At 37.3% G+C, this 72,089-nt stretch overlaps 1 pseudogene; it reads left to right on the top strand.

Moving 5' to 3' along the window:
* Nucleotides 1–54,883: 54,883 nt before the first annotated feature.
* LOC101442214 (V-type proton ATPase subunit G 1 pseudogene) lies at nt 54,884–55,261 on the top strand (annotated as a pseudogene).
* The last annotated feature ends 16,828 nt before the right edge of the window (nt 55,262–72,089 follow it).

Raw genomic sequence — 72,089 nt, 5'->3', positions numbered from 1 at the left:
CAAGCCGCCTCAGGCGTTATTCCGTGGCTGGAGTTAGAAGCTCCATTTCCCATTATAACAGAGGAGGAAGAGGCAGCTGTCCACAAACTTCACCGACTGATTGGTAGACTCGGCTGGCTAAAGTATAACCCAAAGAACAGCTAAGGTTTGAGCCTGTTCAAGTTGGAAAGAGGCCAGTACAAGCCATTTTTAATCTGCCCTGACATGAGGGGAAGCAGGGCTGACTAAGAATCACAGTGAATTTAGGGACCGGTTTCTTCCCACCAAGACTGGACTATACTCTTAGCCTAGGCTCCAGCCCCACCCCCAGCAGGGAGGAAGCTGGCAGGACCTGCACCATCAACAAAAAATTACAATCCTTACCAATAAACAGGAAGATATGGTCCAGTTGAAGGAACAATAAGCCTGCAGATGACATAAATAAGTGGAGACAACTAATCATAGGTGTCCAAACAAGTCTCCTTAATAAATTTATTGAGATGGCGAAAGAGATTAAGGGTATTAAAAAGACACTAAAGGGCACAAAGAAGAATTTGAAAGTATACATAAAAAAATAGCAAATCTCATGGGAATGAAAGGCACAATAAATGAATTTAAAAATACACTGGAGGCATGTAACAGCAGTTGAGGAGGTAGAGGAAAGGATTGGTGAGCTTGAAGACATGGCCTTGGAAAGTGAACATACAAAAGAACAGATATAGAAAAGTATGGAAAAAAAATTGAATAGGGTCTCAGGGAACTAAAGGACAGCAAAAGTCCTACAAACATATGTGTCATGGGTGTCCCAGAGGGAGAAGAGAAGGGAAAAGAGGAAAAAGGAATATCTGAAGAAAGAATGGTAGAAAATTTCACAAACCTATTGAAGGATAAAGATATCCATGTCCAATAAGCATATCATACTCCCATCAGAATAAATCTGAATACACCAACTCTGAGACACATACTAACTGGAATGACAAATGCCAGAGACAAAGAGAGAATCTGGAGAGAAACAAGGGAAAAGCAATGCACATTATATAAGGGATACCCAATAAGATAAAGTGCTGATTTCTCACCAGAAACCATGGAGAAAAGAAGGCAGTGGTATGATATATTTAAGATACAGCAAGAGAAAAACTGCCAGAGGAGATTTTTATATATGGCAATATTATCTTTCAAAAAGGAAAGTAACTTCAAAATATTCACAGATAAACAGAAACTGAAAGAGTATATAACAAAAGACTGGCTTTGAGGAAATACCAAAGGGAGTATTAGAGCCTGAAAAGAAAAGACAAGAGAGAGAGTCTTGGAAAAGAGCCTAATGATGATTATATCAGTAACAGTAACTAAAAGGGTCAAAAGAGTGGTGAAAATAAAATGACAGATAAAACCCAAAGGCAAAAAGTGATGAAATAAGAACTGCATTTACAGTAATAACATTGTATGTTAATGAATTAAACTTCCCAAACAAAAGACACAGACTGGCATAGAGGATAAGAAAAATATGTACCATCTATATGCTGTCTGCAAGAGACTCACCTTAGACCCAAGGATACCAATAGAGTGAAAAAGAACAGATGGAAAAAGATATCCATGCATGCAATAACAAAAAAACAAAACAAAAAAAGCTGGGGTAGCTATTTCTACATTTGATGAAATAGACTTTAAAAGTAAAACTGTTATTAGAGAAAAGAAGGGCATTACTTAGTAATCAATGGGATGATTCACTAGGAAGAAATAACAATCCTAAATGTATATGCACCTAACCAGGATACTCCAAGATACATGAGGTAAACACTGGCAAAACTGAATGGAGAAATAGATATCTCTAAAATAATATTGGAGACTTCACTACATCACTCTCAGCATTGCATAGAACATCTGGGCAAGGATCAATAAAGAAACAGAGAGCACTGTAAATGTACTAAACCTAATAGACATATACAGAACATTGCACCCCAAAAAGGCACGGTATACATTCTTTTCAAGTGCTCATGGATCTTTCTCCAGAATAGACCATTTGTTGGGTCACAAAGCTGATCTCATTAATTTCAACAAGATTGAAATTATACAAAGCACTTTCTCTGACCATAATGGAATAAAGTTAAAAATCAACAGAGGCAGAAAAAGGGAAAATTCACACATATATAGAGATTAAACAACACATTCTTAATTAATCAGTGGGTCAAAGTAGGAGGTTCAAGAGAAATCAGTAAATATCTCAAGACAAATGACAATGAGAACACAAAATATCAAACCTTATGGGATGCAGCAAAAACAGTGCTAGAGGGAAATTTACAGCCCACAATGCTTACAGTAAAAAAGAAGAAAGAGTTAAAAATCAATGACCTAACTACACAGCTGGAGGAACTAGAAAAAGAAAAGCAAACTAATCTCAAAGCAAGTAAAAGGAATGAATTAACAAAGATCAGAACAGAAATAAATTAAACTGAAAACAAACAAACAAAAAAGAAACAGTAGAGAGAATTAACAAACCCAAAAGTTGGTGCTTTGAGAAGATTAACAAAATCAACAAACCCTTAGCTAGACTAAGAAAAAAAGAGAGAAGATGCAAATAAATGAAACAAAAAATGAAAACAGGAATATTACTATTGACCCCACGGAAATAAGAGAGGTAATAAAAGGATGCTATGAACAACTTTATGCCAAAAAACTAGACAGCATAGATGAAATGGAAAAATTCCTAGCAATGTACAAACAACCTACATTGACTCTAGAAGAAATGGAAGCCCTCAATAAACGACTCACAAGTAAAGATACTGAAACAGATATCAGAAGCTCCCAAAATAAAAAGCCAGGACAAGATGGTTTCACAAGTGAGTTCTACCAAGCATTCAAAGAACATTTAAAACCAATCTTACTCAAGCTCTTCAAAAAAAACTGAACAAGAAGAAACACTATCCATAGCCAAAAGAAAATAAGAAGACTCCTATCTCACACCTTATAAAAAACTAACTCAAAATGGATCAAAGACCTAAATATAAAAGCAAGTACCAAAAAGCTCCTAGAAGAAAATGTAGAGAAACATCTTCAAGACCTGGTGGCAGGTGGTGGATTCTTAAACCTTACACCAAAAGCACAAGCAAAGAGAACATGGGTAAATGGGACCTCCTCAAACTTAAACACTTCTGTGATTCAAAAGACTTCATCAAGAAGGTGAAATGGCAGCCTTCTCAATAGGAGAAAATATCCAATAAGGGTCTGATTTCCATTCTATATAAAGAGATCATGCAACTAAACAATAAAAGAACAAGCAATCCAATTTAAAAATGGGCAAAAGATTTAAATAGACACCTCTCCAAAGAAGAAATACAAATGGCTAAAAAGTACATGACAAAATGTTCCATATCCCTAGCTATTAAGGAAATTCAAATCAAAACAACAATGAGATTTTATCTAACACTGCATAGAATGGTCATTATTTAAAAAAACAGATAACAATTAAGTGCTGGAGAGGACGTGAAGAAAAGGAACACTCCTACACTGTTGGTTGGAGGGTAAAATGGTGCAGTCTCTGTGGAAGACTGTTTGGTGGTTCCTCAGGAAGCTAATATAGAACTGCCATATGATCCAGCAATTCTTCTATTAGGAATATATCCAGAAGAACTAAAAACTATGATACAAACAGACATCTGCTCACCAATGTTCATAGCAGCATTATTCATAATTGCCAAAAGATGGAAACAACGCAATTGTCCATCAACCAATGCATGTATAAACAAAATGTGGTATATACATATGATGGATTACTTTGCTGCAGTAAGAAATTAAATTGGGACACATATGATAACATGGATGAACCTTGATGATATTATGCTAAGCAAAATAAGCTGACACAAAAAGTCAGATATTGCATGGTCTCATTAATATGAACTAAATATGAAGAAGAAATGCATGGAGTTAAAACCTATAGTTATTAGGATATAAGAGGAGGGTTGAGAAGAACTACTGGTGCTTAATGTATGTATAAGTTTTAATTAACTTGACTGTAAAAGCATGGAAATGGATAGAGTTGGTGGTAACACATTGTAGTGAGTAACAGCTGGTTTATAAATGGGATTGTAGCTGAAAAGTGTAGTCTGGAGAAGTAAATATCAACTGAAAGAAAACTAGAGAATAATCTAGGGACTGAATAACACAGTGAACCCAAAAGGGGGATGAGAACTGTGATTGATGGTACAGATGTAAGAGTGTCCTTCTGTGAGGTACAGCATACATACATCATTATTGCAGGGTGATGGGAATGTGGGGAAGCATGGGAAAAATACAATTGGTGTGACGTATGTGCTGTGGTTAACAGCATTACTATAATAATCTTCCATCAATGCCAAAGATGTACTATGTTGATAATAAGGGGTATGGAAAAAATGTGCCAAATGTATGCTATGGACCATAGTTGGTGGTAATAGTATGATGATATTATCTCATAATCTGTAACAAATATTCTACCACAGTATGGTGTGTTCATGAAGGGGTGTTGTATGGGAATTCTACCCATGTGCATGATTTTTTTTGTAAGTTTACAACCTCTGTAATAAAAAATATATATATATTTTAAATAGGGTAGATTGGGTGGGGAAATACACCAAATGTAAGATAAGGACTATCATTAGCAATAATATTTTGATGATGCTCTTGCATAGTTTGTAACAAATGTTTCACAACAATGCAAGGTGTTGGTGGAGGGGTGATATATGGGGCCACTGTATGATGTATGCATGTTTATTTTGTAAGTTTTGTAAGTTCACAATCTTTACTATACACTCACTGTTTATGCATGTTCATGTATGAATGATATACTTCAATGAAAAATATGTTTTAAAAAATCCAACAGAAACAACAACAAAAATAAGCTAAAGAACTTCTGATTGACCAAGATGGTGGCATAAGATGTTCCAGGGTACCACTGGTAGACATGAATACATACATCCAAGAAGCTCAACAAACTCCAAACAGGATTAGCTCAAAGAAATGCATAGTCAGACACATTATAATCAAACTGCTAAGTACCAAAGATAAAGGGAAAATCCTGAAAGCTGTAAGAGAGAGACACTGCTTCTTGTATGAAGGAGCCTCGGTAAGATTGTATATTTCTCATCTGAAATCATGAAGGCAAGAAGGCAGTGAGATGACATATTCAAAGTGCTGAAAGAAAATAATTGTCAACCAAGAATTCTATAGGTCATGAAACTATCTTTCAAAAATGATGGAGAAAAAAATTGAGGGAGAGAGTAAGATATTCCCAGAAAAAAGCTAAGGGAGTTTGTCACCACTAGACCTGCCCTACAAACAAAGCTAAAGGAAGTTCCTCATATTGAAAGGAAAGGACACCAGGAGTAGATCAAAGCTACATAAAGAAATAAAGATAGCCAGTAAAGGTAACTACATGGGTAATTATAAATGCCAGTACTATTGTATTTTGGTTTGTAATTCCACTTTTTTACTTTTTTGCAGAATCTAAAATGCAAATGTATGAATCTGTGGTTTGGGACACACAATATGTTAATATAAAGATGTAATTTATGACAAGGAAAGCATATAGGTTGGAGTATCAGGAAATAACATTTATGTATGCTATTGAAATTAAGTTAGTATCAAATCAAATGAGATTGTTGTAGATTTAGGTGGTTAAATTAAAACCATATGGTAATCACAAAGAAAATAGCTAAAAAATTTTTTTCACAGAAGGAAATAAGGGAGTCTAAGTGGTTCACTGCAAAAGATCAACAAGAGTTAATAGCAATTTAAGACTTGAGGGGCAAAAAAGGTATGATTTACAAAAGCCAAATAGCAAAATGGCAAAGGAAAGTCCTGCATTATCAACAATTATGTTAAATGTAAGTGGATTAAAACTCCAGTCAACTGGCAGAGATTGACAGAATGGAACTGTGAGGGGCCTCAAATAGGCAAATAATTTTGAAAAAGAAGAACAAAGTTGGATGACTCACAATTCCCAATTTCAAAATGTTCTACAAAGTTACAGTAATCAAAGCATGGTGCTGGCACAAATATAGAAAAATAGATCAGTGGAACAGAATTTAAAGTCCACAAATATATCCACTGTACATCTATGGCAAATTGATTTTTAAAAATTTTTTTAAATCTTTATTTCCTCCCTCATATGTTTGCTTGTTGTTGCTTTTTGTTTTTGTTTTTTTGCTCATTGTTTGCACTTGTCTGCTCATTTTTTTTGTTTTGTTTTGTTTTGGTTTGGTTTTTGGCTCATTGTCTGTTTGGTGTCTGTTTGGTTTTGTTCTTTAGTAGGCACTGAAAACTGAACCCAGGACCTCCTGTGTGGGAGGCAGGCACACCACTACTTGAGCCCCATCCCTGCTTGTTTTGTTTTTATTTATTGTCTGCTCTTGTTTTTTTCTCATTGTTTGCTCATTGTTTTGCTCAATGTATGCTCATTGTTTGTTTGTCACCTTATGAGATACCTGGAACCAAACCTGGGACCTCCCTTATGGAAGTCAGGTGTGCCACTGCTTAAGCCACATCCCTGCTTGTTTTGCTTTTGCTCATTGTCTGTCCATAGTTTTTTTTTTATCGCTGCTTGCTCATTGTTTTTGCTCTATGTCTGCTTGTTGTTTATCTTCTTTAGGGGGCACCAGGAACTGGACCCGAAACCTCCCATGTGGGAGGCAGGCACTCAACTGCTTGAGCCAATCTGCTCCCCTGGCCAATTGATTTTTTTTTTAAGCTTTATTTCTTTATTTCTTCCCCTTTCATTGTTTGCACTTGCTGTCTGCTTTCTGTGTCTGCTCATTGTGTGCTTTTTGTGCCTGTTCATCTTCTTTTAGGAGATACCAGGAACCACAGTCAGGACCTCCCATGTGGGAGAGCGGTGCCCAATGGCTTGAGCCACAACCACTCTCTGCTTGTTGTATCTCTCATTGCATCATATCATTGCGTCATCTCGTTGTGACAGCACACTGTGCCAGCCCTTCGTGTCAGCTCACTGTCTTGCTCATCTTCTTTAGGAGGCACCAGGAACTGAACCTGGAACCTCCCAAGTGGGAGGCAGGCACCCAACTTCTTGAGCCATATCCACTCCCTAGCCAATTGATTTCTGACAAGGGTGTCAGGTAACAAATAGTCTCTTTAACAAATGGTGTTGGGAAAACTGGATATTCACGTATCTAAGAATGAAGTTAGACCCCTACCTAACATCATTAAAAAAAATAAGCTAAAATATATCAAGAAGCTTAAATATAAAAGCTAAAACTATAAAATTCTCAGAAGATGACATAACAGTAACTCCTCATGACCTGGGATTTGGCAATGGATTAGACAGAAAGCAGGAGCAACAAAAGAAACAATAGATAAATTTGATTTCATCAAAATTAAAAGCTTTTGTGCGTCAAAAGAAATTATCAGGAAAGTTAAAAGGTAACCTATAAAATGGATATACATCCCTATTGCAGGGTGGTGGGAATGTGGAGAAGCATAGGAAAAATGCAATTAATGTAACCTATGGACTACAGTTAATAACAATATTATAATATTCCTGCATCAATGCCAAAGGTGTACTGTGATAATAACAGGAGGGTATTGAAAAAATATGCCAAATGTATTCTATGGACCATAGTTAGTGGTAATAGTCTGATGATATTATCTTGTAATCTGTAACAAATATTCCACAACAGTATGGTGTGTTGGTGAAGGGGTGTTGAATGGGAATTCCACACATGTGCATGATTGTTTTGTAAGTTCACAACCTCTGTAATCAAATATATATACTTTTTAATGAAATTAATTCACATAAAGTAGTTATAAATCTCACGGCTCTGCAATAAAGTATCAGTGTTTTTTTAGAAAGAGAAAAACAGAAAATTCTGGAAAAAGAGAAGAAATGAATGGAGACTAACCCTACCTGCTATTAAAATATATTTTCATGCTATAATAATTAGAAAAATATGATATTTGATGCATATTTTTCTTGCTACATACCCAGTAGGTTGTTTGTTACACCTCCAGTGATTCAACAAGGGATCATGTGGCCACTGGAGGGCTTCCTGGCATATACCCAGTAGGTTGTTTTGGTTTATAATAAAATGTTTATAACTAATTATGCATAGCAGTTGGAGCACTCCCGTTTTATTTGTATGTTGGAAAAAAACCATTTATATCCAAAAAAAAAAAAAGGTAATCTAACTGGATTGTGGGCTCAGAGGTAAACACAAATGCATACTGGATTTAGATTGTTGTACAACCATTCAAATGACAGGAGTTCAAATTATGAAGAATTTTATTGAATACCCCTACTTTGGCATATAAGGATACGCTTTTATTTAAGAAGACCAATTAGGATTCCTTCTGAGCAGCAGTGTGCTGTGAGTTTAGAGCCAGGACCCAGACCTCTCTGGAGTTGCATAGTTGCTATGTGTTCTGTTAGGTTTTCCTCTCAAATTATTCTGGTACATAGTAATGATAAACTCTTCATTTACATTTATTTCATTGAATTCTTTTGCCTTAAAATATCACTTACATTAAGAATCATATGAATGCTCTGTATTTGAGGATTATCTTAAGAGTACAATACTTAACAGCTATGAAATAGATGAATGACTATAGTAGGTAGGGAGCCATATTATGAAGAAATTAATTACTGAAACCTGCCTGTGTTACATCATGTTATAATAACTGAGTATTATTAAAATTATTGTATAAATTTCAATATGGTATGGTATTAATTATTGAAATTATTGTATAAATTTCAATATGGTATGGGGTTATTTTAGCATAGAAGACTTTTGAGACCCAGGAAATCACACAAATTTTTGCCATGTACGTAATAGTAAGTATAATTTCAACTCAGGAAAAAAATGACCCTTATAATACTAGGAAAGAAATCCAGTATTATGAAGGGAGCACAGCATATGGGAGAGGGGAAAGATGCTTATTCAAGAAAAAGACAAGTGGGTCACCATCCAGAAAATAATAAAAATTGGATTCCTATTTTATCCCTCATACTAAAATAAATTCCAAATGAATCAAACATTTAAATGTAAAGTTAAAATCTCTAAAATTCCAAAAGAAAACATGAGAGAAAATTTCACTACAATCTCAGAGAACTATGCAATGTCTCTCTTGTTCTCAGCTGCAATCCCAGCACCCCAGCACCCCAGCCTCTTAACCAATATTTGTTGAATTAAAATGAATTTAACTGAATAATAGATCTTAAAGTATTAAGCACCACCTTCTATAAAGTGTTCATGAAAGGTACACATAAGAACCTTCTGCCAAGAAGTCTTTGGGAAAACATGACATTTCATCTAGGAGCAACTGCATAAAAACTTCAAGAATAGACACAATCGAATCTCCATGGGAGAGAAGTCAAGGGTTCCCTGACATTGGAATGACCCCTCAGTCAAAATTCACAGAGTAGTGTCTGCCCTCTCCTCCAACAGAAAGGTCCTCAATTCAGCACATCTATCATTCTCAGCACCTGCCCAATTGAGCTGTAACCAATGTATTTTCCAATAAATCCCTGGCAAGCCTCTAGAAGGGTTGCTTCTGGGAGTCTCATCTGCCATTTGATGCAGAGTATGACATGCAGGCAAACTTGCCAATGAATCTGCAAGAGAGACGAGGAAAATGCATTAAAGATGGCCTAGTGTGAAACTTCAAGTGGGGTGACAAAGCTATGGGCCACTGAGAAACAGCTGTACCAGTCAGAACGGCTCAGCAGGAAGTTGTTATAGGATTGGGGCAGCTCGCTGTTTTAGCAAAGAATCTGTCCTTAGAGGCTGAGGCAGCTTTATGGACAGAGGAAGGCTGTGTTAAAGAAACACCATATCCAATAATAAAAGATCAGTCCTTGTGTGGTTTCAAGAGGGGAGAAAGAATCACAGATCTTTTTTTTTTTTTTTTGAATCACAGATCTTAAACTGATATTTGCTATCATCCCTCTCACACAAATAATCATCCATCAGTACTAACAACCTGAAAATAAAAATTATACCAAGAACTTCTGTGGCAGGTTTTAGATTAGCAGCATAAGCCTATATTGCCTGAAACTTACAGTTTCTACAAGAGAAAACTCTACTGGAAATTTCCACACAACACCAACAGTCCCAGCTCAATGTTCCCTTTTCTAACACTGGTGCTATAAATCAATCAGCCAGCAAAGTGTTGAACAAGGACTCACTATGAGTCTAACACAGTGCTAGTCCCTGATGAGAATTTGAAGATTTAAAGGTACACGCCTCAGCCCTTTGCGAGTTTAAAAAACCTCCATCATGAAGGTAAATGTAAGCCATATTAAATACTTAAGGAACAATTAAACACTGCAACATGGTACTGATAATAATTCCATTGAATAAAAGTACAGGGAAAGTAGGACAGGGAAATAGGATGTGATCCGAGCCTTGGAGGGAGGGAGGGTAGGAAGAGTAGGCAGAGGGGAGAGGAAGAACACTGTAGGTGGGAGGAACAGAACGAGTGGGGGCATAAAAGTGGAGGAGAGCTGGCATGAAACTAAGGTCACAGCATCTGGTGAGAATTCATGAAGCTGTGTCAACAGGGAAGATTTTTGATGCTAACGATTTTGTTTTCATTTTTCTTTAAGCTGTCAGACCACTGTACCAGGGTAACTCCAAACCATCTGATATTATTTGAAATAGCTTCTTAACAATAACAAACTGAATTATTACTTAGAATAATAGCAAAGTTATGAAGGATTATAACACTTACCTAGACCATCACCTCATTTTATAGATTTAAGAAGGTTACCATACAAGGTCAGAATTAGTTAGCAAGAGCTATCAGGTCTCCAGGAAACTTCATTCATGGACATTTTCTCTAAGCTACATTACTTCACATTTTATGCCTGGTATATTTTCCCTCTGCTATGGCTATTTAACTGAACACTGTACTTCTTGAGAACACAGACAACCAACAAACAAAGTGATATAAAAATAGGGAAAAATTGCAGCAATCGAGTTCTTGCTTGCACCCATAAGTGCTAAAACCCAAATGGGTGGTTTATTCAATAATATACATATATATTAAGCTACTTCTAGGTGTTATATATTATTTTAGAATCTGAGAATCCAAAGGAAGATTTCAGGGCAAGAGGCAAAAATATATAGAGTCTATTGAAATATGGTATGTTAAATGAAATTACTTCAGTGAGCCATATGCACTGTGTGACGGTAACTAATCCAGCTAAAATTTGGGGATGGCAAGACGCCAGGGGAGTCTGCATTCAGTATTGGTGAAAAATGGCACTACAGTTTAGCAATAGTAAAGAAGAAACTGCTGAAATAGCCACAGATCAGACCAGCAGGAGCTTGTACATTAGGTCACAGAACTCAGTTTTTATCCTGAATACTATGGGGACACATAGAAGAGTTCAAAATAGGGCAGTGACATGTACAGATAGATCATTCTAGTAACTGAGGGAAACAAGATTGGAATCAAGACCAGTTGGTACCACACCAGGCTAGAGGTGGCAAAGGAAATGATAGGATAGAGGGGCCAATTCAAGGAGTACATTGTAGGCAAACTTGGCAGGATTTGGTGTAGGGAAGGAGGTGAATGACTGAAAGAGAAGAATAATCAAAGAAGATTCCTGCGTTTCTAACATGCATGACTGCCTCCACTGAAATAAAGGATCCTAGCGATGAAGGATGAGTTCATTTGGGGTACACTGAGCTTGAAATGCCTTTGAAACACTTATGTGGGGATGACCAGGCCACACAGAGATAAACAAATTTGAAGCTCAGGAGAGAGGTCTGGGCAGGAGATAAAGACATAGAAGTTACCGGCCTCTGAGTAGTAGTCAAAATCATGACAGTAGATCAGACCACTAAGAAGATGTAGAATGACCAAACAAGTGTGCTAGGAAAGTAACCCTAAGAAGCATGAATATTAAGAGATGAGCAGGGAAAAAATGGAGTGGTAGCAGAGAGAATTTACAAGGAGAAACAGGGGAGTACAGGATGTTTCACTATAACAGCAAGGTCAAATACAATAAATCTAGAAATGTCCGTGGCATTTGCAATTTGTAACTTATTGGTTACTGTAGGGGGAACTATTTCCAAAAAGTGATAAGGGAAAGCAGTTTGCAATGAATTACAGCAACCTGGAATTTAGAAAATGAAGACTATAAATCATCAGTGTTTAGGTGAGAAAAGAAGTTGAGATTAGATTGTTTGTTGATGGGGATACAATGTCAAAGGAGGATTTTTTTTGTAAATGATATTTATGGGCTAAGGGGAAGGAGTCAGGAGAGAGAGAGAATATAAAGAATATAAAGGAGAAAATATTGATAACTGATAGAATAAGTTCCCAGAAGTTACAAGAGGAAAGAGAAAGCTACACATAAAGTTGCCAAACTGGCCCGTGGGTTATATTCTAACCATACTTTTGAATCTGAAGGAAAGAAGGTAAAGATAAGTCTAGATATAAATACATTTGTACGTGGGACAAGTAGGCAGGCAGTTTAAGAGAGAACACTTGATGACTTTAACTTTCTTGTTGAAAAGGGGGGCAAATTCTTTTAATAAGGGGCAGGACAGATAATATGATTATGGTGATAGTGCAGTTTTTATTCTCCAGATAACACCTGCTACAAACCAAAAAGATCAACCATGAAAGCAAAACAATAAAGTTCACAGATGGCATCATAAGCAAAAGTTGGTGGCAGAGAATCCCCGCAAATCCAGAATACGGGTGAACGCAACCTCTCCCAGGCTTTGAACTGCCTAGATTCGCATCTGTGTGGCCTCACAGGCAGAAAGTGAAAGGGGGCTACCAACCTATCTTCCAAGTTGTCAAAACTAAAAATTTGCCCAAACATGTTTACCTCCAAAGAAGAGATCTCTATTCTGAACAGATAAATGTAAGAATGACATGTAAAACTGAAAAATTCCTTACACCATCTGTGCTGTGAATGACATAAAAATCTGCAAGAAAAGGTCAAAGAGTGTTGTGACTTTCTTATCTCAGAATATGTTGAGCAAAATCTTCCAGAAGAATTGATTCTCACCCTGAAGGAAAGCCACTAGAAACAGGAATCAAACTGAGGAGAGCAGAAATACTGGGAGTAAGAGAGATAAAAGGAAGATTCTGGGATCCTGATCCCGGAAAGCATTGTATCAGCAAAGTATAGCTTCTAAAGGTGAATGCACAACCACAGAAAGCAAAATCTACAGAGCATGAAGTCTTGAGACGGAGAAACCTTCCTGAACAAACTTCTGCTCTTAGAAAGGCCTTATTTTTTAGTTCACAGCAACTACCTAGGAGGGAGGATAAAACCAGAAAAAAAAATTACCATAGCTCATTTGTCCCACAAAGATTTTCTCTGAATAGCTCAAGAACACCAGAGTCACTTAAATAGAAACAACAGCAACAAAATAATCATCCTGTGCAAAATTATTACATGAAAAAATGTTGAAAAAGAATGTTATGACTTTCTGACAATGTGGTCACAAAGTAGATAAAAGCTTTATCCTAATATTTCCAAATGAAGTAAAAAAAAAGAAAGAATGATTAAAGCTTTGAAAGAAGAACACAAATCAGAAACAGGAAAGCTGAGATATGATAGACAAGATGATACAAAAAATAAAAATGAGTAAGTTTCAAAAAAGAGTTAAAAAAATTGTTTTAGAAACTAAAAACTAAATTAAAAGGAACATATGCATCAAGACACACCAAAGAAAGTACATTAAGGGAAATAAAGGATGGAAAGGAATTAAGTAAAACAAATTAAAATTCAGTGAGAAACTTTCAAATATCTTTTCTAAAGGTTTGAGATAAAGTGATAGATCTAAAAGAAAGGCCAAAAAAAAGTCAATAAACATGCACTTGTTCTCCTCCAAATTGAAAAACAAATAAATGAAATAGAACAAATGTTTAAAGCTACACTTCAAGAAAATTTTCCTGAAGAAAAGAAAGCTTGCATTTATACATTGAAATACTGTTACCAAGGAAAATTGATCCAGAAATGTCAACACAAATATATTTCCTAGTAAAATCACTGGTATTTAAATACCAAGGAAAAAAATCCTTTGGATAGTTGGGAAAAAGTGAAAGTCACTTTTAGGGAAAGAACTTCATATCAAATCAAACAACTTGACAGCAATATTTCATGCTAGAAAGCAATGCAGTATTTTTAAGATTTTCAAAAATGAGAATGTAAACTAGCATTTAAAATCTATCCAAAATTTCCTTCAAGTATGAAAGCCACAGACATGCAAAACTTCAAGGAATATTGTTTCTAAGAGTCCACTTAAGGAATTAGCCATAGTATGGCTGCTATGACAAATGCTACATAATGGCATTAAACAAGGAGCCATTAAACAAGGAGATTTATTGAGTCATGGTTTTGAGGCCAGAAGAAAAAAACTGTGGCATCCCCAAAGCATGCTTTCTCCCCAAAATCTGTATATGCTGGTGCTGGCTGCCAGCAATCCTTGGGGTTCCTTGACTTGTATCCCTGCCTCACAACACATGGCAACATCCTATCCTTTCTCTTCAGCGTTCTGTTGACTTCTGGCTTCCAGCTCCTCCTCGTGGCTTTTTCTAACTACATTTGAATTTCTTCTGCTTATAAGGGACCTCAGTAATCCAGATTAGGGCCCACCATCATTTAGTTGAGCCACACCCTAATTAGAATAACATATTCAAGCCTATTTACAATGGGTTCACACACATAGGAATGTGGATTACCATTAATAATATGTCTAAAATGGACTAAATAATTCATCTACCACAAATTTATGAAGAATAAGCTTCAGACAGCTACAGAATAATTAGAGATGTTTTAACATAAGGTTTTAGGAGTAAGCATTGAATATATTTACCTGTGGAAATAAGACTAAAAGCTGTAGATAAGTGTAATATAATCATATGAAATTTTTTTATGCTCTAAAAATGTAGAAAAATACAAAACAAAAAGAATAGAATGGAAAAGTAAAATAAGGATTCTGATTATTACATAGGTGTTATCCTGGATGAATGTGTATATGTGTGTGGGGGTTTTTTTGTTTTTGTTTTTTCATTTCTCTCCCCTTCCCCAACCCCCCCCACCCCCCCCGATTGTCTGTTCTCTGTGTCCATTCACTGTGTGTTCCTCTGTGACCGCTTCTATCCTTATCAGTGGCACCAGGAATCTGTGTTTCTTTTTGTTGTTGTTGCATCATCTTGTTGTGTCACCTCTCCGTGTGTGCGGCGCCATTCTTGGGCAGGTTGCACTTTCTTTTGTGCTGGGCGGCTCTCCTTATAGGGCGCACTCCTTGTGCGTGGGGCTCCCCTATGCGGGGGACACCCCTGCATGGCAGGACACTCTGCGCACATCAGCACTGTGCATGGGTCAGCTCCACACAGGTGAAGGAGGCCTGGGGTTTGAACCACAGACCTCCCTTGTGGTAGGCAGACACCAAGTCTGCTTCCCCTGTGTGTTTTAAAGCTGACAAACCTAGTAGTAAAATCTTAAGTATGCTTAAGACTACAAGAACTAACACTAAGATAATAATAATGTCTAAAATTGAAAAGTAATGGAGAGTGAGCAAAGAAAAAATGGTTACTAGTTAATAATATGAAGCCAAAAAGCTATACCTGAAAAAGAGGTGACTGAGATTATTACATAAATGTATTATCTACATGTATCCATTAGAACAAACAATAAAATGTTCAAATAACAACAAAATTCTAAAAACGCAAAAAAAATTCATGAATATAAAGTAAATACAACATAAAATGATACCGAATAAATCTGTCATGTCAATAAATGTAAATAGGTTTAATTTGCCTAAGAAAAAGAAATTATTCTCATTGGCTATAAAAGCAAAATCCAACTCTAGGCTACTTTATGTATATACCTAAAACAAAGAGATTTAGAAAGAATAAAAATTTACATAAGCAAAGAAATATAAGGCAAATGCAAATAAAAAGGAATCATGGTCTTGATATAGAATTCAAGGCAAAAGCATTAAATAAGAATAAGAAGGCACTTTATAATGCTGAAGTTGAATTGTTATCAACAAAATATAACAATTATTGATATATATATATGAAATAATAAAGTGGCAATATTCACAAAGTAGAAATAGCATAAATGAAGGAAAAATAGATAGGCAGGTATTAATAATAGGAGACTTAAGCACATTTTTTTCAGACCAGGTATATCAAATGGACGAAAGCAATTAGCAAGGAAACAGAAGATCTAATTAATAAGATATAACTTATAGATATATACCAAGCCCTGTACTCCAATAACAGAGAATGAACCTGCTTTAAAAATTCACAGGAACATTTACCAAAATTAACTCCTTACTAGGCCACAAAAAATGCTACAATAAATGGATATTTCTCCAGGATAGACCAAATGTTAGGTCACAAAGTACATCTCAATAAATTCAACAAAATCAAAATAACACAAAGCACTTTGTCTGACCATAATGGAATAAAGTTGAAAATCAACAAGTGGCAGAAAAAGGGAAAATTCACATATATATGGAGATTAAACAACACATTCTTAAATAATAAGTGAGTCCATGAAGAAATTTCAAGAGAAACCAATAAATATCTCAAGACAAAAGACAATGAGAACACAACATATTAGAACCTATGGGATGCTGAGAGGGCAGTGTTCAGAGGAAAATTTATAGCCTTCAATGCTTATATTAAAAAAGAAGAAAGAGCTAAAATCAACAAACAAACTACAGAACTGGAGGAACTAGAAAGAGAACAGCAAACTAATCCCAAACAAGTAAAAAGAATGAAATAACAAAAATCAGAGCAGAAAGAAATCTAACTGAGAATAAAAAAACAGTAGAGGGAAACGGACTTTGGCCCAGTGGTTAGGGCGTCCGTCTACCATATGGGAGGTCCGCGTTTCAAGCCCCGGGCCTCCTTGACCCGTGTGGAGCTGGCCCACGCGCAGTGCTGATGCGCGCAAGGAGTGCCGTGCTGCACAGGGGTGTCCCCCACGTAGGGGAGCCCCACGCGCAAGGAGTGCACCCATAAGGAGAGCCGCCCAGCGCGAAGGAGGGAGCAGCCTGCCGAGGAATGGCGCCGCCCACACTTCCCGTGCCGCTGACCACAACAGAAGCGGACAAAGAAACAAGACGCAGCAAAAAGACACAGAAAACAGACAACCGGGGGAGGGGAGGGGGATTAAATAAATAAAAATAAATCTTAAAAAAAACAAAAAACAAAAAAAAAAAACAATAGAGAGAATTAACAAAACCAAAAGTTGGTTCTTCGAGATAACAAAATTGACAAACCATTTGCTAGACTAACTAAGGAAAAAAGAGAGATGCAAATGAATGAAAGAAAAAATGAAAATGGGAACATTGCTACTGACCCCACAGAAATAAGAGAGATCATAAGAGGATACTACAAACAACTTTATGCTGAAAAACCAGACAATGTAGACAAAACAGAAAAATTCCTACTAATGTAAAATCTACACTGACCTTGCAAGGGATACAAGACATTAACAAACCAATTACCAGTAAAGAGATTGAAATAGTCATCAAACAACTTCCCAAAATGAAAATCCCAGGAACAGACAGCTTCACAGGTGAACTCTACAAAGCATTCAAAGAAGATTTAATACCAATCTTACTCAAGTTCTTAAAAAAAAAATGGAAAAAGAAAGAATGCTACCAAACTCATTCTATGAAGCTAATATCACCCAAATACCAAAACCAGATAAAATTATTATGAAAAAAGATAATTACAGACCTATTTCTCTAAAGAATACAAATGCAAATTCCTCAATAAAATACTTGCTAATAGAATTCAATAACACATTAAAAGAATGATTCATCATGAGCAAGTGGGTTTTATAGCAGGCATGCAAGGCTAGTTCAACACAAGAAAAATCAATCAGCATAACAGAACACATTAATAAATCAAAGAAGAAAAATCACATGATCTTATCAATTGACACAGAAAAGGCATTTGACAAAATCCAGCATCCTTTCCTGATAAAAATACTACAAAAGATAGGAACTGAAGGAAATTTCTCAACATGATAAGGGTCGTATATGAAAAACCCATAGTTAACATTGTACTCAATGGTGAAAGACTGACAACACAAGGATGCCCACTGTCACCACTGCTGTTCAATGTAGTACTAGAGGTTCTACCTAGAGCAATCAGGCAAGAAAAAAGAAATAAAAGGAATCTAAATCAAAAAGGAAGAGGTGAAATTTTCACTATTCACAGATAATGTGATCCTATATCTAGAAAGTCCCAAAAAATCTACAACAAAGCTGTTAGAGCTAATAAATGATTTCAGTAGAGTGTCAGGATAAAAGATCAATAAGCAAAAATCAGTGGTGCTTCTATACAATGGTAATGTGCAATCTGAGGAGGAAATCAAGAAAAAATTCCATTTACAATAGCAACTAAAAGAATCAAACTTTTAGGAATAAACTTAACCAAAAATGTAAAGTACTTGTATTCAGAAAACGACAATGCTTTGCTAAAATAAATCAAACAGGACCTAAATAATTGGAAGAACATTCCATGCTCATGGATTGGAAGATGAAATATCATTAAGATGTCAATTCTACCCAAATTGATACACAGATTCAATGCAATCCCAATAAATATTCCACCAATATTTTTTAAACAAATGGAAAACACAATTATTAAATTTATCTGGTTGGGTAAGAGTCCCCGAATGGCTAGAAACATCTTAAAAAGGAAAAATGAAGTTGGAGGATGCTCAGTTCCATACTTTAAATCATATTACCTAGCTACAGTGGTAAAAACAGTATGACATTGGCATAAAGATAGACACATAGATCAATGGAACCAAACTGATGGCTCAGAAACTGACCCTCACATCTATGGCCAAGTGATTTTTGACAAGCCTGTCAACCCACCCAGCTTGGACAGAACAGTCTATTCAACAAATGGTGCTGGGAGAACTAGATATCCATAGCCAAAAGAAAACAAGAAGACCCCATCTCACGCCTTTTACAAAAAGTTAACTCAAAGTGGGTCAAAGAACTAAATATAAAAGAAAAAATCATAAAGGTCCTAGAAGAACATGTAGGAAAGCATCTTCAAGACCTAGTGGTAGGTGGCGGATTCTTAAACTTTACACCAAAAGCACGAGCAATGAAAGAAAACATTGATGAATGGGTCCTCCTCAAACTTAAACACTTCTGTGATTCAAAGGACTTCATACAGGGATCTCAATGAGAAAAAATATTTGGAAACCACATATCCAATAAGGATTTGATTTCCATTCTATATAAAGAGATCATATAACTCAACAATAAAAGAGCAAGCAATCCAATTTTCAAATGGACAAAAGATTTAAATAGACATTTCTCCAAAGAGGAAATAGAAATGGCTAAAAAGCACATGAAAAAATATTACATATGTCTAGCTATTAAGGAAATACAACTCAAACCACAATGAGATGTCATCTAACACTGTGTAGAATGGCCATTATTTAAAAAAAAAAAAAAAAACAGACAACAAAAAGTGCTGAGGAGGATGTGGAGAAGCAGGAACACTCCCTCACTGTTGGTGGAATTGTAAAATGGTGCAGCCTTTGTGGAAGACAATTTGATGTTTCCTCCAGAAGCTAAATATAGAACTGTCATATGATCCAGCAATTCCCCTACTAGGAATATATCCAGAAGAACTAAAAACTATGACATAAACAGACATCTGCACACCGATATTCATAGCAGTGTTATTCACAATTGCCAAAAGATTGAAAAAAAACAATTGTCCATCAACCAATGGATGTATAAACAAAATGTGGTATATACATATGATGGAATACTTTGCTGAGTAAGAAGAAATTAAATTGGGACACATATGATAACATGGATGAACCTTGATGACATTATACTATGCAAAGTAAGCTGACACAAAAGAACATATATTGCATGGTCTCATTAATACGAACTAAATATGAGAATTTAGTATAGATTTATTTAGTATAAATACTTTAAGTTAAAACCTAGAGGTATAGGTTTTTAGGAAATAAGAGGAGGGTTAAGAAGAACTACTGCGGGGGCAGTGGGGTTGAATGGGACCTCATATTTTTCATAATGTAATTTTAAAAAATAAATAAATAAATAATTAAAAAAAAAAAAAAGAAGAACTACTGGTGCTTAATGTATGTAGAAGTTTTAATTAACTTGACTACAAGTGTGGAAATGGATAGAGTTGATGGTAACACATTGTAGTGAGTAACAGCTCATTTATAAATGAGATTGTGGCTGAAAGGGGTAGTCTGGGGAAGTAAATATCAAGTGAAAGGAAGCTAAAGAATAATCTAATGACTGAATAACACAGTGAAACCAGAAGTGGTTGAGAATTGTGGTTAAGGGTACAATTTCAAGAGTGTACTTCTGTGAGCTAGAGCAAATGTACATCACTATTGCAGGGTGGTAGAAATGTGGAGAAGCATGGGAAAACTACAATTGGTGTGACCTATAGACTGTGGTTAACAGCAATACTATAATATACTTGCATCAATACCAAAGATGTACTGTGTATAATGGAACAGTATGGAAAAAGTGTGCCAAATGTATGCTATGGACCATGGTTAGTGGTAATAGTCTGATGATATTATCTCAAAATCTGTAAAAATGTTCTACCACAGTGTGGTATATTGGTGAAAGGATGTTGTATGGGAATTCTACACTTGTGCATGATTGTTTTTTAAGTTCACAACCTCTGTAATAAAAATATATTTTTAGAAAATAGGGTGGGTTGTGGGAAAAATACACCAAATGTAACATAAGGACTATAGTTGGTAGTAATATTTTGATGATGTTCTTGCATAGTTTGTAAAAAATGTTTCACAATAATACAAAGTGTTGGTGGAGGGGTAATGTATGAGACCCCTGTATGATGTCATGCATGTTTATTTTGTAAGTTCACAATCTTTACTATATACTTATTGTTTATGCATGTTCATGTATGAATGATATACTTCAATAAAAAATATGTTTAAATAGAAATCCTGGAAATAAATACATAAATGCATACACACATAAATACATAAACAAATTCACTCAAATGAATCTTGTATCAAGGAAGAAATATAAAATGTAACTGCAGAATTTCCAGAAGGATCAATAAACATAATATACCATATTAGAATCTAGGAGACACATTACTGCTGGTGGGAATGTAGAATGGGTCAGCCATTGTAGAGGACAGTTTGACAGTTCCTCAGGAAGCTAACTACAGAACTGACATATGATCCAGCAATTCCTCTTCTGGGTATATACCCAGAATTGAAACCAGGGACATGAACAGATATATGCACACCAATGCTTATAGTGGCATTATTCACAATTGCCAGAAGTTGGAAGCAACCAAAGTATCTATCAACAAATGATTGGATAAGCAAATTGTGGTATATACACACAATGAAATATTACTCAGCTGTAGGAAGGAATGAAATAGTGACATATGGGACAATATGGATAAATCTGGACCTCATGCTGAGTGAAGTAAGCCAGGAACTAAAGGACAAATATTACAAGACCTCACTGATACAACCTAAGCAAATTGAACAGACTCACAGAGCTAGAGTCTTAGAGATAGCTTATCAGGAGACAGGGAGTAGAGCGCAGTGAGCTGATGCTCAATATGGGCAAAACCTATGATAAGGTGGTAGGTGGTGGTTTGGCAGTGGATGGGGGTGATAGTGATGAAGGGATGTGAGTGGTGTCAATGGTGCTGGAATGTGAGGGTGAGTGGGATGGGGTTGGGATGGACTACCCATGACACTAGGGGGAGAGCTAGAGGAAGGAATTGTAGGTCTGTGGTTAAAACTACAATAGGGGGAATGTTATTTTAGTAAATATAGTAGGGGAGGTTATTGGTGCAGGGCATTGGGGGTGGGGGACTATGTGGGAAAGGGCACATCTGGGACATGCTTCTGTGGAATATGAAAGTGTCCACCTTGTCATAGGGTGTTGCCTCAGTGGGTGGAGACCCATACAATAAACAAGAAAATAATAAACTCCTATTCTGGGGAGTCCTGCCAGGTTATCAAATAGAAGGGCAAGAGTATCTCAAGAACATAGGCAGAGACTAATCAAAGAAGACAGACATGTAGAATGGTACAGCCACTGTGGAAGACTGTTTGGCAGTTCCTAAGGAAGTGGAATATAGACTTGCCATGGAACCCAGCAATACTATTACTAGGAATATACCCAGAAGTACTGAGGGCAGTGAAACAAATAGATATGTGCACACTGATGTTCATAGCAGTGTTATCCATGATAGCCAAAAACTGAAAACAACCCAGGTGCCCATCAACTGATGAATGGATAAACAAATTGTGATATATGCACATGATGGAATACTATGCAGCAGTAACAAGAAATGAAGTCATGAAACATGACAACATGGAATAACCTCAAGGACATTATGTTGAGTGAGGCAAGCCATACACAAAAGGAAAAATACTATATGATTGCTCTATTATGAACTAAACAAATTATGTGAAATATGAATATAGGTAAAATTGCATATAGAAGACCATTTTTCTTTGAAGCTGAACAATTATTACTGAACAAATACTACAAAATGTTATTATCAGACCAAAAAAAAGGACACTTTACTAAGTAAAGAAGACTATACACAGAGTATTACATATTGTATGATTCCATTTATATAAAATGTAAATATAAACCAATTTACAAAGATAAAATTAGATTAGTGGTTATGTAGGACTAAGGAAGGAATGCTAAGAGGTATGGAGTCTTTCTTTTTGGAGTAATGAAATTGTTGTAAAATTTTTGAGATACCGAATGTACAATATTGTGATTATAATAAAAGCCATTGATTATGCTGTTTAGATAGATCATACATTATGTGAATATATCTCAATAAAACTTAACAAACAAATGAATAATTGTGCAAGAATAGCCAGATTTAGCAGTTATATACAGGAGGGGAAACAGAAAGATTGAGAGGTGAGGAATTTTCTAGTGTCTGTTTATTTATTATTACTGAAATAATGAAAATAGTTTAATAATGTTTGACGTGATGAATGCACAACTTTATATTTATACCAAATACCATTGATTCTATGCTTTGGATAAATTGTATGTTTTTTTAATATATATCGATAAAATTGATTTGTTAAAAAAAAAGCTTCAGCAGAATGAGATGGAAGCAAAAGTTTCTACTCAAAGAGTATTCTTTCCAGTAATTAGCAAAAATCCAACAGATTTAGAGCTTTCAAGAACAGAAGTATTAAATCTTATACTACAGAAAATAATTATTTTATCATTTCTCTTAATAATTTACTAAGGAATTTAATATTTTCTTATAGTCTACTACATGTCATATTTGTCATACATTAAAATGGCCTGTTTTGTACTTAGATGTTTATAATTAAGCAACTTCATGCAATTGAAAGAAAGGCAGAATGCTTCCAACTATCTTAATTCAAACTGACAACTTGAAAATTTATTAAAATTCAGAACTCATTCCCGTTACCTAATACTTATTTTAAAAATAAATCCTTTATTTTCAAAAAAAAAGACAGACCAATAATCAAGCCCTCAATATTAATGTAACCATAAGCCTTATTTTTAAGAAATTGCAACCTAGTGGTTACCATGGGTTCTGAAGGGAGAGGTGGAAAGAATGGATGTGCATGGGCCATTTTTTGAGCATTGTAATTGTTCTGCATGATCTTGCAATGATGGATGCAGTCCATTATGCATTTTATTAGAACTTATAAAAGTGTACAGTACAAAATGTGAACCATAATGTAAACCATTGACCACAGTTAGTGACAATACTTCAACATTTGTTCATCAATTGTAACAAATGTACCATACTAATGTAAGATATTATTAATAGGGGAAAATGTGAGAGGGGGAGGTGGTGGGGTGTATAAGAATACCCTATATTTTCTTTGTGACTTTTCTGTTATCTACAGCAGCTTTGAAAATAAAGTGATAAAAATAAGACACTGGGGAAATATACAGAAGAAATTGTCACTGTTTATAAAAACAGATTTTATGGGAATGAAAGACACAATGCAAAAAAGAATTTTTTATTTTTTATATTTTTATTTTTATTTTTTTACTTTGTATTTATTATTTTTATTTATTTATATTTTTAGCTTTGTGTTTTGAAGGTTTTGCAGAAGAGCCGCAACTGTGGCACGGGAAGATCACTGGTGTGGGTCGTCAGGAGTAGGGGATGTGGGAGGAAGGGTGCAGCTAGAGCATGCCTCTAAGGAATATGAATGTTTTCAAGTGGTCATGGGGTGTTGTCTCTATGGGTGGAGACCCACATATATTATCTGAAAGAATATTGAATTCCCATCCTGGGGAGTCCTGCTATATTCTCTAATAGAGTAGCAAGAATGCCTGGAGTACGTGGGCAGCACTTAGCAAAGGAGAACAGATCAATATGCCAGGCCCTTGATATTGATGGCTGTACTTATGAACCTTGTTTCTGTGAAATTGAAACTTACCTCTCATTATATATTGCCTAAGAGTTACCTCCTGAAAGCTTCCTTGTTGCTCTAATGTGGCCTCTCTCTAGGCCAGATTAAGCATATAAACTCACTACCTTCCCCCAGCATGGGCCATGACTCCAGGGGATGAGCCTCTGTGGCACCAACTAGTGATGCATTTGGAAAAAAACCTTGACCAAACGGTGTAAATACCAAATACAAATGAGTTTTTGTGGTTAAGAGATTTAAAACTTAGTCAAGAGGTCATTCCAGATACATTTATGCACATCTTAGGAGGAGCTCACTGACTGCCACAGAAAACATTGCCTAGAGCATGGGATCCCCTGAGGGCTCTAAAGACATCTGGACACTATAGGTAGGGCAGACAAACCCAGGAATTCAGCACCCTGTCAGTGGGCCTTATCATGGGATATAAGATAACCTATTCCCCCAACATATTGGAGTTGGACTCATTCATAATTTTCCTATACATAATTCTTATATCCCTTTTATTTGAACCTATAATTAGCACTATACTTGTTAAGTACGTGTCACAGAGACATAAGTCTTCTGTCACAGAGACTTAAGTCTTTTGGCTATTCATATGCCTGTTGAGCCCTCAATCTCAGCTGTTTTGCAGACAACACATACCCTCCAACACCTAATCACCCAGGACAACTAACAAAAGGATGATGATGGACAATGCCCATCCCTCAAAACAGAGTATATACAACTGCAAGCAAGACAGTTCCACCCATCTGCCCCATGTGATCTATGCTCCCTCTCAACCATAGCAGAGTGGGCATCACCATCCCAAAATCTTCAAGACTGAAGAATGAACAAACATAAGGGAGGATTGCAACTATGGACTAAAGTAGACTTATTATTATTCCAGTAATGGAAGAACTTGTAACACTGATATAAAGGCAGAGGGCATCAGAGGTTCTGAGGGGAGAGGGAAGAATAGGTGTAACACAGGGCATTTTTGGGGGGACATTGGAATTGTTCTGCATAACAATGCAATGACAGATACAGGCCATTATACATTTTGTCAAAGTCTATAAAATTGTGCGTTGCAAAGTGTAATTCATAATGTAAACTATAGACTACGATTAGTAGCAATAGTTCAATAGCGTTCATCAATTAAACAAATGCACCACAGTAATTAAAGATGTTGTTAATGGGGAAATGTGATAGGGGGAGGGGGTGAGATATATAGGAATTCCCTATATTTTTGATGTAACATTTATGTAATCTATAGCTTCTTTAAAAATAATAATAATAACAAAAGAAAGATAAAAAAGAATCTAGGGGATACAACTAAAGAAATTCTCATAAAAATACATAATTTATTTATCAATATGGATATACATTAAAAATGAATTAAATACCCAACTCTAAGAGCTATAAAAGAACAACAAAGACTATCAAAGAAAGCAGAAGGAAGGAATTACTAAAGATAAAAGCAGAAATAAATGAGTTTGAAAAGAGTAAAACTGTAACACATAAATCAAAAAGCTTTTTGTTTGAAAAAAACCAATAAACTCTTAACTTTTTTTTTTTTGATAAAGGGGTAGAAACCACAGGTATTCAAAATAAAGATAACAAAGGGAAAATAACCTTTAAAAGAAGTGCTTTTCAATCTATGCAATTTTTTTAAAGATTTATTTATTCCCCTTACCCCCCATTGTTTGCATTCGCTGTTTGCTCTCTGTGTTCATTCACTATGTGCTCTCTGCGTCTGCTCGTCTTCTCTTTAGAAGGCATCAGGAACCAAACCTGGGCCCTCTCACATTAGTGAGTCATGCTCAGTCACTTGAGCTACCTCTGCTCCCTGCTGTGTTGACTCTCTCACTATGTTTCCTCTTTGTCTCTCCTTGTTGTGTCATCTTCATCTTCTTATATTGGCTTACTGAACAAGCCTTTTGAGCCAGCTGTCTTTCTTGTCTTCTCCTGGAGGCACCAAGAACCGAACCTGGGACTTCCCATGGGATAGGCAGGAGCTCAATCACTGGAGCCACATCTGCTTCCCTATGCAATTTTACTGGTAAAATTTTATGAAAAAATTCACAAGCAGAGGCAGGGCAAGATGGCGTCTGAGTGAGTGCACTCTCGTCATCTCTCCTACAAAAAACCGGCTGAGTGGGGATAGAATCTTGCCCAAGTTTGCTGTTTTGGGAACCCACAAAGCAGGTTTCTGGACATTGATCTGGAGAGAGTGTGACAAAAGGGGTACTTTCTCAAGGTAAAACCACAGGTTTCTGGCACTTGAGCTGGAAGATGTAGGATGGCTAAACCCTTCCCCTCAGGCTGCTAGCCACAGCATTCCCTGAACACCACTGGTCACATGACGCTGTTCCCAAACCCTTTGTACCTCAAACACGCGATCCCTGGACCTGCATTCCTGAACCTTGCTTTCACCAAACCCCACGTACCTTGAAACCTGTGTTCCCCAAGCCCACATTCCCCCAAGACCATGTTCCCTGAACCCAGTACTCCCCAAACCTGGCATTCCCCTAGCCCACCAATCTCAGACAAACTCCAAGAGTGGGAGAGTTCTGGTGAGAGGTGCAGAGGGACCTGAGGAGTATGGGTTCAGTTGTCTGGTCCCCCCTTCTTTTGAGCTTGGAGGAGCATGCCAGCTTGCTTGGGGAGAGGCTGGGAAGAGAGGAGAGGTGAATCTGCTGACAGAGCCTGATTTACCTAAATGTCCTGGGATAGGGAAAATTGGTCTGAGAGAAGGTGGAGTCAGGCTATTAACTAGGCCTGTGCATCACATCTAAGGCAGGGAGACAGTAGGATGTGCTTAGAATGCTTCCAATAGCACATTTAGAGTTCTGGCAAGGTGTGGGTGCTCTCTCCTAAAGAGATTAAGAGTTATTATTTTCTGTGGTGAGCTGGTTCACCAGGGTCCCATCTGAATCTCTGAGGGGAGCTCACACGGCCTTCCTGCTGCCTTGGGAGAGAGGGAAGTGAGAAAGGGAGAAAGGGGGAAGGATAGACTTTTAAGCAGTTTATTCAGGTGCAAAGAGGACTCCTTGCTTGAGGCCTTGCCCAGTCTTTTTCATTTATTTGTTTTCTTGTCTTTCCTTCCTCTTTATCCCCCCCACTGTCCTTTTTTCTCCTCTTTTCCCTTTATTTTTTTCTTTTATTTCTTTTTTTTCTATTAGGTGTTGTAGGCAATGTGTATTGTTTGCTGTGCTTCTTTATCCTCAATTTCCTCTTTTCTGTTTGTACTGATTTTGGCTACTAATGCTATCCCTTTTCCTTTACATCTTTCTATTTCCATCTTCTATTGTTTCTCTTACATTCCATCTCTCTGTTTAGCCCCAAATTTTTCTGATTTTTTATTTCTAACACATCTATTCTGCTTTCTATCTTTTATTCACTCTTTATGTTATTGTCCTTACTTTTCTTTCTCCCTCTCTCCCAACCAAACTGGCCTTTTAATTAATAATATATTCTTCTCCATATTCAGTTTACCATCTCACTGTCGGTACTCCACTTTTTTACTGTAACTCAACACAGCTTACATGAGTTTAATATTCATTCACCTAGGTCTCACATGGTTTTTCAGCTAACAATTACCATCAATACTACTATTATACTTTTTCTTTTCTTACCTTTTTGCTTTCCCTGGCCTTAATATTTTCCTTCAAGGGAATTTAGACAACAAAAAGGAAATAGAATAAGAAGAGCAAAGTGACAAAGTAACACACACAAAAACAGCATCTAAATAAAACTCAGAGACTAGAGGGAGAAGCTAATCAACTGAACAAACCTATCAAGATAAAATGATGACCAGACAACAACAAAAAATTACAAACCATACCAATAATCAGGAAAACATGGCCCAATCCAATGAACAAACTAAAAACCAGGAAGAAGATTGGAACATCAAACAACTAATGAAAGCTCTCAAAACAAATATCATGGACCAATTTAATGAAGTAAAGAAAGAGATTAAGGATATTAAAAGAACATGTGAGGAGCACACAGAAGAAATTCTGAACATACACAAAAAGATAATGGATATGATGGTGATAAACAGAACAATCCAAGAAATCAAAAATACACTCTCAGCAAATAATAGCAGATTTGCAGGCAGAGGAAAGAATTAGTGATGTGGAAGACAGTACATCTGAAATCAAACAGACAGTAGAATTGATCAATAAAATTTAGAAAAATCCAGCAGGGACTTAGAGACCTGAATGACAACACAAAACACACAAACATTACAGGCATCCCAGAAGGAGAAAAGAAGGGAAAGGGGACAGAAGGGGTGTTGGAGGAAATAATGGCTGCAAACTTCCCAAACCTATTGAGGGAGATGGATGTACATGTCCAGGAAGCACAATGCACCCCAAACAGCATAAATCCCAACAGGCCTACCCCAAGACATATACTTGTCAAATTATTCAATACTCAAGACAAAGAGAAAATACTGAAGGCAGCAAGAGAATAGAGAGCCATCACATACAAGGGAAGCTCATTAAGATTAAGTGCTGATTTCTCATCGGAAACCATGGAGGCAAGAAGAAAGTGGTATGACATGGTCAAGATACTAAAAGAAAAAAAATTTCCAGCCAAGAATGCTCTGTCCAGCAAAACTGGCATTCAAAAATGCTAGAGTTCAAAATATTCACGATAAACAGAAACTAAGAGAGTATGCCAACAACAAACCTGACCTCCAAGAAATACGAAAGGGAGTTCTGCAGGATGAAAGAAAAAAACAGGGGAGAACAGTTGGAGGAGACTGTAAGAACAAGTAAAAAGACAAAAAGAGAAAGAAAAATGACATACACAAATCCAAAGAAAATATGGCTAATGTAAGTAATTCCTTAAGTAAAATCAGTGAATGTCAATGGATTAAACTCACCTGTCAAGAGACACAGATTGAAAGAATGGTAAGGAATATGACCCATCTATATGGGATCTGTAAGAAACTCATCTTAGATGCCGGAAAACCTAAGAGGAGAAATAGATGCCTCTACAATTATAGCGGGGGAATTTGATACACCACTATCACCATTGGACAGAACATCCCAAAAGAGAATCGATAAGGAAACAAAGACTTTGAACAATATATTAGAGGAGCTGGACCTAATAGACATATACAGAACATTACACCCAAATACAGCAGGATATACATTCTTCTCAAGCACACCTAGATCATTCTCCAAGATAGACCACATGCTATACAACAGAGAAAGTCTCAAAGAATTCAGAAAGATTGAAATCATACTAAATAATTTCTCCAACCACAGTGGAATGAAGATGGAAATCTCCAAGAGACAGAGACCCAGATTACGCACCAAGATATGGATATTAAGTAACAAACTCTTAGACAAACAGTGGGTCAAGGAGGAAATCTCAAGAGAACTCAGTAATTACCTTGAAAATAATGAAAATGACAACACAACATATCAAAACTTATGGGGTGCAACTAAAGCTGTACTGAGAGGGAAATTCGTAGCCATAAATTCATATATCAAAAGAGAAGAAAGAGCTAAAATTGAAGAACTAACTGAACAATTGGAGGAATTAGTAAAAAATTTTTTTAAAAAAACTAACCCCAAAGGAAGAAACAGAAAAAAATAATAAAGATCAAGGCAGAACTAAATGAAATAGAAAATAAGAAAGCACTAGAAAAAATAAACAAAACAAAGAGCTGATTCTCTGAGAAGATCAATAAAATTGACAAACCCTTAGCCAGACTAACAAAGAAAAAAAGAGAGAAGATGCAAATACACAAAACAATAAATGAGAAAGGGAATATCACCACTGATCCCAAACAAATAAAGACTACCATAAGAGGATACTTTGAAAAATTATATACCAACAAGAAGGACAATTTAGAGGAAATGGACAAATTCCTAGAAACAAATAAGCAGCCTACGTTGACAAAAGAAGAAATTGATGACCTCAACAAACCAATCACAAGTAAGGAGTTAGAATCAGTCATTAACCTCACAACCAAGAGTCCTGAGCCAGACAGCTTCATAGGTAAATTCCACTAAACATTCCAGAAAGAACTAACACCAATCTTGCTTAAACTCTTTCAAAAAATCAAAATAGAAGGAACATTGCCTAACTCATTCTATGATGCCAACATTACCCTGATACCAAAGTCAAACAAAGATACCACAAAAAAGGAAAATTATAGACCAATCTCTGTAATGAATCTAGATGCAAAAATCCTCAACAAAATGCTTGCCAATCATATTCAACAACACATTAAATGGATTATAAACCATGACCAAATGGGTTTCATCCCTGGTATGCAAGGATGGTTCAACATAGGAAAATCAATTAATGTAATACACCACATAAACAGATCAAAGGGGAAAAAAATCATATAATCATATCTACAGACATAGAAAAAGCATTTGACAATATATACCACCCTTTCTTGATAAAAACACTGCAAAAGATAGAAATAGAAGGAAACTTTCTGAACATGATAAAGGGTGTATATGAAAAACCCACAGCTAAGATCATTTACAATGGTGAAGTCCTAAAATCTTTCCCTCTAAGATCAGGAACAAGACAAGGATGCCCATTATCACCCCTCCTATTTAACACTGTGTTAGACGTACTTGCTTGAGCACTGAGGCAAGAAACAGATACAAAAGACATCCAAATTGGAAAAGAAGTAAAAATTTCACTATTTGCAGATGACATGATCCTGTACATAGAAAGCCCTGAGAAATCTACAACAAAACATCTAGAAATTATAAATGAGTTCAGTAAAGTTCAGGGTATAAGATCAGTGGACAAAAATCAGTAGCATCTCTGTACACCAATAATAAGCAATCTGAAGAGGAAATCAAGAAACAAATACCATTTACAATAGTAAATTTAAAAAGCAAAAATCTAGGAATAAATTTAACTAAAGATGTAAAAGATTTATACACAGAAAACTACACAACAGTGTTAAAGGAAATCAAAGAAGACAAATAAATGGAAGAATAGTCCCTATTCATGGATAGGAAGACTAAATATCATTAAGATGGCTATCCTACCCAAACTGATCTACAAATTTAATACAATCCCCAAAAAATTAACAAAGCCTTTTTTAATGAACTAGAAAAACTAACTATGAAATTTATTTGGAAAGGAAAGAGACCTGAATAACCAAAGACATAATGAAAAAGAAAAATGAAATTGGAGGAATCACACTACCTGACTTTAGAACATACTACAAAGCTACAGTGGTCAAAACAGCATGATATTGGCACAAGGATAGACATACTGACCAATGGAACCAAATTGAGAGTTCTGATGTGGATCCTCACATACACAGTCATCTGATATTTGACAAGGCCACCAAGCCCACTCATCTGGGAGAGAACAGCCTCTTCAACAAGTGGTGCTTGGAGAACTGGATATCGATATGCAAAAAAATGAAAGAGGATTACCATCTCACACCTTATACAAAAATCAACTCAAGATGGATCAAAGAACTAAATATAAGAGCCAAGACCATAAAGACCTTGGAAAACAATGTAGGGAAGTGTCTACTAGACCTTGTAATAAGAAATGGCTTCATGAACTTCACACCAAAAGCATGAGCAGCAAAAGAAAAAAGAGAAAAATGGGACCACCTCAAAATTAAAGCCTTTTGCACTTCAAAGGAGTTTGTCAAGAAAGTGAAAAGACAGGCTACCCAATGGGAGAAAATACTTGATAACCATATAACTGATAGGAGACTAATAACCTGCATACATAAAGAAATCTGATATCTCGAAAATAAAAAGATAAACAACCTATTTTAAAAATGGCAAGAGATTTGAACAGATGCATCTCCAAAGAAGAAATACAAATGGCTGAAAAGCACATGAAAAGTTGTTCAAAACCACTAGCTATTAGGGAAATGCAAATCAAAACTACAATGAAATACCATCTTACTTCCATTAGACTGGCAGCTATTAAAAGAACAGAAGACTATAACTGTTGGAGACGATGTGGAGGAATGGGAACCCTTATGCACAGCTGGTTGGAATGCAGAAGGATCCAACCACTCTGGAGGATGGTTTGGCGGTTCCTCAAAAAACTAGCTATAGAATTGCCATTCGACCCAGCAATTCCACTGCTGGATATATACCCAGAAGAACTGAAAACAAGTACACAAAGCTATATATGCCTGCCAGTGTTCATAGTGGCATTATCCACTATTGCCAAAAGTTGGAATCAACCCAAATGCCTATCAACAATTGAATGGATAAACAAAATGTGGTATATACATACAATGGAATACTACTCAGCCATAAGAAGGAATACAGGATACACATGGGATAACATGGATGAATCTTGAGGACTTTATGTTGTGTAAGGCAAACCAGACATTGAAGGTCAAATACTACATGACATCTCCAATATGAAGTAAGCAAACCAAGCTGTTTAAGAGAGCTAGAGACTGGATGATAGGCTTACAGGAAACTGGAGGGGAGAGGAAGATTGTGAGCTCACACCCACATGGGTGAAATCTATGATAAAGTGGAGGTAAGTAGCTGTAGAGGAAAGGGATAAGATGGGGGCATAGGGATATTATTGGGTGGGGCTTTGCAGGTTTGAGGGGGGCTAGGGTTGGGAGGATAGATCAGATGGCCCAAGGAATTGGGGGGAGGGTTGGGGAGAGCAGATGGACATGGGATATTGTCGGGTATGTGGCTGAAACTATAAGGTTGAGAAAACTCTTTAGAAAATATAAGGGTTACTTGTTTAAAGTGTTTAATGTGAGGTATCTGGCACAGGGGTGGGCTTCTAGGGAGTGTGTGAGTGTTCATCTTGTCATGGTGTGTTATATCAATGGGTGGAGACCCATACAATGAGTGGGAAGGTGTGTCCCCATCCTGGGGAGTCCTGATGTTCTCAAATATAGGGAAGGGTATCTCAAGAGAGAATTGGTGGCTCCCAATGGGGGAAGGCAGTCTAGTGTGTTAAGCCCTCAGCATTGATGCAAGTATCTGTGAATCTGGTCCTTCAAGCAATGAAGCTTGGCTGTCACTGTGGATGCTGAGGGGAGGGGGAGAGAGGAATAGAATAGATGGAGGGCAATGGAATTGTTCCACAAGATGGTGCAATGATGGATATAGGGCATGTTAAATTTCACCAAAAATTTATAAAAGTGTATGGTCTAAAATGTAAACCATAATGTAAATAACAATATAACTAAAAATTAAGAAAAGTGTACAGTCTAAAATATAAACCATAATGTAAACCAAAATGGAACCATGTTTGGTAGCTATGTATCAATATCTGTACATCAGCTGCAGCAAATATAACATGAACATGAAAGATCATTGCTAGGGAAGAGGGAAAAGGGTTTGATGTTGGATATATATGAGTCCCCTACATTGTATATGTGACTTTTCTGTGATCTAAAACCTTTTTGAAAGCAAAATTTAAAATTGGGGGAGAAAAAGGATGTAGAAACTGAGGAAGGAATGAAAGAAATTGCCTTGCCACTGTACATACAGGGCAACACCTATTACAGTGATGAAAGGCAAAAGGTCAAAAACAAAGTTTTATGATATTTTTCATTTTTTAATATCCCAATTTATTTTTTACTTCAGTTTTTCTAAATTAGTATGTATTCTATTCTAATCTTTAAACCTATTGTTACTATTTTTTTCCTACTAAATGAATATGACAATATATTAGGTTTCATTGTTGAAGAAGTTTTGGACCACAGAGGGGTTCAACTATGGAAGGGGAGGAACACTGGTGTGGGGTAGTATTGATGGGGGACACATGGTTGGGAGATCTCCAGGGCATGTATATAGGTTATATAAACATGTTTGGATATTCATTGGATATTTTCATAGTAGTAACAGTTACAAACAACAACTGAAGAAGTGCTGAGTTCCTATCCAGGGGAGTTCTGTCACATTCCCCAATGGAATACCAATGATCCCCCAAGTGCTAGGGCAAAGACCAGTGAAGAAGGATGGTCCAATGATGAGCCCTTGAAACTGATGACTATGAGATTGTGTGCCTGATATTTCAACTAGGCCTAGAGCTGTAGGGTGCTTAAGAGTTAGCTCCTGAGAACCTCCATGTAACTCAAAAGTGGCCACTCACTAAGCCAAACTCAGCATGTAAATGCATTACCTTCCCCCCAGCATGGGATGTGACTCCTGGGGATGAGCCTCCCTGGTACCAAGGGATTACTACCAATCACCAGCTGGTGATGCAACTAGAAAAAGACCTTGAATAAAAGGGGGAAATGGTAAAGAGAAATGAGTTTACATGGCTGTGAGACTTCAAAAAGAGTCAGGAGGTCATCAGAGGGGTCGCGCTTACACACGTCTCAGCAGGATCCCAGAGACAGCCAAAGAAGACACAACCCCAGGTACTGGTGCTCCTGAGGGCTACAGAGACACACAGATTCTACAGTCATGGCAGATGGCGCTGGGGTTCAGTGCCTTGCCAGTGGGCCCTACTTTGGAAATTTGTGCTACTGAGTGTGGTGGAATTGGACTCAGATGTGACCTTTCTACACATGCTTCTTCTGTCACTTTTACTCAACCTGTGGTTGGCACTGAGGTTGGTGTATACTCAGAAGACTTGAATCTCTGGACTGGCCATGTGCCTTAGCCTTAGTTCCTGAGCCTTAGTTCCTGAGCCTTAGCAGAACTGCAACTCCTACTCTCCTGTTTGCTGGACTTACTCAGGTCAGCTAATAGAGATGTGAAGATGGTTAACCCCCATACCAGGGAATCAAGAGTGCCTACAACTGCAAACAGGAGAATCACATACATCAACCATGTGGGATCTAAGCCCCCTCTCATGTAGAGGTGAAGTGAACATCACCATCCCAGGGTCCACAGGATGGAGGACTAAAATATGGACTAGAGTGGACTTACTCTTATAGTATAAGTGGACTTATAGTATTCTACTACAGAACTATTGTGACTAGTAATGGAAGAAATTGTATCATTGATGTGGAGACAGTGGCCATGGCAGTTGCTGAGGGCAGGGTGGGGGAAGAAATGTGATGTGGAGGCATTTTTGGACTTGGAATTGTCCTAAATGATATTGCAGGGACAGGTGCTGGACATTCTATTTCCTGCCATAACCCACTGAATGGACTGGGGGAGAGTATAAACTACAATGTAAACTATAATCCATGCGGTGCAACAGGGCTCCACATCATTGAATGTGCCACAATGATGAAAGAGGATGTTGATGTGGGAAGAGTGGGGGGGAGTGGGATGTGGGGTATATGGGAACCTCTTATATTTTTTAATGTAACATTTTTTGTGATCAATGTATCTTCAAAAAAAACCAATTTTTAAAAAGGAAAAAAATTTTTGAAAATATGTGAAAGCTATAGGAAATGGATAATTTCAGTCAAAATAAAATGTTGAGATAGAAAGTCCAAGCAGATGGGTTATCAAACAGTAAACTAATAGGATTTTCAAAAAGCTACTCTTCAAAAAAAAATCATCAGGTTCAAATGGTTTTACCAAAGAGTACTGCCAAACAATTAAATATCACATGGCCTGAATGCTACTTAAATTGTTTCAGATCATAGAAAAAAAGGAAAATTATCCAAATTCTTTTTATGACAGGTATGAAAAACTATATAAAGGTCATACAAAAAAGCTACATGTCATTCTCACTTAAAAACACTGATGCAAAAATATAAGTGAAATATTGCAAATAGATTCTATGGATTCAGGACTAAGTAGAGTTTATTCCAAGCATAAAAGATGATTCAACATGAGGAAATCCATTAGTATAATTTATCATAGCAATAGTTCACAGAGAAAAATCATATCTCCAACAATGACCAAAAATCACTTGAAAAAATTCAGCATTTTATTTTGATTACACACACATACTCATCACTAAAATAAGAATCAATTAAACACACATTCTACATAAGAGGGAAACACTCTGGGCATTTTCATTAACATAAGAAACAAAAGCAAAATTGCTCACTATTGCTCCTACTGTTTAACCTGGTAATAGAAGAATTAGTCAATGGACTGAGATAGGGTAAAGCAATTAGGAGGTAAAAATACGTCTATTTTTTTAATAATAGGTCTGTATATGTATTAGGAAACCTCAAAAGAGTCAATGAAAAACTACTACAAAAATAAGAGAATTTAGTTATTAGCAGGATATAAAATTAATAAACATAAATAGCCTCCATTTATACAAAAAATAAAACATTATGAGATATAAAGGGAAAGAAAACTCCATTTCAAAAGGATAAAATACCCATGCATATTCTTAACAAGAAATATGCAAAAACCTATATAACAAAAATTTTAAACATTAAAAGATGAAAACAGTATACCTAATAAATGGAAGACATTTCTTGTTCTAATATAAAGACAACATCAATGAAGGTATCAAGCTGTCATCAACTAAACCAACTGATTAATCTTAGCATCTCTAAAATTGAGAAAAATCAGATATTGTGTGGCTCTGATGGGATGTAATATAAAGCCTATAGCATTACCTATGAAGTTTTCTTGCTGAAAATGTTTTATCTGAAACTAATCATCTTCCATTTATAGGAAATACAGAGGAAGGAGGAACACGTTGATGACTCCACAAAGAAACAAAGAAACACTATCCAGAGTGTGGGACATTTCTCTGGACTATTCACTTGGTCTCTTCTTTAGGACAAAGCTATGATTTAAATTTTTAAAAATTTGAAAAGGTAGGGAGGTGGTTTAAGACTGGGAGAAGTCCAAAATCAAGGTGTCAGCATGGCCATGCTTTCTCACCAAAAACTGGTATTCTGACGCTGGCTTTTGGTAATCCTAGTAGTCCTTGGCTTTTCTGTCACATGGCAATGTGCATGACAGCATCTTCTCTTTCTCTTCCAGGTTCTGCTGACTTCCAGCTTCTGCCTGTTCTCTAGGCTTTCTCTGTGCATCTAATTTCTTACAAGGACCTCAGCTATATTGGATTAAGGCCCATGCCCTCATTCAGTTTGGGCACACCTTAACCAATAACATCATCAAGGTCCCATTTATAAATTGGTTCACATCCATAGCACTAGGGGTTGGAACCTGAACATGCCTTTTATGGATGACATAATTCAATCTCCAGCTGCTTTCTGAATATACTTATTCTCCAAAACATATTGTTGTATTTTTCTACATTCAATTTAACTTTATTAATTTATCTTCTTCATGAATGCCAGATATTCCCCAAAAGTTATAATCTCTTTGAGGAAAAGAACAAGTCCTGTAATTAAAAATAAAAACTCCAAAACATCCAGAATAGGCTAGACACATAAAAACCACTCAATAAACATTCTCTGAATGGAACTAATTATTGTTGATACAATAGTCGTAAGAATAGGTAATCTTAAGAGTAGAACTTTCCCTTTTACAAAACAATTCCATCAAGCACTCAGGCTTCTTCTGAGGATACCCAGAAAAGAATCAGAGGTCCCAGTCCAAGAGGGTGATATTGGCTATGTTAGAGCAAACCTCTTTCTTCTATGCCCCCTCAGAGAAGACATGAATGCAGAAGGTGTTTGCTAGAATCGTCAGTGTATTATTAGAAGCACCTAAAGACATAGCTGGATCTACCCTGTTTTAGCTATGCACCCTAGTGCATTCTAACAGGGCCTCAAACATCTGTGTTTGCCTAAATAAGATCTTATACACTCAGGAAAAAGCATCTTCTTTAGTCTCTCATTTCCTACTGTCCTGGATTTTATAGTTTCTGATAGGAGGTTGGCTCTAATTTTTAATTTGTATGTAATGTGGCTTTTATTCTGGTTGCCTTGAATTTTTTTCTCTTTACCTTTGATTATCAACACTTTGAATATAATGTATTGAGAGTGTCTCATTTTCTCTCTCTCTCTTTCTCCCTCTCTGTCCTACTCTCTCCTTCTTATCTCCCTCATTTTTCATACCTTCTTTCTGTCTTTCCTTCCTTCCTTCTTTCCTTCTTGATATTTACCCTCCTAGGGTTTATTTGAGTGTCTTGGTTTTTAATTAGTGTCTATTATTATTTTTAGACAATTCCCAGCTTTTTCTCCAAATATTTTTTCTTTCTAGTTTTTCTGTCTTCTCCTTTTAGAATCCAGTTATATATTTGCTACATTACTTGATATTGTTCTGAAGCCAGCTAGTAAGATAGGGAATCAATAGACAGATCTGGAACCTGGCAGAGTCCACGTGGACATCAGTAACCACCAAGATGGCTGCTGGAAGGCCCCCACCCCCAAGATTCTGACATTCAGAACAAAGACTTCTTCTGGAAGCCAGGAGAAGCCACGGATATTCCCCAAAGATTTTATCATTGGGTCCTCACTGAGGGATTGATAAGTGGGGTAATCAATCAAAACAGCAAATAGCTGGAACCCTTCCTATGCCATTAGCAAAAGGGTGGAATAATTAACAGTTCAAAAAGCCAAGCATGGGGCTTGAATAAGCGCTCTCCCTCTTGCTCTGTCTCACCTCTGGACCCGTTCCTGCCCTCTGTGCACTACTCTTGCAGTTTTTTCCTCTGCCATGTGGCCACACAAGTAAACCTGGGCATTTATAATCTATAATGGGGAATTGTAGCTTGTAAATAAGCCCTCTTTATCCCTTTTCACCCCCTTCCTCTCTGCCTAGAACCCCTAATCTGTTATTTTCTCCCATTTTTCGTTCCTCCCTACCTGAATAAATTACTGGCCTAACTCAAAAAAAAAAAAAGATCTTATACCATGTCAGCCATACCTAATCCTATTACCATGCAAATGAAACTGATTCCGTGAACTGAGAACATAAATGCTTTGTTGGTAGTACAACTCAAAATAATTTTTTTAAGATAAGTGAAGCAAATTTCTCAGTATAGATTTCTAAGAGGACAAAAATAACTTATCTCCCAATCTGGACAAAGTCTTACAAAATCAAGAGCCAAAGAAAGAATACCCAGAGTTAAGTATGATATGATTAAAAACTCTCTGTAAGCTTAAAAAATACGGAGAGAAGAAAATCTTAGTATATGTAATATCTATGACAATATTACAAAAAGAGTTCATGCTCTTATCTTTAAGATCTGAACAGTTGCAACTTCTTCCTTTTTGGTCCCACCTAGCAGGGAGGTTAAGAGCAGATTTAGAGCCTATTCAGACATGTCTGTGGGAACTCAGTAAATGTTGGCTGCATTCTTTTTGTGGGTTGTGGAAGTTTGAGATTATTTATGAATGCCAAAAAGAGAGTTTATGCTTGTAAACTGGTCTGTTCCTCTGGGCAGGATACCCTTTGATTGTATTAGATTCAGCTGAGATGTCTTTGATTAAAATTATGTTAAGCTTAGGGCTTTGATTTGACCATGTCAGTATGGTGTAACTCATTTTAAGTCCCCACCCCCTTGGCGGGCTATATAAATGGACATTCACTCAAGAAGATGCACAGAAGGCACAGGAAGAAAGTAAGCTCCATAGACATGGCAGAGGAGAGAACGTTGATCCTGCAACCCGGAGAAAAGAAATGAGCCATTTGCCTGATAGTTTGCAGCTGAAGAGAATGGATAGAAACAAACCCTATGCCAGGTTACAGCTGAGATCACAAGAAGCTGGGCCCATAGAGCCTTAAAAGCAAGAAGGAAGGAGAGACCAGGCCCGCCAACTTACTTCAACACGTGGCAACTGACTTGGGTGAGAAAGTACCTCTTATGGTACACCTTGAGTAGGACTCTTAGGGCCTTGTAACTGTAAGCTTTTACCCCAAATAAATACTGTTTATAAAAACCAACAGATCTCTGGTATTTTGCATCAGCACCTCTTTGGCTGACTAATAAATGGGAGGAAAGAAACTTTCAGTCCCCTCACTTCACCCCCTGTTCTCCTGGGATGAAAGTTGCAGAATATACATTTGGACCATACTTTCCTAAGGGAACCACTCTGCTCTGAGGCTGCTCTCCCCAGTATGCACTTCAGTAGTTGAATTCACCACCCTGACATCTCTCTCCTTTGCTTTTCTATTACCCCCCAGGCATATAGCGGTGCATGAGTTGAGTCCAGGGCTTGTTCTGCAGACCAGCTAACTAGCTCCCACTCCTCTATAACTCCCTCCATGTTGCCAATAGGAGGGTTTCGGACTTGGAAGGAAGGCAGTGCTAATTAAGTTTGGATCCCAGTTCTGGGGAATGGGGACCGGAGAAGCAACAGTATTTGAACACTTCTGGGTCATTAGCCATGCTATTTATAATATCAGAATCCTACTATAACCTAAATCCACTGTTGCTGTTGTTGTTGTTATTTTTCATTGCCAACTATATTATTAACTTGGAAGTGGGGAAGGCCAATTATATGGTTAATTTCCCTTCAATGATTTCCCATTATTCTAGTGTTCAAGTGAAGAACCTGTGCTTTAAGTCCTATCTCCTCACATATATATTATCCCCCAGCTGATCTTTCCTATTATTTTGGGTATACTTTATTGAGTGCCAGGCATTGTGCTAGGCATTTCTGTGCATACCCTCTTTTTACCTTAATTTTAATTATTAATTTGTAATTTTTCTCCTGAAATTAATGATCTCCATTTTATTTAAGATATGGACCATCAGAAATTAAGTTATTTGTCACACAATTAGACAGCAAGGGACCAAAATGTGAAATCCAGATGTTTGATATTAATGCTGACATCCATGCTTTGCCATTCCCATCTTCAAACAATCTAGAACTTCAGTTGATTGAATTTTGTAGGAATGGGATCAAGGTCATGGATTCATTCTCCATGTGTGCTCAGAGTTCCCTCATCTATTGATTCAATTCCCTTCTGCAAACTACCACCAGTATATATCATGACCTGCCCCAGCCCTTAAAAAGGATTCTCTGATTTAGAGAGCTTCCTCTTGCTTCTACATATATCAGAACCTGAGGAAGTAATTACCTCTTCTTTCTAAAATCAGAACCTCAGAATATTCAGACAGGCACTAACTTGAGCAACAGTCACCAAGCCATCACCACTTGTCCCTTGATAGACAACACTTTTGGGCTGAACTGTATCCCCCAAAAAGACATGTTCAAGCCCCAACCCATATGCAACCTGTTCCCATGAATGTGACCCTATTTGGAAATAGGATCTTTGAAGGTAAGAAGAGGAAAAACCAGATTAGTGTGGGCCCTAATCTAATACATCTGGTGTCCATATAAGGGGAAATATGGACTCACAGACAGGATAGAGAAGGCAGTCAAGAGACAATGGCGGCACAGACTGACGTGGTGCAATTGTAAGGCAAGGACCACCAAGGCTTGCTGGCAACCCACCAGCAGCCAGGAAGAGGCAAGTAAGGAAACTCCTATAGGTTTCAGAGGGAGCATGGCTCTGCTGACACTTTGATTTCAGACTTCTTTCCTCCAGAACTGTGACAGAATAAATTTCTGTTGTTTTTAGATACCCAGTTTGTGGTGCTTTGCTACAGCAGCCCTGGAAAACTAACATAGCCACCCTACCCCACCAGAACTCAAGTCTCCAGTTTAGGAGTACAGGTCTCTGAAAGCTGGACCCTGGACTTGATAGGAGGTAGCAATGCTTCAACTTCAGACCTCCTTTGTGTTCCGTATCAGAGAAGAGAGAAAAAAATACTCATATGCTTTAGTGTATATTGGGGAAAAGCCCCTTTTACTTTTGGCAATTTCTCAGATGGTCAGAAAGAGCATCTGTTGGTTGTGATGTAAGTAACACCTCCAGCCATCTCATCAGAGAAAGCCAGAAATGAAAATACAAGCTTGCGGCTAAGCAAAAGAAGAATAAATAATATGTAGGGAGCAAGATAAATGGTAAGACACCATACACTATGAATCACTGTCAGTTCAGTCTGAAAGGATCAAAGCTGGACCTTCTCTTCAAAGAATAGCCAGCCTGGTGAATCTGACTCCATTTTGTTAGAACATTTCTTTAACAACTTCCTTTCAACAACTTTTGTAAACAGTCATCTTCTGACTTCTATCTCCTGTTTTGAATAGAAGTCTTAGAGGAAAATCCCAAAGACTATTCAAGTTTTTAACCAAGATGATTTTGTTATAAAGTTTGTTATGAGGTCCTTAAAAAAAAAAGACAGAAGCCCCAAAGAGAGTCTATATTCATATAGCACACACAACTTAGTCTTTTCTGAAATCAAATGAGCAGTAGCTCCTATGTATTTTCTTGAGAATTAAAGAATCACCAAAGTTGTTATGTGATTTCAGTGAACAAGCAAGAAATAAACTCCCGATGATATCAGGCCTCCTCCAGTCAGTCTGAAGATGGAGAAAAAGGAGGTTTTGGAAAAGTATCTCCAGCTTGACTCCAGGAAACTACCCACTGCCCAAAAGGCCCTTCTCCTTCCTCTTCACCAAGCCATTCCCCCCTCAGCTGCTAAGACTTAGCTAAAGCCTTATTTCCAAGCCTGTGTGGATGCCACTCCTCTGGGTCCCCACACAGCATGGTGCTTCCTTTACCACGCTCTGCTATAATCACCAATCTTTCTGACTTTTCTCTCTCTCCTATTACAACATGAGGTCATTGAAAGGGGGAACTGTGGCTTTTTTCTCTATATCAAAAATGTCCAGCTCAAGCTACAGAATATAGGTATTGAATAAATGTTTCTTGAAGGATTGATGTATTGAATAAATGAGTGAATGAACATATGAAGAATAATGGAATATCTCAGAATTGAGTTGCAGATTTGGAATTCTGCTCCGGTCTAGATGCTGTAGCCCAAATGGTAGTGAATCTACCTGGAGCAGGAACAGTAGTAGCCCAAGATGGTAACTGCCACTTCCTAGTTTCACTATATAAGGATATAAATCCCATTTTTCTTTGCAATATTCCAATGTGCCCACCAACCCCGAACCCCAAAAACCCAACATAACCTCTCCCTCCTCCTTCAGTCTAGACAGGCTGTATACCCAGGATACCACATCTATCCAAAGCATGGTGCCCTGGAGAATCCCTCTTCTCTCAGAGCAGAACTTACCTGATATCTCAAGTTCCCCAGCTTCACCCAGGTTTACCCAGGACCCAAACGACAGTCCATTAAAACTTCAACTTCAAAAACCAAGAGGTTATAAATAACCAATGTAATTTGTATATTTTAGTTAACAACAACATTGTAATGTTTTTGTAGAAAAACAAAGTTGGTGCTATATTAATGCTAAAGATTAAAAAAAAGAATATAGGGTTTGGTTTTATGAGCTATGAACATGATTAAGCATTATCATTTAACTAATCTGTGTTTATTTGTATATCTTCCTGAACACTAGAAGAACAATTGAGTTAGTAGTTGGAATTATATGAGATAATTTTTTTAGGAGTAATCCTTCTATAACTTGTTGAGCTGCCTTTTTTTGTTATTTTTTTTTTAAGTTGAAAAAAGTTATCAAAAAAAAAAAAAATTAGGAAGTAGAGTGCAGGAAGAATGAGAAAGTGACTACAAAGGAATATCTCAAATAACTAGAAGCCCAGACCCTTCTTATGTCCCCAAAGCAGAATGGATAGCTGAGGCAAAATGGACAGAACAAAAGCCACAAGTGGTAAGAAGCATAGTCCAGGGCAAATTGCAACCATTCCTAGGTTTCAGAACATGAAACCTAGAGCTCATTTGCATCTATCCACATACTATAGTGTGTTATTTGCCTACTACACTGAAAACTCCTTTGCTTTTTATTTCTCCCAAATTTCCCCATGTTACATTCTGACCAATGCCATATAGGCCGGCCTAGCCTGGGGATGGGGAAGAGGGAAAAAGAAAGAAACAGGAATAATAACTACACTGATTGAACCCTTTTGCGGGAACAATATCTCTGAAAGAAGATGTGAAGATGCTGGTCATCCAAACCCAGAAGTCACCAATGAACTATTTAACATCCAACAACTAATAAATCAGCTGTTAAATCACTCTTCCGAAGCTGGTCCAAAAGAGGAAGAGTACATAACAAAATGCACAAAAAAAGTATCTCTAATCATACAGTTGTTGAGGGATTTTATTCCAAATTATTACTACCCTTACCAACAAGCTGGGAGCTCCTGAAATTATGTCAAGGTAAGTGCTGTCTGTGTATTTCATCCAAATACACCATCAAACAGCTAAGAGGCAGTCTGACCAAATGAGGTTAGGGGGATTGGTTTGACACATATCCACCAAAAGAGATTGCATTCAATGAAACTTGTTTTCCCTGCCCTTTACATTTTTGGTGCCTCCGAGCAAGTCTCAAAGGTATATATTTGAAAGTAAAGAAAGCAAGATTCAGACTATATCATTTCATTTTGAAGGTATTTCATTTTAATGGAATTTATTTTTTGCTTTTGTTCTTGTTTTTAACTGCAATACTTGAGGCAAGCCCATATGCAGCATAGTAATATTCTCAAATTACACAGCAGAGATTCCAGAAAATGTCCCTTGTGCTCAAATAAAGCCATCACCATATCCTAATACAGTGTAACAATATACAATACACTTATGCACATGATACTACAATAAACTGGGCCATTGCAATCACTCACCCAATGTTTAGATGAAAAGGCTGTTATCATCAAAGGGTTGGGGAAGAGATGGGATCAATTTCCCAGGATCAAGTCCATGAAAAGAGAGTGTGTTGAGCAGAGAAACAGTCTAGGTCCTGAAGGGACAGGTAATAAGCACTCTGGGGGTTTTAGTCTCCTCCCTTCAGTCTGAACTGTAATAGTAAGCAGCAGAGCTGGACCTGGCCATGTACTGTGCCCAGAAATGCTCTGTTTTCCAGTTTTGGTTTCTGGAAGATGGGCACTGCCTCTGCTATTCTAATTATCAACAAAATCATTATCTGCACATTTGCTGAATGATGTATGATTTCAAAAAGGAACTCCGTTATTATGAAGCTTGGTTTATTCAGCTTTCCAAACATTAACATAAAGGAGAGGCCGTGTTCTACCTCTCTTGCTTATTTCTATTCCAGTTTTCCAAACATGTTCTCTAAAGGGAGACAGAGGATGGTGGAACAACGTCTGGATGGTAATTAGGTAAGAAGAGAGAAGCTAGTAGGAACTGTATAAATAGGCTTCAAGACACCTTTACAAACATATAAATTTTAAACAAGTCATATGTTTTTATGTGTTAAGAATTTTCAGTGAATAATTCCACTTAGTGTAGATGCAAACAATCCTTTTCTCCCAGTTATTTTTTTGTTCAAACTAGTAGACTGAGTGGTATAAGATGTACTATGTCAGATGGTGCCCCAGGAGATGAAAAGGATCTCAAAAGGTCCTAACTACAACTGGGTCACCATGTTCCAGGTTCAACTAAGGTCTAAGAAAGTAACTCTCATTTACTAAGACACATATGAACCTGAGCAAGATGCCCAAGTGCCACTTTCTCAATTTAAAATTAGAAATATTTGCAAATCTATATACCAGAACATTCATGTTAGCTGTAACTCCTTGGGAGCTACCTTTATCTTATGTAATGACATAGCCCTCCCCTTAATCCTCATCATTTGCCTTCTTTTTCCCATTTCCTGTTGCTTGTAGGATTATCATTAAAATACAACTATAGGGAAATTAAAAGCCATTCCCAGGCACATAATAAGCAAATATTTAGTGCAAGAACCTTTAATTGTCAAAACAAAAGATGCAATTAGTTATCTAGCTCCCCAGATCTAGTTGATTTTCTGTCCAGAAACAGGTTATTGAAAAACGCTTCTTTATCACAGAATCACACAATGTTAAAGTCGAAGAGACACTAGAAAATATTTAGGCCAAATTCCTTATTAATTTATTCATTTAAGAATTACAAATTGAACACCTGATAAGTGCCAGCCTTAAGTTTAGGCACTGTGGCAGTGAACAAAATAGCAAAGATGCCTGCCCTAATGGAGCTTATATCCTGCCAGGGAAAGACACACAATAAACACAATAAATCAGTGAATTGTATAGTATGAAATAAAGTGCCAAGTACTTTGGAGAAATAAAGAAAAGTAGAGCCAAGTAAGGGGAGTAATGAATGTGTTATGTACAGGGTAGGTACAATTTTGAAATAAAGAGTAGTCACGGAAGAATTCATTGAACAGGTAGCATTCGAACAAAAGCTTGAAGGATATAAAGATGTTAACCAAGAGGTCATCTATGGGAAGAGCACTTCCTACAGAGGAAACAGACAATGCAAGAACTCTAAGACAAGAGTGAGCCCAGAATGCTAACTCACTGGCTTACTATGTCCTAATTCTTGGCAAGGGTCTTAGAGACTATTTCAAATGGTTTGATATTCTTCCTTTTCTCTTATCTTCTTATATTATGTCCATGAAGCTAGATAACCAGAGGCTCTCCATGTTGTCCTTGCAGCCAGAGCCTACACCAAAGCCCTGCCATAAGGTTTCCTAAGCAATGAGGTTTTGTTCTTTTTTTTTTTCATGAGGGGACAGGGTTTGAATCTAGGACCTCATACATGCAAAGCAGATATTCAACCACTGAGCTACACCCAATCCAGCAATGAGTTTTTGAGGCACTTGTGAGTTAACCGTACACCTTCTAGCCACAATCTTTATTGCATGGCAGTGTTTAACAAAGAGGTGATATATTTAATTAAAGTCATATGTAATGGCCCAATACTCAAAGTAGAGCTGTACTGGATAAAACATTATTAGGATCCCAGGGTCCCATCCCCTTGGCCTTTCCTCCCTCACTACCCTTTCCCACCATCTAACCTCACTAAGATGTCCTTTAAGTGGACAATAACACACGTAGTTAGAGATAGTTCATTCCCTATCATTTGGTCAACCTTAAGAAACAACCTACACAATCCTACAGTCTGCCATGTTTCTGAATAACTGTTGAGATGCCCAAGCTCTCCAACATAACAATGGCATTGTCTGCCAGAACAGATGGATAGACTCCAGTGAAAAGTCATGCAAGGTGTCCAATAACATCTGTCTTCTATTTCTTTTATTTCCTTCCAGAGCATGCTTCTCAAGGGGCATGCATGCTTCAGCCAAAATTCAGAATTCTTAAGGCTGAAAGAGAACATTCCAAGAAAATCTTTAGCTTTCTCATCCCATTCTGTCTACAAGAAGCTGATCAAATTTCCTCATCATTTTCTCCATTAAAAAATTAATTTACCTGAAGGCATGCCAGCACCTGAGACTGTTGGAGTGATCCCTTATAGCCAAGGAGTTTAGGCAGAACTGATACTGTTTTCTCTAGGAAAGGTTTGTCTTTCTAGATAGTCTGTGCCCAAGATATAGGGCTCAAGCTCCCTTCCCAGCACCAACTTCCATGGTATCTTCATTAAAAAACAGCCTACTGTGGCTTAAATTTGAATCCTCTTCACTTCAGAACTGCTGCAGGTGGTTGATGGAAGATAATAGTTCTCTTCTCACTTCTGGGATATATTTTGCCAACAGAGCCCTGAAGCAGCTTTGCCCATGCTTACAGACTCAGCAGACTCCCACAAAATTGTTCCTTCAGCTTCTGACTCTAACTTCTCTTGCTGTAGGTGGTCAAGAGCAATCCAAATTATTCACCCCTTCATTACCCTACACTTTTCATACCTTTACAGAAATGTCCTTCCTTCCTCTTTTGTCTGAGAAGGGAGGAAAAGTCCTCATGAATACCATTTCATGAGAATAGGTCCAGTGGAAAATGAGCTTGGACTTGTAGGACCCCCCAGCACATTTCTGTTTAGGCTCAGCCAAAGAATATGCCAACAGGTACATGCAGATGAGGAAAATAGCTCCCATTGCCATTCCCATCACTAAAGAGGCTTGCCCAAGGTCCAAAGATAATTAAAGACAAAGTTTATGCATCAACTCCGGTTAAAATCCATGACAAACCATGTATGTATCACAGTAATAAAACTCTAGAGAGATTCTTTATTCAGTCTGCTAGTGACTAACTTCAGTCTTTTATTAAGAATTAGCTTAAAGACAAGTCCCCATACCCTAAAGTGCATTAGCTATAAAAGTAGGAGGGAAGTGGGCTGTGTGTCTGACAGAAACTCTCCCAAACTCTAAACCTTCAGGTAAAGGCATTGATGGGCTCTGTGCATCTGTACAGCTAAAAGGAAAACAATGGAAAACAGCACATTTACAAGGCTTATGTAACAGCTTCTCAGAGGTTAAAAACTGTTCCCAATGACTCTTTCTAAATTCATATAGTCAGAGGCTGTGGCTCTGGTTTTCACTTATGGGGGTCCTGAAGAAAGGACTCATTTATTATTCGTTGTCCTTGAGAGCTCAATTATCTTGCAGTACACACAAATCAGTAAGGCTGTTTTCTACCAATGCAAACAATCACTTCCCCACAGTAAATGTTCTGTGAATTCCTCTGTCTGCATAGACAATAGGTTTCAACTTTAGCTCTTGGGCATAAATATAGCAGTTACTGTTACTGTTACAATAGACCAGCCCTCTGGCTGAAAATCGAGAGGCCCTAATATTGAGGATATCATGCTGCTCAGATTCAGGAAAGAAGTGACAGCTTTTAAATACAGCTGAATGAAGTGTAGGGTATCTGAATGGCTACATGCCTTTTAATAGGCAGCATCTTACAAATCTCTTAAATTTTAATGTATTTCTTAGAGAAGAGGTGGACAAGGAGGGGCTAGAAGTAAAGGGAAAGTAGGATAGGATGAGAATAGAAAATAATGTTATTGTAGTCTAACAATAAACTTTTTCTAACTTCACAGTTCAGATCATCGCTGTACATGGATGGAGGCTGTGTGTGAGGAAGCTTATCCCATTGGCAATATCTTTCCCAAAAGGCCCTTCATAACCACCATCCTCCATTTTCCTCCTGATTGCTTCCCAGTACCCGGGCCATGAATCTGTGGGTGCCTACCTACCTAACTATGTAGAAGTGCCTACCTGGCATCCTGCTTCACAGAAGTCACGTGGCTTTCTGTCTGCCTGGTCTGGGCTCTGTGCCATCTACTGACATGACCAGCATTACCTTCCCAGTATCTGCAAAGAAAATAAGAGAGTCTAGGTGGATAGAGTAGACAGAGAGGGGATATCATGTGAGGATTCTGAATGCCACAGCTGATTAGAAAAGGCCAAAAGTTTTTCCACTGAAAGAATATGGTTTACAACTCTAATAATTTATACATGGGCTCACTTTCCCTGAATAATTACAGATTGTTATCCAGCTAATTAGAATACATGGTATTAAAAGATCTGGAATTCATCACTGCAATCTAGGAAATTACTTTGGCACATGTTTTGAAAAGAAGAATGCTGGAGAAGAAGTTTAAGCCTTGCCAGGGTGATGCATTGCAGTGGTTTCATGCTCTCTTCCCAGTATCAGACAGACCTATCTTAGCATTAATCCTATAGATGTCCTAAGAGGTACATTTCAGCATCTCCATCCCAAGTTACTTTTCTCCCCAGGATGGGGGAAAAAACTAAGTAAAACACCAGACACACAGTTAATTTGAATTTTAGATAAACAATAAATAATTTTAGTATATGTACATCCCAAATATTGCATGGGATATAATTACACTAAAAATTATTAGTTTTATCTGAGATTCAAATTTAACTGGGCATCCTGCATTTTATCTGACAATCCTATCCCCAAGGGAGATCTGAAATAGTAAGTAATGCTGAGGAGAGACAGTAAAAGTGTAGGTTTAATGAATAGTATCCCAAAGGCAAAAATTGGAGGATCAACCTCCAATTTCATACAAAAATATGAAACTCCAAGAGGAGGAAAGTGCCCATGAGAATTCTCAAATATCGTTCTATCTCTCCCTATGAGCCTTCGCTGCCAGATCAAAATGACAAAATGGTGAACTATTCCATTCCTATGTGGATATGATCCTTGTTGAGGGTCGTTGGCTGTCTTTACCAAGAATTCTTTCAATCAATATGCAATGGAAGAAGAATACAATGTAAGCTTGAAAAGCACTATCTTGACCTGTTAACCAACACCCACCCTCCTTCTCCACCACATCTTCTGACACATAATTCTTTTCAGGATGACACACATATCTGGCTAAATAATTCCCATTTCCAACTCTCCAAACTCATTTGGTAGGAACAAAAATTCATATGCCATTTCTACAGGAATAGTGAAGGGTTACGAGACAGAAAGAGGAGTAAAAGCATTTTCTAACTAATAAAGATAAAATTATCACTATCTCATTTTACTGCAAAATGACTTTAAAAATTACTGAGTGTAAGAAATACTCACTGTAATGAAGGATATAGGACATGTTAAATTACACCAAAAATGTATAAAAGTCTATAGGCTAAAATGTAAACCATAATGTAAAACGTAAGATAACTAAAAATTTAGAAAGTTGTATAGTCTAAAATATATACCATAATGTAAACCCAAATGGAACCGTGTTTGAAAGCTATGTTTCAATATCTATACATCAGCTGCAGCAAATATAATATGAACATGTTAAAAGATCATTGCTGGGGAAGGGACAAAGTGTTTGATGTTTGGTATGTGGGAGTACCCTATATTGTATATATGAATTACTGTGAACTAAAACTTTTGTGAAGACAAACTTAATAATTAGATTTTTTTTAAAAAGGATGTAGACACTGAGAAAGAAATAAAAGAAATTGCCTTGCCAGTGTACATACAGGGCAACACCTATTGCAGTGATGAAAGGCAAAACAAAGCTTTTTCATTTTTGCTTTTTTTGATACCCCAACTTATTTTTTCGTTATTTAATTTTTCTAAATTAGTATGTATTCTATATCTAACCTTTAAACCCATCACTATATTCCATTTTACTATTAATGGAATTTGGCAATATATTCATTTTTAAAGAAGTTTTGGACCACAAAGAAGTTCAACTATGGCAGGGGAGGAACACTGGTGTGGGGAGTTATTGATGGGGGACACATGGTTGGAAGGGAGTTCTCCAGGGCATGTATACAGGGCACATAAAAATGTTTGAATATTTTCATAGTAGTTACAGTTAAAAATGACAACTTAGGGAGTGCTGAGTTCCTAGCCAGGGGAGCTCTATCACATTCCCCAGTGGAACAACAACAATCTCCCAAGTGCAATGGCAAAGACCAGTAAAGGATAGTCCAATAATGAGCCCTTGATACTGATGACTATGTGTATGAGTCTGTGCACTGAAATATGAACTACGCCTAGAGGTGCAGGGTGCCTAAGAGTTACCTCCAGAGAGCCTCCATGTTGCTCAAATGTGGCCACTCTCTAAGCCAAACTCAGCATGTAAATGCATTACCTTCCCCCCAGCATCGGACATGGCTCCCAGGGATGAGCCTCCCTGGTGCCAAGGGATCACTACCAAGCTCCAGCTGACAATGTAACTAGAAAGAGACCTTGAATAAAAGGTTCAACTCAGACCTGCAGAATATCTCAACCTACATTTAATATCATGTGTTAAAAACTGCTTTTTAACCTTGAATAAAAGGGAGAAATGGAAAGGACAAATGAGTTTATATGGCTATGAGTCTCCAAAAAAGAGTCAGGAGGTCATCATAGAGATTGCGCTTATGTATGCCTCAGCAGGGTCCCACAGACAGCCAAAGTAGATACAACCCCAGGTACTGGTTCTCCTGAGGGCTACAGAGACCCACAGGTTCTATGGTCATGGCAGATGGCTCTGGAGTTCAGTGCTATGTCAGTTGGCCCTACTTTGGAATTTGTGCTCCTGAGTGTGATGGAGTTGGACTCAGATGTGACCTTTCTACACATGCCTCTTCTGTCACTTTTACTGGACCTGTGGTTGGTGCTTGGGGTTGGTGTATACTCAGGAGACCTGAGTCTCTGGACTGTCCATGTGACAGCCAGGCCCTAAACCTCAACAGACTTGCAACTCCTACCATCTGGTTTATTGGACTTACCTCAGCCAGCTAACAGGGAGGTGAAGAAAGTGCCTACAACTGCAAGCAGGAGAGCCAAGAGTGCCTACAACTGCAAGCAGGAGAATTGCGTCCATCATCCATGTGGAATCTAAGCCCCCTCCCAATGTATAGGTGGAGTGGACATAATCATTCCAGGGTCCACAGGATGGAGGAATTGAGTATGGACTAGAGTGGACTTATTGATATTGTACTATGGAACTATTGTGATTAGTAATGGAATAAATTGCAGCATTGATGTGGAGAAAGTGGCCACAGTAGCTGCTGAGGGTAGGGAGAGGAAGAAGAGATATGATGTGGGGGCATTTTCAGGACTTGGAGTTGTACTGGGTTTTACTGCAGGGACAGATGCTGAACATTTGTATGTCCTGCCATGGCCCATGGGTTGGACTAGGGGAGAATGTAAACTACAATGTAAACCATTATCCATGTGGTGCAGCAGTGCTCCAAAATGTATTCACCAAATGCAATGATTCGTCCCACGATGATTAAAGAGGTTGTTGATTGGGAGGAGTGGGGTGAGGGGGGTGGGGGGTATATGGGGACCACTTATATTTTTTGAATGTAACATTTTTAAAAAACAGAGAAAAACATAAAATAAAATAAAAAAGAAATACTCACTGATAAACACACTTGAAAAGAAACAGTCTAATTATGGACAGAACTGTACAGAACTGCAAGAAGAGTAAGATTTCAAACATCTGTATTAGCTGTATGCAATCCAGGTAGTTCAAAGACCCCTTCATTCAACAAATATGTACCGAGTGCCTATTACTATGCAAGGCACTGGGGTATGGCAAAATGAATAAGACGGAGAAGGTCCTGATTTCCAGAGGCTTATATTCAATGGATGGGGCAAGGGTGGTGCAGGAGAAGAAACAATAAAGGAACAAATAAAATTATCTCAGGCAGCATCGTGTTGTGAGGGTAATAAACCAAAATTATATGATGGGGACACAAAGACTCTAATAAAACTGACTCACAATGTCAACAACTTCTCAAAGATGTAAGTTTAAGGTTTGGGACAAGGTATTCTGTATTCTTCTGATCATGTCTAACAGTTTTGCAGAATCATTCAATTTAGAGATTGATTCATTCAATAGTCCTGTGTGTTTTCCAACCTAAGTGTCCTGAGTATAAATTCAGAGCTGGAATACAGTCCCTTTCCATGATATTCTTTTTCTCCTTTCTCCCTCCCTCCCTCCCTCCTTCCCTCTCTCTCATACACACACACAACATGCACACAGAGCCTTTATGTGTGTAGCAGAGTTTACTGAAAGTTTGTAGGAGGGACAAAATGCACCTTACCAGTGCATGAAAACTGAAAACTGAATATTAGACATCTCCGTTCTGAACCATCCGAGGGCACTGTAACACAGTGCCCCTCTTCCCTTCTTGGCTCCCATATCCCAAAAATCCTCTCTTTACATCTAATGGTAAGTTCTTTATGCCTTTTACTGTTTTGCCTCCTACTAAACCATCACTTTAGTGTCTCATTTTTGTTCACGCAGCTTATCAAGGTATCTCCCTAAATAGACAAATCTCTCCTTAAGAGAAATTTTGGTGCCATTTAATAATTTGTCTCAATTAGCTACATGTAATAGTCAGAAATCTATATTTTTCTTGTTCTTTTGAGTGTAAAATTGTTAAAGACCCTTGATTTTGTGATAATAGAAAGGTTGAATGAAACCAACACTCTTTCTTCTTACAATCAGTTCTCCAGATCATTTTGTATCCCACAGACTATGTGCCTGGTGCACAACAGGCCCTCAATAAATGTTTGATGGAATTAATTTACTGTAATACAACCTACATGTGCACCATGGAGAGCCCAGAGCAGGCATGTGACAAAGTGCTGATACTAAAGAAAGGTAGTTTATAAACAATTTTGTGCCACCAGCTGTACTTAGAAGTAGATTACTTTTCATGCTGCTTCTTGATCTTATTAAAGCATACTCATAAGTAGTTTATTCATAATGTACTCATAAAGTATATTTTGAAGCAAGCTCATATAAGACATGTCTCTATCCTCTGAGATTTCACATTCAAATATGTGTCATACAGATGGATTTGAAGGAAATAGAAAATAGAGCTGATCAAGCCAGGATGGCTTAGGTCCATCCATTAAGGTGAGTACTCATGGGTGATTTCTACATGTTGGACACTATCTTTGCAAAAGTGGCTAACATCTTGCCCTGGAATTTTCTGATTTTCTTTATTATTCTATATCATCTTCCTAGGATTAGCTTGGCCTTTGAAATATTTCAAAATGAAAAATACGTATATATATATTCCCGACCCAGGAAAACATTTAGTAGTCTACATTGACTCTAGGACATAGGCTCTTATTAGAACCTTTACCTCCAACCAGGCCATATACCATCTAAATTCTGAGTTATTGCTTACCATGAATCCGCTTGACTTTGTTTCAACCACCTCCCACCCCCAAAGGGATTGCTTCCCTCTCTGCACACCCAAAATCTTTATATATGCTTCCATAAGTATAATGACATTACTTTTTGTTTGGTTGGTTGGTTTTTTGTTGGTTATTTTTTTTTTTTTGTCTTTTTTTTTTTTTGTCTTTTTTTTTTTTTTTTAAGATAAATAGATCACATGAAATGTTACATTAAAAAACATAAGAGTATTTTAGGCTGTTGGCCTGGGCCTCTAGAGTCCCTGCCGCCATGGCTTCTCAGTCTCAGGGCATCCAGCAGCTCCTGCAGGCGGAGAAGCGCGCTGCTGAGAAGGTGTCTGAGGCTCGCAAGCGAAAGAACCGGAGGCTGAAGCAGGCCAAAGAAGCAGCTCAGGCTGAAATTGAACAGTACCGCCTGCAGAGGGAGAAGGAGTTCAAGGCCAAGGAAGCTGCGGCTCTGGGATCCCACGGCAGTCGGCAGTCGTAACACTGAAGTGGAGAAGGAGACCCAGGAGAAGATGACCATCCTCCAGAACTAATTCTAGCAGAACAGGGATGAAGTTCTGGATAACCTCTTGGCCTTTGTCTATGACATCCGACCAGAAATCCATGAAAACTACCGCATAAATGGATAGGGGAGAAGGAGTGTCTGTTCCATGGGCGAGCATTTTAGATGCCTTCACATGGAAAATGAAGCTTTAGCAAAGCTAGAATTATATTCTTAGGGAAAGGCATTAACTTATTTCTGTATATTATGTAGTAGGTCCTTTCACTTGTTAGAGAGTAGCAAACTTAAGTTCTTTGTACAGACTTAGAGCTTATCCAAAGAATTTCATCTTTTTACCTCCTGTTTCTTATAAATTTAATGGGTATATGTTGTCTGATTTCCTTTGTCATTTAGCTCAAGCTACATATGTGGCAATACTGACTTTTTCTTTCTTAGATCTAGTACCAAAAACCACATTTAAAGAAAGAAAGGGGTTAAATGTTTTATTTCCCTAAGGCTTTCTTAAAGGTCAGGGGCTTTATCTATGAAAAGTAGTAAACAGTCATTTGTAACGTGTGTGAAGCAACAGCCAACCTTAAAGTAGTCCTTTCTGGCTAAGAGTTTGAACGATGAATACTAGAATAACTGAGCTGCTTTTAGTTTCTTTTAATAAAAATTACCAGATAGAATTCAAGACTTATTATATGTTATTGCTTAATGTACTGGTAATCATTTAAAAGTAAAGATTCTTTGTCATGCAAAAAACAAAACAAAACAAAAGAGATTTCCATATACCCCATTCCCCATCCAACTCCTGCTCCTCCCACATCAACATTCCCTTTCATCAGTAAGGCACATTCATTGCATTTGGTGAATGCACCCTGGAGCACTGCCACACCACAAGGACCATAGTTTACACTGTGGCTCACACTCTCCCCCAGTCCATCCAGTGGGTTATGGCAGGATATACAATGTCCTGGCATGTGTCCCCACATATAATGACATTATATTGTAAGCAGTTGTTAGCTTCTCTCACTGGACAATGGGAGGGTAGATGCAATATCATATTCATCTTTTTAGCTATAGCACCTAACACAATGCTTGGAGAAAAGTGTTTTAGTAGCTTAACCAATGCTTACTAAGCAAGTGAGTAATCAGTCTCTTCCTGCCTTAGAGCAAGTAGCTTTTGGGAAAAATTGGAAAACCATGGGACTAAATTGGAAGGAAAATTAAATAAAACTTATAAATGTTTATTTAATATCTTGCATAAAAGACAACTTCAGTATGCTGTAGATCTGCTCTAATCTAAAATTGCAATTCGAATTCATGGTACTCTGCCCAGTGCATGAATTATTCAGTTTATGTGAGTAAAATAACTTTTTAAACTTTTAGAATTTATTATTGTAAAATGAGTTATTCAATGCTAGGTAGTCACTTGGTCTATTCTTGGTCACTCTGAGTTCTAAACAGTTCTCTCTAATGAATGAGAAGAGCTGGAAACATGAGAAGAAAGGAGGCTACAGGGACCTATCTTTGATCTGTCTGCTTCCTGTGTACCTTCTTTATGAAAAATACCTAAGTCCTAGCAAAGGTGAATACCAAAAGAAAAACCCTTAATGAAAGACCCCTTTAGGGCCTTCACCTTCTCCTTGAACTCAAGACATTTTATAAGGAAGGGAGAACTTAGACCAGGCTCATCAGGGAGAAGGGCAAAGGGGCAGATACCTTCCACCATCTCACACCATTTCTTAGTAGAGGAGAGAGATTCTTAAGAATCTGGAGACAAGTCACCAACAAAGACAGATATTAATTAATTAGTTAGACTCAAAGAAAGTAATCAGAAAAATTTCTTTGAAAAGATACTCATGTTCAAAAATAGAGTTGAAGATGGGTAAAAATTCTTCATATATCAAGGGACCATTAAGAACCTAGTCTGCTTCAAGCATGACTCCTCTTTGCCCATTCAAAGCCACCCATATGTTAGCTCTAGGGCAAATTTCATCTCTTCCACAAATTCCTTTTGTACCCTAAATCAAAACCCTAAAAAATTAATCTGGTGTGGTACAAAGATCATTATTTCTATAATAGATTCAGATAATTTGGGGTCATTATTCTAGCTCCCCCCATTTCACTTTAAACTTTGATTTACTGAATCTGTATACTTCAACCAAGCCATATGGAAGACCCCGAAACAGTACCAATTGTTCTTTTCATTTAATTTAGTGGGTGAAAGTGATGTTTTCAGAAGACTCCTCCACCTGCAATTAAGACTGCCAAGTGTATGTCTTTGAGCAAATTGCTTCTCTGAATCTTTGTTTCTTCATTTATTAAATGGGAATACTTATATCTACTTCAAAGTGTTTTGCTTGTGTTTAAATGGAATAGTACATATAATATGCCTCACATATAGTGACAGCCCAATAAATACTTACTGATTTTATACAGTGATTGATTGCTTGATTTGAAAAACTTTATTAGAAGGAGATGCAAAATTTTTCATCCTGGTGATTCTATTTTTTCCCAAATTTCTAAGCCCCTTACAAGATTAATAGTCAAAATATTTTCTGACAACTTTTTCCATTATCTCTGAGAATCCCCAAAGAAGTCTATTTACATGCAGAATCATCAGTGCAACTCTGGCTTGTGCTCAAGCATTCATTGATTCTTCTGTGGCAGAATACGAATATGTTTAAATTGTCAAAGGTGTTGAACCGCTATTCTCCTAAGTGGCAACCCAACAGCTCAAAAAGTCTACTCTGCCTTGGCAGAAGACTGAGAGTTGCTTACAAAACAGTAGGGTATTCCAATATACCCTTCACTCTGCTTCCCCTAATGTTACCTACCATTTTACATAACCAAAGTACAACTGACAAAACTAAGAAACTAATGTTGGTACAATATTACTAAGTAAACCATAGACATTATTTAAAATTTGCCAGCTTTTCACTAATGTCCTCTTTCTATTCCAAGATCCAATTCAGGATCCTACATTGTTGTTCGTTTTCATGCCTCCTTATTCTCCTCCAATCTGTGACAGTTTCTCATCTTTCATGACCTTGACATTCTTGAGCAGTACTGGTCAAGTATTTTGTAGATTGTCTCTCAATTTGGGTTTGTTTGATATTTTCTCATGATTAGATTGAGGCCATCATGGTTGGGAAGAGCACCACAGAGGTGATATGCCCTTCTCAGTGCATCCTGTCCTGGATTACATGAAGCAAGTATGAGTTATTACTGGTGATATATTAAAATTGATCACTTTGTTATAATGATGTCTACCTGGCTTTTCTAATTATGTAGAAATGTTCTTGAAATTAATAAATATTCTTCCTCAGTACTGAATAAATAGTATGCAAAATCCTGTTTCTCCTTAAACTTTCATCCACTAATTTTATTTTTTTCTTTTCCAAATACTTTTTGTTTTTTTAAAGATACATAGATCACACAAAATGTTATATTAAAAAATATATGAGGCTCCCACATACCCCACTTCCCACCCCCACCCCCATTCCTCCCACATCAACAAACTCTTTCATCAGTCATCCACTAACTTTAGCATTCATTGGTGGATTTTGCCTGCAGCAATTATTGCTGTGGTGTTCTCATGATGGTTTTCTACTTTCCTCATTCTTTCTATATTTATTAATTGGAATTCTTTTGTAAATAAGAATTATCCCTTTCCTTCCTTCCTTTCTTTATCTATTCAATTATTTATATAAATAAGGATTTATGAATACTTATTTTATTATTTGGGTTATGATCCAATACTGTTATTATTTATTTTGTTGTTCAAATTGTTTCAGCTTTGGCCATTGGGGCTCCTGTCTTTTTATATTCTTCCATTTTTTTGTTTTGTTTTGTTTTTAAGCACTTTCTTTCTGGTACCACAAAATGCTCCAGGTTTATTTTATACTTTTCCTGCTCCAGCACAAAGAAATCAACCATTTCCTGAAGGGCAGGGGACCTAATTTTTGCTTAATTTACTTAATTTAGTGGGTGATCTTGGTGTTGCTAGAATGGTCCTTCACCTATGAGAATTATTGCTTTAGAAAAACCACGTACAACTTCCAGACTTAGCTGTTCCTTCCAGCTTTGCTGCTGTGGAAGCAGAGAGATTCAACAACTGTATATGGAAGGCCAGATGTAGTAATAATTTTGGGAAGGAAAAATTTATTAACGACTGGGTGGGCTCAGGAACTCTTGTTGAAAGTCCCAAGTCCCAAATAAGATTTCCAGGTCCTTTTTATACAGAGGAAGAGCCAAATGGTGCTTTCTTTGAGTGCTCGACAAGCTTGAGTTAACATGTATTTCCCACATTCCAGGTAGGCTTGAATTAACATATTTAGTTTACATCCTCTCTGAATATTCAAAGTCTAGAGAGCTTACATTGTTTAATTGGCTTTCCGGATTAGAGTGGTTGGCATGGTTACGAAAGGTGAGGCTGCAGTTTTTATTGTCTGATACACATAGCCCAGGTTATTTATGAAGAGATGCACAGCCCCCACTCATAGCCCATATCATTCCCCCTTAATGCCAGCTTAACTTGCTGAGCTTTGGCATTATACTGTTGGAGTTATAAGGTGGGTGGTTGTTTTTTGTTTTGATTGATTACCCCATTTATCAATTTCCCGGTGAGGGCCTAAAGACAAAGCCCCTGGGCAACATCTGGGCCTCTTTCTGTTCCCAGAAGAAGTCCTTGTTCTGGACAGCAGAATCCTGGGGTGGACCCCCCCCCCCCCCCAGTAGCCATCCCGGGGATTACTGGTGCTTATGTGGATTTCTTGCTTCAGATCCATTTATTTTTATTTTTTTTTTAGAGAGTTTACACCTTCAGTCTTAAAAGAGTGCTGAAGGGAGATGATTCTTTTTCTGTAGCTACTTCCTGCTGACCATGGGCTGTAGTCCCTACCAGACAAGGTGTAGAAATTTTGTTATTTTATTTTGACTGGAGGAAGATGGATCTGGCATTCTGTGTGAAGCTGGATGAAGTTTTCACCTAGCCAATAAGATGCCCATTCTGAAAGAAATAAATTTAATTAGAATTTTGGAATACATGGTTTTTTAAGAGGACACTGGATCACAAAGTTAGAAAAGACGGCACCCTTTTTTTTTAATTGGTGAGGAATAGTATACGTGTGTGTATTTTTTTTTAAGTTATTTTATGTTCTTGGTTAACCCCAGAGAGAAATTGTAATAGATAATGGTATTAGGTACTTAGCTTAGTTTTTGAAGGTGCATTTCAGGCTGTTCAATGATTGGCACTCATGCTTCGTCAGGTGCTTCTGGTGAACTGGTACTTTCTTGGGCAGCTGGTTTCATTCAGGATTAGTGCACCAAGTTGGAAATTCTTTTAGCTTTTAGCTGTGGAAGTGATCAGAACTACAGAGTAAAGTTTTTTTACATTTGGCTTTAATTGAATAATTTCTGATAAATTTTTTTTGTTTGTTTTTACCAGGTTTTGTTTCTGATGCCCTGGAAAATGCATAATTGTTAATTTTTGAAGTAAGGGTATGATTTGTCCCTCAGGATTTGATTTTGGGCCCTTTACCAGCAGTAGGACGGGTGGGCTAAGAGTTTGACACACCCTTATTTGCACTTTGGGAATTTTAGTAATTGAGCCTGCTATTAATTAACTGGCTACCTGTAAGCCACTGGTGGCCCCTGTTCTTAAGCACATCCTTCACCTGGTATGGGGTGAAGCCTGTGAGTGGTTGCCCCCAAGTCAGTCTGGTGGCCTTTAGATTAAAATGGCTGTTGGCCCCACTGTTTTAGGCAAGATGGCTATTTTTTTATCTTATAGACGTATTTATTAACTACTCAGAAAATGAAGTTTACCAGGATTTTTAACATATTCAATGTACTTTTGAACATAATTTAGAAAAGATAACACTATAATTATCAGGCATATATTTAGAACAGGATAAAGGTACAGTATTTAATATTAATTAATGTATTAATGAATAAGTTTTTCTTGAGCTGCAATTAATAGTTTTAAGTTTCAGGCTTGCAATACTTTGCATATTATCTCCCCATGAGAGCATGCCATAATACCAATTGTGTTTAGGTTCTACTTACAGTTTTCTGATATTTATTGCTCCACTTCATATGTTCCTCACAGAAGCTGCAGTATTGTTGACCATAGAGAGAAACTAGGGAGTAGATTTTACCAGCCTGGTGCACAGCACTCTCTGGCACTATGAAACAGTGCCAGTCTAAAGACGATATTCATTGTACATTTGGCTGTACTTAGCCACTGTTGGCTGCTGTGGGATCTTGAAACTGCAAAGTAGTTTCTATCCACTTCAGGAGCATGAGCAGAGAAGTAGTAGATAGTTTTATTGCTTTAAAGGTCAGTGACCAAACTAGCCAATAACTCATATGGAGAGGCAACTTGCAATGTATTCAAGGCCTGTTTTGAAGGCAAAAGAGAGTTTGACAATACTGAAATTCATTTTGTAATTTTTATATACCTTTTAAAAATTTTCAGTGCAATGTGTTACATATTAAATGAACTTAACTTTTTAGTACTTTGCTTTTTATTTTTACACTTTTATCATGAAGATGTTAATTAGCAAGTATTTTACTTTAGCAGTAGAGGTAAAACTATTTTTCATTGTTAAAATGAAAACAGAAGATTCCCAGTGGAATCAAGGTAACTTTTATTACTACTACTTGAATATGTACAGAGGTGACTTTCAGACAGGTTTCATTGCTATGAAGTTACTTCTTTTTTTTTTTTTAAAGATTAATTTAATTTAATTTAATCCCCCCTCTCCCCCGGTTGTCTGTTCTCTGTGTCTATTTGCTGCGTCTTGTTTCTTTGTCCGCTTCTGTTGTCGTCAGCAGCACGGGAAGTGTGGGCGGCGCCATTCCTGGGCAGGCTGCACTTTCTTTCACGCTGGGCGGTTCTCCTTACGGGGTGCACTCCTTGCGTGTGGGGCTCCCCTACATGGGGGACACCCCTGCGTGGCACGGCACTCCTTGTGCGCATCAGCACTGCACATGGGCCAGCTCCACATGGGTCAAGGAGGCCCGGGGTTTGAACCGCGGACCTCCCATGTGGTAGACGGACACCCTAACCACTGGGCCAAGTCTGTTTCCCTGAAGTTACTTCTTGCTATCAATATTAATCCAGATTTCTAGTTAATAATGGCTCTTTAGAACTAGAGGCATTTAAATGCTTCAATTTGGAAGATGCTTTTACAAACTCTTTACAATTGACAACAACTGCAGACTGGCAAATTTACCTTAGATTATAATTAGTAACCAATGGAACTTACTTTATGCATTTAAGAGAAAGCTGCCCTATATTTAGCTTAATTTCATTAAACACAAACTTATAGCTTTTATTATTTTAAAGATTTAATACATATAATGTTAACTTATTAGCCTGGTATTCTATAAACCAGAGATAAAACTCTAGCTAAATAAGTTGAAATTGTTATTGTTTAAACAAAGAATGTTGTATTCCTCTTCTTTACAGGGGCTTTAAAACCTTTTGTCCTTGATAATTTTAAAACTGTTAATAATTTTAAAAGTATACTGACTTCTAGGCTTTGGAATATAAAGCAATTACTTAATTTGTTCCAATTATAATTTAACAAGGATTTTTATAGCTTTTCCAATAGTCTTTATATTCAGATTTCTACATGATTTTTTTATACCACTTAGTTTAATTTGGGTTTTAGGAATATTTATTACTTATATAACTGCATATTTAACTTTAACAATTTGAGCAAATAGGCAGACATGAATAGTTTTGATACAGAAACACCACTTAGTTATTTAAAACTTTTTTTCCTTTGCTGGCTAATCCAGAGTATAGTCTTCTCACTGGTTTTCCTGGTTACATTGTTGTTTGGAGAGAACCTGGCAAGCATTTGGGGCTTCTGCTTAGACTGAAAAGAAACCAGGTAGCTCTGACTCACTTTTTCCTGAGATAGTTTGAACAATGCTTAGTAAGGCCTCTTTGGGCAAAGGAAAGGCCTGATACACTGGGAAGAGCATTGCTTATTCTTGGAAAACCCAGCAACAGTTATTTTTGATTCCTGGTGGAAGTGGCCAATCAGAATTAATTCATATTATTGGGAAAGGTCATGGAAAAAGACAGCTTTCCCTTTAAAAGGGTAAAGAGGAAATGAAAAGACCAAAAAATATTTAGAATGGCACAAAAATGATATGCATAAACCTTTTTGTTTTTAAATTTAACTATAAGTTTCCTAAAGTTTAATCATCAAGTTTAATTGTCAAGGGGTGGGCCACACCGGCAGGAACCATGAGCAAAGGTAAATGCAGTTTGTAATTACCATTACAATAGTTGAAGTCTAAGGGTTAAATTAGTTACAAAATAACTATAAGATAAGTTTAAGTAATAATTACTATCATTATAATAAGCACTAGATAAACTTGAAGTAGCCATAAACAGATGAGTTAATTCAATATTACTATTATAATAGCAGAAATTTAGGCTATATTTACTCCACCATAATAGTTTGTTATAAATTTATATTACCTATCTATCTATATCTAGATAGATAGATATAAAGGTACTTATACAATGATTTTAATTCTTAGTTACAGTTTCTAGTACATTTTTACCTTAAGGTGAATTGGGTACCTTTATTAACTAAGCCACAAGAACTTTATTAGTAATAACAACTTTGTAGTTTTTCTGCTTTTCTAGTGACTGAATTATTTACACTTGTGATTTCTGCATTAAATCCACTAGCAAGACAGTATTGACTTTTAAAGACTCATTTTTAAGTTACCTTTTACTGTGACTTCCTAGGCACAAGCAAACTGACAAAAGTTAAACACAGATTTCAAAGTTGAACACAAGGTTATGCATAAATTAAAACAAGAATTTTATACCTTTTGCTTTTCAAGGAACTTTTTACCTTAATTGGTGGCACATGAGGTTTTTTATTTTGAACACTGTTCTTATAGGCACAATTGAGTTTAAACTGAGAAGTTTGAGGTTTATTTCCTCATTTCTTTAAGGAAACATGACATGAGGTTTCTGGGCTTCAGATTTATCTGTTATTTTTTGTTTTTTTGTTTTTGCAGAACTTATTGTTTGATAGCCTCCCCATTGAAATAGCCATCAAAAGGCTATTACATGATTAGAGGTTTACTGTTCTAGTTAACTGTCTTGTGTTTCCAAGACAACAGTCTTTTTGCTAGACAAAGACACTCTACCAGTTTCATAGCTTTTAACACAGACATGCAAAGACAAATTCAGAAAGACAGAATATGGGCAGAGGTTAATTATGCAAATGTATCTTGGCTTGTGACACCCTGGGGGAGGAATTTCCATTGCATTCATTCTGGCTCTGCCTGGTGCGTTTTTACCTCCTCCTTCCCAGGCAGCTGGGTGTGCTTAGACAGGAATGCAGTTTACAAAGGCTCAGACTCACTGGAAGGGGTAATCCCCCTAAGGGAGGGGGTGGGAGAAGGTAATGGCAGCAAGTCCCAGGTTGCTTAAATGGTTTGAAGAAGCCTCTCAGGCTCAGCACCTTCCCAGTGGACCTCTGCCCTGGCAGGGCCATGATTTAAGCTACTGTTCTATCAGCCATCCTGACTGGAGCCAGTTTTAATAAACTTGGGCTTTGACACCTACGATTCCTGAGCGCTCACATGTTCAGACTCTGCGATTTTGCTTTATAAACTACAATCATTCCACTCCTTTGCCAATGGCAAGGGAAGGCTCCTGCTAAACCAAAGTTCACAACTTCCCACAATTACACAATCCAACATTATCATCTGGAGGCATGAAAGTACACACCAGCATTCAATACAGACAGAAGCACAAAGCTCATTAATCTCTGGCACAGCTACCCCTGAGCAACTATTGCAACTTTAGGAAGAGGGAACTTCCAACACCAAACTTTGAACAGGACTTTCTGCTTACCCTTGCTGTTTAAAAAGCAAGCTTATTTGCAATCCAGCACCAAAACAAAGACTTATTTCTAGCTAAACCTTTTCCACTGTTTAACTTCATACTCAGATCAAGCCTTACTACAAAAGTCAATCCATTTTCCTGTAATCAAGATTTTCCAAATCCAGACCAATTTGCAGGATGCATTAAGACTTAAACCCACCAACATCCTTTTCTACTATAATTAAACCTTTACTATCTTAGTGGAGGCAGGATCAGAATCAGATGCTAACACACAATTAGCTAAACTTAAACATTAGGCTTTTTTTCTTTCCTTTCAGACATGGAGAAGACAGCTTCCCCCCGAATTTCTGGAGGTACTAAGGTCCCTTTTGAGAGCTTATCAGGTTCCCCTTCTAACTTTTAAAGTTAGGTTTTCCTGATATTAACAACCCCCCCCAAGGGGGGGGGTCTCACCTGGTGTGCAGAGATTTTTTATTCCCAGAATTTCTTTAGACCTTCCATTGCATCTGATTCTTGCTGGGAGGACTGTGGCGGAGCCCACATCCTCTTTCTGGACTGAAGAGAGTCCAGGGGCACCCAGATTTGGGGCTCACCTGAGCCCTCCTGGCTTCCTCAGAGACATGTGGCAGGGGTAGCAAAGTGCTCCCATCTCTGGCCTTCCTTGCAGTCCCAGATAAGCCCCCCAAAATGTTGCAGAAGCAGAGAGATTCAATAATTGCGTGTGGAAGGCCAGGATGCAGTAATAATTTTGAGAAGGAAAAATTTATTAATGACCGGGCGGGCTCGGGAACTCTTGTTGAAAACCCTGAGCCCCAAATAAGATTTTCGGGTTCTTTTTATACAGAGGAAGAGTCAAGTGGTGCTTTATTTGAGTGCTCAATAAGCTTGAGTTAACACATATTTCCCACATTCCAGGTAGGCTTGAACTAACATATTTAGTTTGCATCCTCCCTGAATATTCAAAGTCTACAGAGCTTACACTGTTTAATTGGCTTTCCGGGACTGGGGTGGTTGGCATGATTATGAAAGATGGGGCTGCAGTTTTTATTGTCTGATACACATACACACAGCCCAAGTTATTCATGAAGAGATGCAAAGCCCCTTCCCATTGCCCATATCATCGTCACATAGCACTTTGTTGATATTTCTCTTAGAACATATCTCAAATTGTATCATCATAGCTCATTTACATTTCTTTCTCACAAACTAGACTCCACAAGGTTTGGGACATTCACAAACTCATTATTTATTGAACACGTGCTATCCAAAGGAGATACCCTGGTGAATGAGCTCTATACAGTCTCAGTCCTCAACTTTTGATACAATGCCTGAAATAGAACAGGCACTTGGTATAGCCTTCCATTGAGTAAATGCTGAAAGAACAATCAGTGGAGATGACTACAATGGAGATCACCTATAACTATTTTGCCCATATTTTGGCTAAAAAGGAAATCACTCCAGTGTCTGCCTCAAGTCTTTTACTAACCATAGTCAGAAAATGATATATCATCATCCATGGAAAAATGTTATCCTCATCCCTTTTTCTATTACCATTTCTCAGGAATTTATTACCCATTGAGAAACTGTTTCCTTAGTAAGTAAATGCTAAATATATGAGGGCTACAATTTGAATAGTGACTCTCTAGGGATGGCATTATTTTATGAGTCCTAGTTAATGTTTCCCTAAGCTCCCCTGACATCCATTATTCAAGAAAACAAGAAAATTTCTTGGGGAAGAGCAATAATGGGCTATATCTGTACATAGTTCTGTATAATCACTATGCTGGATGCATATAGACCAAGCTCAGTATTTGTACACTTGAAATAGGACAGATCCAAAATTAAGTAATGGTGAAAATTAACTTCCCTTTAAGAGTACAACAAAAATTCTGCACCTCACAATAAAATTTACTGAAGATGCACAAGAAACAAATAAACACCTCATAGTTTCCTTCTGTCAAACCAAGTTACAAAAGATCATACCAGACCAGCAAGATAATTTTTGTGGATGGCTATGTGTTAACTTTAAATGAAGGACACTTCCAAACCCCTAACATTTTATTTTAGCCTTTATCACAAGAAACAAAATGGAATCTGAATTATAATATCACCTTTTTTTATATCACCTTTAAATACTTCTAATATTTCTTATTTTAAAATCAGTTTTAAATTACATATAGACACCTAAGTCTATTAGGGACAAATAATTTGTCAATTTATTAATTAAAATGTTAATTACACTTCAATTCTCAAGGCTAATTAATCCTCGTAAGGAAGACGCTACACCATCTTTTAAATTATTATTTCTCTCTGATGAAAAACCTCCAGCAAGACTGATCAAGAAAAAAAATGAGAGAAAGCACAAATTATAATTTGGGAATGAAAAAGAGCCTATCAATGCAGATACTATGGACCAGGGATCAGCAGACTATGGCCTGTGAGCCAAATCTGCCCACTGCCTGTTTTCATATAGTCTAGGAGTTAAGAATGGTTTTTGCATTTTTACTTGGTTGGGAAAAATCAAAAGAAGAACAGTATTTTCTGGCACAAAAAAATGTATATGAAATTCAAATTTCACTGTCTAAAAGTAAAGTTTTGTTTTGTTTTTAAATACAGCCAAACTCACTCATTTAAATATCATTTGTGGCTATTTTCATACTACAACAGCAGAGATGAGTACTTGTGACAGAGAAGATTTACTAATGGCTCTTTACAGAAAAAAGTTTCCCATACGCTGCTATAAACATTTTTAAAAATAAGGAAATTTATTTAAAACTTTATGCTATTAAGTTGAAAATTTTAAGTGGAATAAACACATTAACAGAAAAACACAACTTACCAAAAATGACACAAGAAAAAAATATATATATGACTATAGCCTTATCTGTTAAAGATAATGAATTTGTAATTAAAAATCTTCCACATACACACACACAAAAATACCTTCCACGAAGAAAACTTCAGGCCCAAGTGGTTTCATACACAAAATTAAGTTCCAGATGCACTATAAACTTAAGTATGGAGGGTAAAATAATAAAGATAACATAGGATGACAGTTTGATGTTAAAAAATACTTTTTAATCCGGTCATAAAAAGTACCAATCATAAGAGATAACACTGAGAAGATAGCCTTTGTTTAAGAATGTCTGTTCATCAAAACATTTGTTTAACAGAGCAAAAAGGCAAGCCACATCTGGGAGAAGATATTTACAACACATGAAAAAATACTCATATCTAAAATATAAAAAGAACTCCTAAAAGCAAAAGCAAAAACAAAAAAAGTAACATCTTTCTTTGAGCAAAAGAATTGGACACTTCCCAAAAGAGGAAAAGACAATAAGCACACAAAAATTGCACATCGACGTTTATCAGAGAAATGCAAATTAAAATCACCATGCTAAACATCCATTGTTTGCATTTTGTAACTACTTCTTATCCTTTTGGGAGTATCAAATTTCCTTTATAATCACATTTCACTTATAAAACCACCTCTTCCTTCTCAGCTCTGTAGTTTGGGTGATATTCTAGTCAACCTTAGCTCTAGGAATGAACCTTTATTTATTTATTAATAATTAGATTCACAATTTTTTTAAAGATTTATTTATTTATTTCTCTCCCCTTCCCCCCACCCCAGTTGTCTGTTCTCTGTGTCTATCTGCTGTGTGTTCTTCTTTGTCCACTTCTGTTGTTGTCAGCAGCATGGGAATCTGTGTTTCTTTTTGTTGCTTCATCTTGTTGTGTCAGCCCTCCCTATGTGCGGTGCCATTCCTGGGCAGGCTGCACTTTTTCTTTCGCGCTGGGTGGCTCTCCTTATGGAGCACACTCCTGACGCATAGGGCTCCCTTATGCGGGGGACACCCCTGCATGGCAGGGCACTCCCTGCACGCATCAGCACTGCACATGGGCCAGCTCCACACAGGTCAAGGAGGCCCAGGGTTTGAACCGTGGACCTCCCATGTGGTAGACAGACGCCCTAACCACTGAGCCAAGTCTGCTTTCCAGGGATGAACCTTTATTGACCAAGAACATTAGAATATCTTATTTCCCATTCCACAAAGTTTGGCATGAATGTGAAACACAATTATAACCAATTAAACATGAAGAAATGTTCTGTAGCTTCAGGTAAAGGAGAACCACTCCTCTGTTCAACTAGAGATTCTAGAAGAGAATTTTTCTTTTCTCCTGAATGATAGAAAGTGACAATATGAGAACTAGAATTTCTGCAGTCAAAAGAGGAGACCGAAGACTTTCAAGGAAAGGAAGGGATTTATTGTGAAGGAAGGTACACCAGGAAAGATAAACTGCTCTTGGGGCAGTGGACTTGGTCCAGTGCCCCTACAACACCTCCTGAGTTAACATCCCAAGTGGATATATACGGCAAGCCATTGAAAAGTTCATTTTGTTATTAGAAGGCAGAAAAGATCAGCTTTCCTCAACATTCTGGCAATAACAGAGGAGGTAGGATACAGCTGGTTAACTAAAATGGGAAATCAAGCATTTGGGGGCTTAAGTACTGACAGAGATTTACCAAGTAGTATACTGGGAGAGCTGGAAATTTTTTATTTCACGTTTTTAAAATATTTAAGTTTTTCAAATATATAAGCAATACCTCTTCCTTGCAAAAAAACTTGAAAGTACAAACAAGTAATCAAGAGTGAAAAATTAAAAGCCCTATGTCACTACTCACATAAATACTGACATCGTTGGGTATTTCCATATATATGCTTTGCTTTGTTTTTTCACCAAAAAAAAGGGATAATGTGGAAGCAAATGTGGCCCAACCTGTTGGGTGTCTGCCTACAACATGGAAGGTCATGGGTTCCTAAAGATAAGCAGGAGCTCCATCCAACACAATGAGCTATACACCACACCTGCTACAATGAGCTAGACACTGTATCCACCACAATGAGCTAGAAGTCTAAATGAGCTAATGCCACAAGCCAGCTGACACCACAGCCCATGGGAAGCAGGTATGCCTCAGGCCATTGGGCACTGACCTCCCATATAGGAGGTCCCAGGTTTGGTTCCCAGTGTCTCCTAGAGAAGGGAAGCAAATAACGAGCAGGGAGATGAGAGAAACATCTGGGGGAGGGAGGGGATAAAATAATAACAATAATAAGTTTTTTTTAAAAAGGGATGATGCTGGGAAGCAGCTGTGGCTCAATTAGTCAGGCTTCCATCTACCATATGGGAGGCCCTGGATTCATGTCCCGAGACCTCCTTGTGAAGTCAGGCTCACCTGCATGCTGCAGAGCGCTGCCCAGGCCCACAAGAACTGCAGAGAGCAGAATTAGCAAGGTGACACAACAAAAAAAAAGGGAAACAAGGAAAAACACAGAATAGCACACAGCGAATGGACACAGAGAGCAGGCAGCACGCAAAAAGCCACAAAGAGGGGGAGATGAAAAAAAAAGGGATGATGCTATCAAGTTCTTTGCATTACATAACATCTTTCATGTCAATACATTGTCTTTTATAAAAAGATTTTAATACCTTTGTGAACCATAACATTTAAATCCTGATAATCAATTTAACGAATGTCTTTCTTTGAACATTCAGATTGCTTCCAAATTTTAAACTTATGTTGAACATTTTACTGTATAATTTTTGTATACTTGACAGAATATTTCCATTGAATAATTGCCCAGAAATGAAATTACTGAGTCAAAGCCTATACAAAAAACATTTCTAGGACAATTGTGGGGAGATGACATCAGACTAAGCAGGCAGGGCTCAACCCTCTCACAAAAACAATAGAGAAAAAGACAAAAGCTGTTCAAAGGACCTGCTTAGGGGGTCAGCAGACTAGGAGAGTGCTACACAACTTACAGGAGGGTGACTGAAGAGAAAAAGAACCCAAAATAACAAACATAGCTACCAAGGCCCCACAGTGGCTTGGAAGGGCTCCCCTTCTCCATCCCCAAGATATTAAGCTGGGGTAATGTTACCCTCTCTCATTGAGGGTAACAAACATCTTTCTCCCTCTCAGCTCTTACAAGGGAAAAGGGGGAGGGAGTTGGGGGTTTTTCTTCAGTGAATTCGGCCAGTAGGGCCCACTTTGAATCTTGGCTCTGACCAGACCATAACACAGTAAAACAGATACTGAAACACTTCCATTGAAAGGTGCACTAACGAGCACCATTTGATAGCTGGTCTGGAAATTGCAAGGCCAAAAACTGCCTTTGGTTCTATCTGTACCCTAACTCCTGACAGAAAATCTGCACCCCATTATTGAGTCCCTGGTATGATTTTAATAACTTAAGCTGAGAAGTTTAAAGACTTAGAATAAGTTGAACCAAATATCAAAGAAGAGCTGTGAAAAAAAAAAAATAGGCAAGAGAAACTGGCCCTTAGAGTAAATCCACTAAAATATTAAGATGCCTAGATATCAGCAAAAAATAACAAGCCATGCAAGGAAACAGGAAGAGATGGCCCAACCAAAGGAACAAAGCAAATACCTTGCAGAGATACCTGATTTAACCATCAATCATTGATAATCACACAACTCTCCTAAATTAATTCAAAGAATTTAAAGAAAATATGACTACAAAGATAAAGGATATTAAGAAGACACTGGTTGAGCAGAAAGAACATTTGAAAGACTGCAAAGAAAAGTAATAGAACTTATGGGAATAAAAGACATGATGGATAGGATCAAAAATACATTAGAGGCACATAAGATCAGATTTGAATTGGTTGAAGATGGAATTAGTGGTTTTGACAAAAGAACATCTGAACTGGAAAATACAGAAGAACAGAAAGAGAAGAGAATGGAAAAAGTGAAACCAGATCTCAGGGAACTGAATGACAATATGAAATGCACAAACACAAGCATTATCGGTGTCCCAGAAGGAGAAGAGAATGGAAAAGGGGTAGAAAGAATACATGAGGAAATATCAGCTGAAAACTTCCCAACCCTTAAGAAAGATATAAATTTCAAATCCAAGAAGGGAAGCCCACCCCAAACAGAATAAATCTAAATAGACCTACCCTGAAACACCTACTATATGAGAGATAAAGAGAGGATTCTAAAAGCAGCAAGAGAAAAGCAAAGCATCACATGCAAAGGAACCTCCATAA

The sequence above is a fragment of the Dasypus novemcinctus genome, chromosome 27 (assembly GCF_030445035.2).
Source record: "Dasypus novemcinctus isolate mDasNov1 chromosome 27, mDasNov1.1.hap2, whole genome shotgun sequence".
In the NCBI taxonomy this organism is placed as follows: Eukaryota; Metazoa; Chordata; class Mammalia; order Cingulata; family Dasypodidae; genus Dasypus; species Dasypus novemcinctus.
Note: the sequence above shows the minus strand (reverse complement) of the source record. Positions and strands in the feature narration are given on the sequence as shown.